This window comes from Dermacentor silvarum, chromosome 5 (assembly GCF_013339745.2).
Source record: "Dermacentor silvarum isolate Dsil-2018 chromosome 5, BIME_Dsil_1.4, whole genome shotgun sequence".
Classification (NCBI taxonomy): domain Eukaryota; kingdom Metazoa; phylum Arthropoda; class Arachnida; order Ixodida; family Ixodidae; genus Dermacentor; species Dermacentor silvarum.
The window spans coordinates 85,356,290-85,428,378 of NC_051158.1; the positions used below are offsets into that span (position 1 = coordinate 85,356,290).

The 72,089-nt window shown below is 45.5% G+C and overlaps 1 long non-coding RNA gene across 1 annotated transcript; it reads right to left on the reverse strand.

The window, feature by feature from the left end:
• Positions 1-5,911: 5,911 nt before the first annotated feature.
• LOC125945406 (uncharacterized) lies at positions 5,912-47,874 on the reverse strand. Its single transcript, XR_007466878.1, has 4 exons — positions 47,762-47,874; positions 15,123-15,225; positions 10,956-10,997; positions 5,912-6,019 (listed from the first exon to the last, which is right to left on the reverse strand). It is a non-coding gene; the product is annotated as an uncharacterized LOC125945406 (long non-coding RNA).
• Between the last annotated feature and the right edge of the window lie 24,215 nt (positions 47,875-72,089).

The following is a 72,089-nucleotide window of genomic DNA, read 5'->3' on the forward strand; positions in this document are numbered from 1 at the left end:
CAGACGAGCCGAGTCGGCGCTCCTGTCTTAAATTACTCCGTGGTCTAAACCCACTCCGAACACTTTTGTATAATAACTGATTGAATACCGCATAATTTTGCACTTTCGTAAACGACAAAAATCACGCCACTTGCTTCTGCATACAGTCCACTGTACTCAACGTTACATTCTCGCATTTTTTTCTTCTTTTCTTGAACCTCCACTACACCGCTCCGATCCGCACCGCCCTGGTGTGCCCTAGCGGAATGATTACGGAAGCCCATCTTTCCGGCCAAGGGCCATGGTCCACGGGCTTCGCACCTCAACTAACTTGATTTACAAGCTTTAAAACGCACGAGAGAGGACGTGCCTGCACACTGACAAGAATGACGCTACTTTAATTAGTTTTTTTTTCCAGGCTTTAACCCTGGCAAGTTGAGCTGACTGAACCGACGGCCCCTCGTGTGTGGATGCCGGGCAACAGGTGATATTCCTTTACGCTAATTTGCATTCCGTTTATCATGAACGTCCTGAAAATTAGTGAGTGATTCCCTCCCCTTTCTTCTGGAATTCTTGGTTTATATTGACGAGCAACATTACATTTTCTTAGAGAAGCTTCAAATCATCACAATTTGGAAGCAACATTTCATCGCAATGGATAAGACGCAAATGTTGCGAATTACTCTTCAGTGTATTTTTTTATTGAATAATAGCTGCTGCATTTTAAACACTGATTTCAGCAAAGCTCGGTCCAAACTTCGATTAAAAAATAAACACTCAGAAGAAGCATTAAAGACTGCGTAAACAAGCAGTTTGTAGTGTGATATTTCGTCCTCGTCAAAAATCCTGAGTTCATATGTGTCAGGGTCATTGTCCGATGAACTTCCTGGACGGCTTAACATTTGGAGGGCTTATCTTGTGCGTCGGATGATTTTGTTTGTGTGGTTGATGAGAAGTATTGTCATTAATTTTTTTGGCAATTAAAGCCGCTGCTTGGCTTGCACGGCTGTCATCAATACGCTCTAGACAGCTTAGTACTGGCGCGCGGTCCATCCGACGCTCCACGAGTAGCTCAAGAGCTTCAAACGTGTTCGTTCTTGGCAAGTGCTTTGCGGCGGGGTAGTGGTGGTGGTGGTGGTGAATTGTAGCAACAGGCGGGTTTAGCCTGGCGATCAAGGCCGGCAATTTCTCCACCTGACAATATCGTCTCTTACAATATCGCTGAAGGGTTTCACCATATGTCCATCAAAGCAGTCTGTCTTAAGAATTCCATAAGGAGGCGTGAAGTTTCTATGCGGGCTATAACTGATCCCTCGGGAAATACAAGGTGTTGCGGCACGCATGCGGAAGGTCCTTTTTTGTAGATTCTCCAGGAGAGCGTCCCTTTCAACTTGGAATTGCAGGCACGACCGCAGAAAGTGTTCAATATCTCCTGTCTCGTCACATGCCGTACAGCTTCAGAGAATTGCTAAAAAAGTTCACTACATTGTTCAACAGAGCATGAAACTCTGGTCTTGTGTAGCGTAGCCCGCTCCTGTCTTGGCCTTGCAAGAGTGCATACAGAGGATTATCATTCTTGCACGTTGTTACAAGCATTTCACAGTACCCTCAACCAAAATCTGTTAACTTAGCAGTGTAGCCGCGAACATATGTCAAGCGCGATTAAGTCACTGACCATGGTGCAGCGTCTTGACATTCCCTTAGGTCTTCATGCTCCTCGTGAAACTTCTCATACTGTGTTGAAGCCACTTCTTCATCCTCATTACCGGGTGTCTTGGCTTCTTTCGGGCTTAATGACTTGGCCTTCACAATCCAAAAAAGCATTTCATTCATGTACCTCTAATAATTTTCCTAATAAAATGCGACCAAAATTAAGCAATATTTATAATTCTGGTCCTACTTTTGCTCAGTTTTGCGGGAAGGTACTAAAGCTACAATACTGCCGTTGAAAACTAAAAAGGTAGATGAATGTAATTTTGCTTCTTTAATGGACATTCCTTCAACTCGAATTTTTCCAAAATTTAGCTTCCTTGAACGTGTAGTTGCCGGGCTGTTTATAACAGAAGTTGCGATATTTGGCAATCTTCAAAAGCAAATGATCGAAAAAGTAAAAATTCAACATTGTTTCGTTGCGTCTAGGAAATAGATAAACATGTCCTAAAGCTACAGAGCAAGCTGCAATGCAGTAAATGCGGTAGTTGCTTTTAAATATGGTCACAACTGATACGCAGTTCACAAAAACCATGTATTTCATGTTTGTTCTTTAACATTTATTTCTAAATCACATTATTCAATTTCTTTATATTTTAACAATTAGGCTTTTTCATGGTATACACTACAACTTTATATCCTAAGCAGAAGAGCCGCCACGGTTGCTCCAAAAGTACTGAAAACGGGGGGCTCATGCCGCCGGAGTCGGACAACCACTTTAATTTCAATTAGAATATCTGCTATCCCCATTTGATCTCTGTTCTACACCGCTATCTTCCTCTCTCTTAACGTTAGGCCTAACATGTTTTGTTCCATCGCTCTTTGTGCGGTCCTTAACTTGTTCTCGAGCTTATCTTGTTAACATCTAAATTTCTGCCCCATATGTTAGCACCGGTAGAATGCAATGATTGAACACTTTTCTTTTCTACGACAGTGTTAAGCTCCCGGTCAGGATTTGGTAATGCCTGCTATATGCACTCCAACAGAAATTTTATTCTTCTGTAAATTTCTTTCTCATAATCAGGGTCCCCTGTGAGTAATTGACCTAGATAAACCTACTCCTTTACAGACTCTAGAGGCTGACTGGAGTTGCTGAATTCTTGTTCCCTTGCCAGGCTATGGAACATTATCTTTGTCTGCCGCATACTAACATTCAACTCCACTCGTACAATTTCCCGGTTAAGATCCTCAATCATTTGTTGCAATTCGTTCCCATTGTAGCTGAATACGACAATGTCATCTGGAAATCGAAGGTTGCTAAGATATACGCCGTTGATCCTTCAGGTTGTTTCTTAATGAATGCATCGAGTAGCATCCATTTGAATACAAGTCGCTGCCATGTCCTAGCAATGCACAGGATACGGAAGGACGTTTTTGCATTTTGACGACCTCAGCAGCCTCCAGCCACTCTACTTTCATGTTCTAAAGCTTAATTTCATTTGCATAAAGCCAAGGCTACGGCATGCGAGCATTATACGGGATTTTAGATAAAGAATCAATTGATTTGCTAACAACTTAACGAGGTTTGGTTGATAGAACGTTTTATCGTCTCACAGCAAAAGTGCGGCTTTGCGTAACGCCGCACTTAAAGTATGTGGATTAAAATATACCACAAGTTGTACTTTATACTAACGTAAATCTGTGCTTTAGGATGTATTTTTGTTCCTACTTATCGATTGAAATGTCCGCGGCAGGGAATTGTGGCCGCGGCATTAAGCAGGAGAAAGCTATATCTACTGAACAACCGTATTGGAGCTTGTCACGCTTTTGTATTTCTTATCAAAATGATAAGCGTTTTCTCTGCAGCGCTTTAGGTTGCTTATGAATTCGTCGCATAAACGTAAATCATTATCATACTAGTAGAGGGGGGAGTATTCGGTAAGCGTCCACCTAGTGAATTTTGTATTTCGGCCGGCGCTGATTGGCCGCAGCTGTACCAGCGAAGAGGAGACTTTCAGGGCGCGCTTGCCTCGATCTCACTGGTACGCCTGCCCAGCTAATCAGTGCTTCCGCAGCAAGCACTAGATAGACAGTAACAAAATACTCCCCTTCTGCTTGCGCAGCGCGATGTTTTAGGTGACAGTGACAGGCATTGCGGCAGCGAACACGGCCGCATTTACATTATTGCTTTCTTTTGTGCTCAGAACAAAATAATACATTATGTTCTTGCATAAAGTGGATAATCGATAACTGCAGATAATCTCGGTGAAGTATGAGTGAAATCGGATATGATGTGCTCGTTTGTCCTGATTCTCAACTCGTTTGTGCTCGTTTGTCCTGAAAACTTCAACTTCGAGTTCTTGCAATTTTTCTCATATTGACACTCCTTCTTAGAATCAGTACGTAAGAAAGGGTTAAATACGCTTTTTTTAATACTTCGCTATGCGTTTACCACATATCATACTATGCGCAGAAAATAATTTTTAAAAAACCTGAGCTAAAAAGGCTATACATATTGCGAAAAAGGCCTTTCTCAGCATCTTGTTAAAAAGCAGTCTTTGCCATTTTTGTTAGTGTTTTTGTCTCGCGCAGACAATTCATTTTGTTATATTTCCATTTGAAATGTGTATGAGCTAAATAAAACAGTATGACTGCATACAAATATGTATTTCTTACACTCTCAATTCTAAACGTCGTTCATTTATGTAAGCCATATTTTCCACCTTGTCTTAAGATTGTTTTCGTGCTGAACAACGTGTGATGCACAAATTAGGCTAGGTCCTAATGCCTGGAACTGAGCTGACTAATTAAATATAAAATTTGCTGAAATAAAAAAAAGAAAATGTCTTTACCCTGCTCTGACTGTCCTCGCCTCAACCCACCAAGCACGCGTATTACTTTTCACTGTTGGCACTCAGGCGAACGATTAGTCGGTCACCGTGCCCGTCCAAGAATGAGCGCTTCAGCCGCCCGCGTGAGCTATTGATGAGGGTACAGAAAAAAATGCTACCGTGTTTACGGCTTACAGCGGCATGTGTTTTAGGTTGAAAGCAACATAATTAGCACTTCTCGTTAGAGTTCTGTTCTTATGCGAAACATTCTTTGCCTCTTGTCCCACACTTTGTGGTAATTAGGTTTCTCTCTCAGTTCGTTTGGGGCCTTTCTAAAACAAATGATTTATCTATTTTAGGGGTACTATAAACGATCGACGCGTGACGAATGGTGCCATCAGCACCTCTTTTTCGGGACTGAAGCTCGATGCTCCATTCGGCCACAATTCATTTTTTTTTTGCCGTCTGCAGCATATGACAACCGTCACTCAATAAAATTTATCGAGTGCTCGTTACATTACATTTACACACACACTTTTCTGGGGCCAAGACTAGTTAGCTCTTCGAGACGCTTGGTGCATGTGTCACCAGCGAGTTCCTTGCATTCAGCTGTGTTAGCTGGTAGCAGCTAATCCTACGTAGAAAATGTAGAACGTTGTAGCGCCTTCATGATCATCACACGTTCAACAGGTTGAAACGCTTATATAATACTCCTGTCATTTTAGCGTAGCCCATGTCACAGACATGGGCTACGTACGTCGGAGTGCACAACATCGTCGCAGATGACGTCACCATCTACGTTTCTCTCCCTTGTGCCCGTCCAGTACCTAACAGAACGTAATAACTTGTAGTGTCGCATAAACTTGCGTCGCGCGGCCAGAGAAGCAATCATTCTGTCTCCCGCCATGCCCACGATGTCTTCACCGTCGTCGCCTGTCTGCAGATGTAGTCAGACAGAAGCTCGCGTCAGTCACACAACTGTTTGCCTCAGACAAACACTTTGATCCACCGCGTAACGCCTTGTGGAACAACAAACGACGCTACCTGCGCACGATACCTGCGAAATGCTTCGCGTGATATTGTATGAGAGAATGTGGGATATGCATACTAATGAAGCGAAGCTTTCCTTGCTTCTTCCTTCGACTTTTCAGCCGGTCCTACTGCTGCCACCGCAGCCGCTGCTGCTCATATTGACAAACTAACTACCACATCCAAATAACTACAGAAAGAAATCACATTGACCACCAAGTTTTGTGAAAATCTATAGAATTTTTTTCGATTTACGGTTGTAATCACTTCCTCCGCCTTTCATGCTTAGTGCTCCGTTGTTCTATTCAATCGATATCCATAAAACTGCACTTTTACATCCAGCCTTCCGAAAAAGAGAGGAAAGCCTACAGAAAGCTCTTACTGTTAAATTCATATTTAAAACGAAAACAGAACATACCTCGTAACTGTTACGTTTCCTGTCGTTACGTTGCAATGGCGCTGTTCGCAAGGCATAGTGAGATTGACTGTTTCACCAGCCGAGTAACCTTGATCTCTATAGGTACAGAGAACTGAAACAGTTCAAAACACAGTTTATTTATATTTGGCTATGCTTGTACCTATGTGTAGGCGTCACATTGAACCTAGTAACATTTCCGCTAAAGTAAGACGTAGTACAACTTTAGCGCACTACACAGTAAGCTATGTTTCACAAGATTAGTACACCGGTTCAGGGATTCAGGTGCCTTGCTTAATATTTGAATAGCAAATGTAGTGCGTACCGCAGCATTGACACCCGGAGCAACGATACACAGAGTGCGTTTGCGTCGCCGTTCTCTTAAACTAATAGTGTTTCACGACACTTCATTACAATTTAATATGACTAACCAGCAAGTGCTCACCGCCGCCCTCGAGAAAGGACGAAAGAGATTCTCATTAGTCAAATACTGAACACTACTCATCGAAATCAGTGACTCTGTGTTAGTGTGGTCATTCGCAGCCCAACTTGCGTTCAGCAAGATTTCGTCCAATGTTTATGAAATGAAATACGATGTCAAGCTCTTAAAGGCCACATTAGGAACTCTCATGGAGCCACGTAGTTAAATGCCAATGTTTATAGACGCGGACGAAACAGCCACAGCAGTGCAGTAGCTGTGGCTTCCTGCTGCTGAGGACGAGGTTATAAATTGCAGTGAAAACGAAAAATTACAAGATATAATTCACGATCAAGATAATATAATTTGGTAAAAGAACAGCTGCAGAAAAAAATCGTATGACACGATAAAAAAGGCCACTGATAACTTGACTACAGAAAGAGTAGATAGCTATACGTTTAGACGCAAGGCATTATGTTGTTTGTCCAAGTGACCACACAATAATAAAAGTGCAATAGCCCAAAATAATGCACAATGGAAGAGTATACTTGGGAATAAAAAGTTACAGAGAAATTATCTTGCTTTCTATTGCAGGGAATATGCATTCGACCAGTTCATTTCGCTTAGGCTTTTTATTTTTGGCTACAGTATCTATGGTTTTACTAGACTTGTGTATGCGCAAATATAGTAATGGATGTGAAAGTTTAGCTGGTTGGTACACTCCCATGATTGTGAATTTGTAAGCTGTAGTCTGGTATATTGTCCATTAGACGTCAAGCACTACAAGTAACACGTAGGTCTTCGAGAGAAACAATATTTTTCACAGCTTTATTTCTGTAGCGCGCATCAAGGTTCTCTACCGCTTGAGCGCGAGTGCAAGTAAATGGCAGGTCGTTTGTTAAGTTTGACAATAGGTACATATGTTTTCTTAGACAGGTTTTAAAGCGAAGCTATATAATTCTATGCGAAATCGTATATGGCTAGGTGAAATCGCCTGGGTTAAGAAAACTATCATCATTAGCTTTGGCTCGAGCGTCGTCGTCTTCTACCGCAGCTGGCCCGTTGGCACCGCATGGTATGGTGGCCAGACCTCGGGTTGCGCTCATTCTCGTGCTATGCACGCGCTCGTGCCACTGCTCCCGCGTTCGTCCTCGTCATCGTCAGTCGTTTACTTCCACAGCTGGCTGCGTTGCCCCTCATTATTCTACCGTAGAATTTCACTTCTTTTGTGTCGTCGTAATGGGGAGGCCGCGTTTACGGGGTTATGAGCCATTGCTTAAGGGGGTGTAAGCCATTCATTGTCTTACCGTAACGGACAGATTTAATTTTTAAGCAATTTGTTTTCGAATAATCGCAAGCGGCAATTGCGGGTGAATGCTGCTAACCACGCCGCCGAGCAAACCTCGAGGCATCAAACGCAAGCGACAACGGCGGACTGCGAGCATAACGTCAATGTCGTAGTTCTCTCCGTCGCAGCCGAACGTGTATCTTCCTAATCGAGAAATACTTTAATGAACCCTGGGGATTAACCCAGTGATAAACACCGGGGCTGCACGTTTCAGCTTCACTGGTTAACCAGCGTCATAGAGTGGAAGGACCGACAAATTTTTTGAATGGTTTAACACACATGATTACTCTTTCTTCAACATTCGCCTTTTCGAGGGCGAGAGGGGGGGGGGGAGGGGGCTACATAGACATAATCGTACAGTATTACGTTCGCTTTACCATTCTTTTTCTGGTTTTAAGCTCGAAGTTAATGACACAATTGCAGACAGACAGAACACCATGCGAAATGGTTTACATGCTTTTAAAAGCGTCATTCGGCAATATATTCATGGGAGATGATTCTCCTTCTCTTGCTATGATTTCAAATCTAGGAAAAGTTACGTCCGAGTGTTTTTTACAGTATGTTCTAAAAGGGGCACACAGCTTCATTTCCTTCCGCGTGCGCGTCTTCTTTCTTTCGAACTTCTTCCTGCGGGAAGAATTAACGTTTATTGCATCATTTGGAATCTATTAGCATGTGAAATTAGAAAAAAATACTGGCAGACGGAGGCCTCCGGCGAGCACCGCTTAGTCTGATTTTTCAGTGAGTGGGTGTAGTTTTTTTTTTTAAATCCATCCTCACGATCGCCCAATGACAACCCGATGGGGGACTATGTAAAACATGTGACCCATTACACTGAAACCGTGGCCATATTGTCTGTGTAGATGCTTGTGTTGTAAACACGAAAGGTAGCTGTGGTCTGTTGACGCACTCATTATCTTGCCTGTAAATAAGTAAGGAAGAGCGAAGTAGCAGCCAAGACAAAGAAGGCTTACGCATAACAATACAACTCACAGAACTTCTGTAACATTGTTGTCCAACAGCGCGTTTACAATACGAGTACCCGGTGGTGACCAGTCTCTATACGATAAAAACGCCGTCTGGCTGCCGCAAGGGTCAGTTCTGTCACCAATGTTTAACACACACACACACATAAATACCCGCGGGCACCTTATGTAGCATCCAGTTGTAAAGAACTAGTTTCCGGTTCTAATTTTTAAGAAGCACTTGCGGTTTCTCTTTAGTCACAACCGCCATGATGTACTTTAAAACTCGCTACTGTTCAACACTCACGCTTATATATTATTATTACGTAGATCTAAATTGTCCACAGAACGTTACGCCTGCCTTTGCTGCATGTCAATTTGTTTGTGGGTTCGAACTTTACATAACTCTTTATTATTTACGGAGTGAAATTTAAAAACGTAATTTTCCTTATGATTACACTGACTTTGTGGTCCGATTATTTTTGTCCTGAAAATTTTGAAACTAGGTTCAGCCATGGTGGCGGCGTATTTAATGTTGTTATGGGTGTGTGGGCTTTATGTAGCTAGGATATGCATGTGTACCCATCGCTACCAATAATCTACTATTGCGCTATTATAACGAATACACATGTGTTAACTCAACCAATTATGCATTTACTTTGCCGATGTATTGCATCAAGTGAGCCGAAGCGCTGTCAAAGCCTTTTTTTTTTGCCATGCCCCACCTTCTTTGTCTGTTTATTTTCCTTTTGTCGTTATGACCTTGGCGGCTGCCACGGCGACGTAAGCAGTCTTTTTTTCTCGCGCTACCAATAATCTACTATTAGATTATAACGATTGCGTGTGTTAGGGCGATCAATCATGCATTTATGTTGCAGGTAGATGGCGTTGCGTGACGGACAGATTTGGCTGGTGCTCTCACCAACGAAGGCTTACACATCACTGTAGGACTGTAGGACACTTAGGAAATGGAAAGATACCTCTTAATCTCTTTTTCACTTGAACAGGGAGTGATGTAAACTCGGGCCAAAGCAACTTTCACTTTAATGTAATGTGGCTCACACAAATATGTGCCTGCCACGCTGCTTTCCCGGGTTAGAATCCCGGTTAGAAGAATGTTTCTTGATTTTTTTCTAACGCTGTCAATGATATAGTATTACACTATCATAACATATACATGGGTTAACTGAATCAATAATGAATTTATTTTGTAGATATAAGGTGTCACGGGACGGACGGACTTTGCTGGGGTACTCGCAAGAGAATATCTACGCAATACAACATAAGTGGGGCATAGGGCACGTTACGTAGCTGCGGCGGCATACCTACCTTTATCATGAATGATTACACAGGCACAAAGTGCCGATCTTTTATCGTGTTGGGGGAATGGATAAACATCGTATGTGGTTACAGTAGAATTATGACAAAAAAAGATGCTTACATAAATATCGGCACAAACAATTACACAACTTCAAAGACAAGAAGAAGAATGTGTAGATATTCTGTTTATGTTACCTGAGGTGTTGGACAAGGCTACAAAAGCAAGAACGGATGGACGTCTTAAAGCGACACGGAGGCTATGAGAAACGGTGCAGTGAAGAGCTCCGGAGTAGTGTTACCCAGCCTGTTGTTCTATGACATACAGCTTTATATAATTACACGAGAAATCTTGCACTTCTCCTGGGTTGAAGTGCGGCTGGCCAGACAGCAAATCGAACACGCTACCTCTTGCTCATCAGTAGAACACCGTATCCACTGTACAGTCGCGGCATGTGATATTTATTAGAAGGCCTATAGCAATACCAAGGCACGGTCTTGTATTTAGCAGATTTAGGGCGCTGTTAATGAACTCTCTAAGCCAGAGTATAGCGTACCCGACCTGGTGGGTCTGTTAATATGGCGTTCTGCTTAAGAGCACGCGGTCCTGGACCTCATTTTAGTCCATGAATCACGTGGCAAAATTAGAGCTCAGGGCGTAAAACATGCTGGTGCGCCGTGCTTAACATACAGAAAATGAAACACAGATGACCAAGAAAGCGGACTTCAGTCGCACCCAAGAAGGGTTGCCTTGCAATAAACAGCACTAAGGGCATGACACGAGGAACGTCACAATTGCAGGAAATAGAGCTGTCGGCTTTTTCGTGTGCCACCTTTGTCGCTGTCTTTGGTTCTAAGAAAACCTGTAGTTGAAAGTTACCTCGCAGTTTTCCACTACGATTTCTGTCGTAGCCAGAGTCTCGTTTTAGGACGGTAAAACCCATCACTCAGAACTATACATTATACATTTTTGTAATTGCAAGTAACCGGGCTATTTACTTACTCGGTTTGGGTGTAGTTGTGGTAGGCGGCATCGTTGATGTAGCTACCGAAAAAAAATTCATTGATTAAGACATGCGCAAGAATAACGGATCTTTACATTAGTGAAATATATTTATATGCATAGAATTATAATTTTCGTTGATTTACTCGCACACTACTCAGTAAAAAAGTGCCATTGCAACGATTTCGCCGGGAGTTTCGGGTACACCAGGTGCTTACTACTTCGAGAGCAGAGGTTCATGAAACGGCCCTCAAATTAAGTCCTTCTATCACATACTATTATGACTCACAGAAATCTATGGCAACAGCTAGATTTTTTTATATGAGAGTCGAAGCGTTTCGAAGGCAACGGTGGATGGTGCAACGCTTACGCTTGAACTTTATAATAATTGTTTCTGGATGTCTGGATGAACGCAATGATTTCTAGTGTAGTTCCCCGAAATTAAAGTGCAAGATAAAGAGCTTCGTGGCCTTGCAATGCATTCTCCTCCTTTTATTCCATGTACAGCGGCTCGCGCCAAATATGTGTGTCGCCCGTTTGTCATGTCGAGAAATAAACGTGTCGAGAAGCTTTTGAACTACCAAATATAAGGTAGCTAAAAAGCGCACATTTGCCGTTGTCGCCGCTTGAGGTGGTATGTCATTGTGCCATATATTTTTTTTTTATTATTGCGACATTACCCATTAAAGATTCGATCAGCGTATTTTCAAGAGTAAAATAGTTTTTTGTCGCTGAAGTTACTCATCACAGTTCTACAAGCAGGGAGAAAGGTGATCACGGCGGGCTGTTTGAATGGAGCAGCCGCAGCAAATTAGCTTTTCGTGGTGCTTATGGGCATTAAGCTAATCTATTTCGAAAGCAATATGAAATATTTAACGCCCCCGTAAGTGCCACTCTGCTACGCATTCGCGGACGTCACTTAAGTAAAATACAGGTGTATTATGCAGTGTTGCAGCATAAAAGGAACTTTTGCTAATGCTCCTAGGAATGTGTGGTGGGCCTTTACTAATCATAGGGCACTGCTGCTACAAGCCGCCCAAATAATTGGCGGAGGGTGTGGTAAACACACCTGTAGCACTATAGCGACAAATTTTAGCGTAGTCACCGGGTTGAAATGACATACCAGCGAAACTATGCCGTGACACAGGCCAGAGCTCAATTGCCATAAATTGCAGCTGATCAGTATAGACAAGATATGAAAACATTCACAAGAAAGCAAAGCTACGCATCAGATTTTGTTTTCGTGATATAATGTATGCCAGCAAATGTGAGGAAATTCTTTGTAGCTTTCAATTTCAGTTTATTGTAAACAAATGTAGCTTGAGGAAAAAATATAGTGACTTACAAAACGGAATTGTATAAGGACTGGTGCCATGAAACTGAAATTTACCCTAGTGAGTTTTATGCATTTAAAAGCAATGCGATATCCCGCGAATTTCAGCAGGTGACAAGCACTACTCGCTAGCACGCGCGCCCACGGCGCCACACCAGCAACAGCGGAATAAAGAGCATAACTTTACAACAAGCGAATTAGTCAATAAACAAAACGCCCGCTTTGCCTCGTAACATGCCTTGCCGCGCTTGGGCCGCTACAGGTGACGCAGTTCTGAGTGCTAGTAATAATATTCCGCACCATCTAATATAAACCGGGACACAAGTTGGAATGCCTCCTCAGGTGATTCAGCTGTCCAGTCCCTGGAGAACTTGCGCAGAATTTCCCCATTATCGGCTCTCAACCGCACGAACCACGTTGTTCGACCAAATCCGCACCGACATCTCTTCGCTCACTATTATCATACTACCGTAACCAGTCATTGACTCGGCCCGCCGTTAAACCTATATATCTACTTCCGCGAGATCATGAAATCATGTACAACACTCTTTTTATCAACATGAAAACATTTTCTAGGCTTTGTCGAGCAATCCTTCCTTTGCGGTGTGAGGGTACATACTCTCTTGCCCAGTTATGAAAGTTATTCCGGTGTTGACCATTATATCCTCCGCAATCACGATATCCGTTTTTTTTTTCATCTTAAACGCGAGCTTGTGCTTGTGGGGGATCGCTACTACGTTCCCATGTCTCTTTGTCACGGGGCCTGGTTCTTCCTGCTCCTGCCCTGCCTTCGCTGAGGTAGCTTACCGTGGCCTGAAGAAATAAAAATAACGCCCGACCAGCAAGAAACGTGGCGGTCACCCTTTACACAGCCTCCGACAACGGCATTTTCTTTTTCATGTTTTAGGTAAACGCTTGTCCCAGACAACGTAACAACGCTCAATTAACTTGATGGGCAGTGTTATAAACGCATTTATTTAACTGAGGCCACAGTGCGTCCTTTTGGCTTCACCTCATGGAATATAGAATCGAGGCCAGGTAATATGACGTAGGGGAAGAGCCAGTTATGATGAGGACCATACAGTTGATCCCAATATAGCACAGAAATTCTGTAGAAGCACCACCATCTTCTCTTGAATAGGCTCGGCGGCGCACTGAGGGTTGTGTACAGCTGTTCACTGTCTTTCTTGTGGAGATGCTGTGTGTAACTAGCTTCGACAAATGACTTTCGGAGGAATGGACGACAAACACTGACGTAAAACTGGCGATGTCCGTTTAATCTAAACAGGCATCGAACATCGGATGAAATAGAAATCGTACGGGCTCGGCTAAGAAACTTGCGAAAGCAGTCGCACAGCCATTTTCACACACGAGGTAACAACTTTGACGAAATTATTCATACTCAAAAGGGACACTTTCACTACCCGAGAACAGAAAATATAGAAAATCCGACCTCATCTATTGGGTCAATACAATGGAGCGAACAAACATATTTTTTTTTCAAAGGGAGCACTTCAATCTATTTGTTACACCAGTGACACGAATACCACAAGCTCCCTCAGTTTTTCGCTGTTTTTCACCTGGGTAGACCAGAGCTGATCATCACCCATCCCATTTTATCATGTCAATAGATTTTTTTTTGCTTTCTTTATTATTATTTTCTCATCACAATCAAGGTTTTAAGAATCTACCCTTTGTCCCAGCATAAGCTGAATATTTCACCTATTTTTATTTATATTGGCACGTGTTGTTTACTCGTTTCCGTTCACTACTTTTCACTACAATGTGACTGTCATTTCTTTACCACTCAGCACTAAAAAAGATGTCAACTCATTACTTCGCTTTCAGCCAAGCATGTCTGTATATAACTCAGTTTCCTCTATAGGGCTTCTTTATCACCTTTCTGTTTTGTCATTTTTGTTGTCTTTTCACGTGTTCGAACATCATATTTTCATATTTCCGGATTTTCCTGGAAGATATATAGCCGCGGTTTTGTCAGCGCGTGCATGTATGCTTAGACCCGTTCCCGGTTTCATCTGCCACGCTTCTAAGCCTGTAGCAGTAATTCTACTTGTTGCACCTATAAAACAGCTGAACATTTTGAACAACAGTCATTCCGCTTACATGGCCCACCAGCTTATTCTCCTCCCCCTGCTTCTTTGAAGTTGTGGAACAGTGAGCTACGCGAACATAAATGAGCTGCTAATTAAATCAATTTCTGCTCCGACGAAGACAAGCCGCTTGTTGAAACGTTTGCGACACCCTATTGCAAAAACCAGCGTTTTCCAGTGCGTTCCAGTGTGAAACTAGCGAGTTTTTTGACACTGGGTGGCACTGCGTACGCTAGTGAACGCTGGGAGTCACTGGGAGTCACTGCGACACTGGTGAGATCGCTGGATAAGAGCTGGGTCACATTCGACCAGATGTGGTTTCACTGCTGTGACGCTGGGGTGCACTGGTGTGCGCTGTATACGCGCTGGTGTTCGCTGGAGTTCGTTGGCTCGTACTAGAACTGCACTGCGCTGCTTTCGTTTGTGCCGCGCTGGCGGAGTATATAGGCGCTATGGAATATTTTTTCTCCTTTTCCTAAATAGTGCTATAATTTGAGCTCATGAATGTCTGTTTCGTGTCGGTGGTGTTGCAGCTTGGAATAAAGGTGCGTGAGCTGCCCATGCATATGCGACACTGAAGATCACTTTCGCAGGTTGTAAGAATGGCGCTAACACATCTTTAGTGAGTGTTATAATTTTATTACTTCCCTAAACGAAGCTCAACATTCAGTCTGATCGGAGATTTCAAGACATTATATTTTCACATTTCAAGGCTGCACGTACCTGGTTCTTTCTTTGAGGAAAAAGCAATGTCTGAAGTGAATGCAATTATGATGACCATAGCGCCAACTGTTCTTGGAGTAATGTAAGTATTTACAGAGGCCATCTGAAATTGAGAATATAACGTTAACGCATATCTTCCCAGGGGAGCAAGACGTTGAATTTAAGTTTAACACCAAAACTGGAAGAACAAGGAGTTTGATTGCTTGAAGCAGTGGACACCGAGTAAAAGGTGACCCATATAATTTTCTACATCAAATGCCCTAACGCAGTCCGTCGGTTGCATGGTCTCGTAAGTCTTACCGCCACACTAGAGCATTGCCGTCCTCGAATAAGTTTAGAGGCTTTATGACTTATCGACAGGTGCGAAATGATGACATGCAAAATGCGCAATGGACGCCTTGTCCTGTGTTTTCTGTGTGCTTGGCTTTCCGCTTTCTTGAACACACTATGTAGCAAACATCGACTTACCCAATACTAAGTACAAATCTTTTGAAGTCTTGTTGTGACTTGCAAGAAGCATATTTGAAGGATGCCACAAATTGACAGCAGAAGCATTTAGCAACATTATGCGAAGTAAAACATATTCTCGACAGAGAAAATAGAATATCATATATATTCCGAATTTTTGTAACAAATATGTTCCTCATCTGCAAGGCGGGTTTCTGTTAAACGATGGACTACTCAGTAAAAGAACGTTCAGTAACAAGTTATAGCGCTCCGAAAAAGTGCTCACGTTCAACATTTTAGGCTGCAATCTAGCGACGTGCAACGTACTAGGCAGACTCTCTGTGTAGTTTCGTATAATAACTTTTAGTTCATCACTACCACATTCGACGCTTACCAACGTAGTCAAACCATCATTTTCCAAATCAAGAGCACGCAAACATCTGCGCCATGATTGCGAAATATTTTGTTGCGGCATATTTTAAATCTTGGTGATGTTCACAGTTCTGCCTATTAAAGCACTCTAGAATCCACACATTGTGACAACTGCATTTATAAAAAGTGCTGATGCACATTCGCATGCAACTGAGTGGGCCACAGCCGCCACACCCCACGCCGTAAAGCACTCTGTAATTCACCAGTGACATTCGCTTTCCGAGCCCCTAAATATCACAAATCTTTAGGACTACCGTGAATGTCCAGTGCCTAGATACGTCAATACGCGGTTGCCAATGAGAAAATTAGTCTTTATAGTATTCCTTTGCAACATATCCAAGTTGAATGCTTTACCAAATAGGAGAACAAACACGGTCACTTGACACCAGTTTCTGGATGGGGCTGGTATGCAAGGACGCTCGTCCGCTAATTTTGTTTCCGTGTTCAGGTTTGCAGGTGGTTGAAATTATTCCGGAGCCCCTCATTTCATAGCCCAAGCTTTCTTTTTGGGCCTTAAACCCTGTGGTATGATTCGGCTTTGAACTGTGGGAGTGTAAAGATCATGGCAGACGATTTTCATTTTCTTCGGTCCACGATACTAATTGTGCTTGGCACGAAAATAATGACTTCAGCCGTGCCTAAAAGAGGGTATGTTTTTGTTCCGTATATAAATGCTTCCGACGCGATCGTTCTACGACGCGCTGATGGAGTGTCTATTTTGGAGAATTCTAGTGGAACATAACAATGAGTGGTAGCCAATGGCTTTCCGTCAATATAAACCCACAATACTTCTGAACTTCGTTATGCTTAAGATCACCATTGTTTAGAGACCTGCCATTAGTCTTTCCGATACATATTTTGGATATCACGTTAAGTACATTACTCACTTTTCAAAAGTTTACAGATCTCCTATAAAAAAATCTAAATTTTGTGACAGTTTTTGCGTGAATTGAGAGTGATTCAAAGTTAGGCCATTTTTGATGCCCTCAGCGGGAAATGTCACCTAATGTAAAGAGACCTCTACATAAGGTACTCTTTAAAGATATCGTGTATTTGTGTATCGCATTTTACGAGCGCGCTTCTTGAGTATAGGGAGCGCTTTTACTGGCCAAAACCGTAGACAAGCACAAAACCTTGGGCGCTGCAAAGAAATCACTGCTTATTTTCAAATCACTAAAAATTTTTAACATCCCCTGCACTCTTCTTGTTATAGTGAAACTTTATAAAATTTTGTAACACCGAGCGGTGTCGTAAAACCCTAAATGTACGAAATGCAACCTGTACTTCATTTGCCTGGCTAGACTAGCACCTTAAACAGTAATGCCATTTGAGTAAAAAGCATGCAACGCAGTAACCAAACTGCACCCATGATGCAAGCAGACTAAATCGTAGCCAGCCATTCAAACTTTTCCTACACTTACGGGAGCTCGAAGAGGTCAGCTGGCCTCCACCTCCTGGGTAACGACAGGATTTAGCAGTTAACTAACTAAACTCTGCGAACTAAGTGCTTAACTACGTGAACTCCAAAATTCCTCTCCGGAACCCTTTCGTATTGCTTCAGCGTGGAGGAAGCAGCTTCCCGAAACCGCGGCCTGTGAACCGCCTGGACTGGCTTTCTCTCAAATAGGAATTTCTTTATAGGCATTCTGGTAGCGCACACGCTCGTATAGGTGCGGTCAGCATCGCAATACGTGGTTGCGCCTAGTTGAACGAGTGTCTTCCATATTACGTGTGTAGTGAAGAAGAGGAAGAAGTGCTCTTGCGTCTGTCGCTGTGCGCACCATCAGCGTTCGTGGACTGCCTCGATTGCGTGAGACGTCTAATAAATCGTCATATCACACGTGGAAAACGGCTCACTCGCGAATATGCATTCCATGTATGTTTCGACGAGGAGCATTGCAGTAGGTGCAGATGGCTCGTGTGTCGACGTCGGCGGTTAGTACTATGCGCACTATGCCGTCATCCTTATATTTTATACGGGTCGTAGCTGAATGAACTGGATCCCGTATCCACAGGGGTATTTGTGAAGCGTACTTTTTCAGTACTTCTGAAGGCAGTCCCCTGAATACTTTCGCATTGCACAGTTGTGAAGCAATGTTCACGGTTAAACAAAGAAACATTTATGCAATGGCAACTATTGATGAGTGGATGATAGGTGGGCAGGTGTTGCTAAACTGCATATGGTTGAACGTTTCGGAATACGGCTACGTTTAGGGGTTTTCCAATAATTCTGTTATAATCCTGCGTTCTCTTGCGTTCACATTTGGCACGCATACTCTTGTCAGCAAATTCCTGAGGCAGCTATGATTCAATGCCGGCAGTCGTAAATTACAACATATGCGTTAGTCGGGCTTCCCAAGCACAGTTGTTTTATGTGCTGTGTTATGGTGATTTGTTTTATGCCAAGAACTACTTTGAATAAGTACACTTCGACCAAGGACGAGAAAGGAACAAATCGGTCAACTGACGGTTCTTTCATAGCAGCGACCGAACTGTAACCATATATGTGGAGCTGAAACTGCACAATAAGTTTGTGGGATATGTTGAAAGAATATAGAAACTAAAATACGGCCCACCGGAGGACAGGACACATGCACGACAGATGCACAGGCACAAAAATCGTTTCTTTCCTCAGTCTCTGTTTTGCCGGCGTTAAACCTCACAATATATTGCATCAACGACGCCGCCTCTTTACTAATGTCAACGTCGCAAGGTCCCGATCACTTGCTCACATCCAGACACCGTGCGCTCTTTTGAGGTGGATGTTCTGTTTGTTATACAAATCCAAATTATTAATTTGTGACCAATTATGCAAAATGCTTCCAGATATCGGTTGTTCATAAATATGCACCGGTGTATTCTTTCATCCACTTGAAGCAACCACCAAATCTAGGTACTACCCTCGACATGTCAGCAGACCGCCTCTCTCGGTTGCTGTTGGACTTTCAAGCAGGTCAGTCATATATTTCGTGAGGAATAGTAGACGCACTAAAACCCTAAGAAGTCCCATGCTCAAATAGGATCCTTCGTGTGCTTTTGCACTCTTGCGTTGGGCCGCATTAGGCCGAGGTAAAGGCCGCGCAACCACAGGCTCCGCACCCGACGTGGTTGCTTAGTGGTTAGGATGTTGAGGTGCTCAGCATGATGTCGCGGGATCAAATCCCGGCCACAGCGGCCGCATTTCAATGAGGGCGAAATGCAGAAAACACCCGTGTGCTTAGATTTACGAGTAGGTGCACGTTAAAGAACCACATTTGGTCCAAATTATACCGGAGTCCCCTACTACGGCGTGCATCATAACCATATGGTGGTTTTGGCACGCAAAACCCCATAACCTGTAACAGGCTCCACCTCGGCATGCGTATAGCGGCAGCATGGACCTTGTACATACAAAGGCTAAAACGACGAATATCCTGTGGCTGCTGCCGGCGAATGTGGTCTACGTCTTACAGGCTGCCCTGTCGCAGAGTGCTGACGACGGCTCTCTGCTGGTATTGTAAAGAAAGTCGTATTTTCGCCCGAAATGCGAAGCATCGATTACGATAGAAAATTAGTAGACAGCTATACAAAGTAAGGATAGTAGTTTTATCGTTCATATAAACCTGTTAACATAGGCACACAAATGAATTTAACAAGCATGGTGCCACGCTCAATAAGGCAAACGTGAACGCATGTCACTCGATAACCGCGGAAACTAGCTGTGAAAACGCTGGAGTGAGTCAGCGCAGCAGCAGCATCGAGCGAATTGAGCTTCGTGCTGGCGCTCGCACCAACGCGATCTTAGCCCCGAAAACACAGGGAGGGCGGACTTCGCCCCCACCGCAGATGCCTTTCATGATAAAGCCGCTCGGGTGGGCGCTCGCGGTGCACAACCTGCGCCGCGAGCGCAGGTTCTGCCTGCCCTCCGTGCGGAGCGTTGTACATGACTGGAAGAAGGCGCGCTTACTTCGCACTACCCGCCCTTGTGGGCGCGAGCCGCGATTGCTGGCTCACCGTCGCATGCTTTCAACCGCACATACAGCGTACGGCACACGGCGACGATTTTATAGCCCGTGGACTTTACATGGAACCTCACGGCGATGACTATAACGGCACCAATTCGCCTAGAGTGTCCATATAATTGCTATCACGATAAAATCAGAAGATATTGATATTACACTGAAACCACTCGACTGTTGTAACGCGCGCCGACATGGTTGCCGTAGAATTTCTTGCCACTGGCTCTATGCTTGCAACATGCCATTAGGTGCTTTACCTCTCTTCGAGAAAGCTTTTCCTACGCTCGCTTTAAGATACCTTGAAGCGCCACTTTCAGCATTTGTGTTTCAAATTGTACAGCGCACAAATCATCCTGAAGAGCACCGATGCCAGTCCAAACGCTTAGTAGTGGATCTGTTTTTTGCAGCGAAGCTGTTTACATCTAGCCCCGTGTGCATCCCCACATGTGTTCCCAGGGGAGCGACCCAGGGAGGCTTACGTCCGTATCACGGCGCGTGGACAGGAATGGAGGCGGGTAGGCGAGAGGGTGGAAAACTGTGGCGACGGCGTTGCAGCCATGAAGATGGGTAAGGAGAGGGAGAAGAGTGGCGACAGTGCTGCAGCAATGAATACGGGTAGGGGGAGATGGGGTAAGAGTGTGGTGACGGCGCCCGTGCACGTGACCTGCGCTTCTGTGGTTATAACGCCACGCGCGCCATAGGTGCCGGCGCGGCTGCAGCAGAAGTTACAGCAGATGTATGGGAGGTGCGGTGACCGCGGTGGTGCTTGTGCCTACGTAGTGTGGGGCCGTATGAAAAAAAAATGCATAATTTCATAATGTACGCAGCCTCAACAGCTTCGCTGGTAATCCGTCCCCATATCAATGTTGCGGCCCCACGAATTTTTACTTAAAAGAAACGCTAAGTGCCATTCAACAGTGAACTTGCTCTCGGCGAAACAATCTTTGTTTCGGCACTTCCTCGCCGTAATTTGTGGTGCGTAGCAAAAGACACCAAGAAAGAAAACAAACTTTCTTGCCTAGGCGGGATTCGATCCCGCGTACCGTTGCTCCCAAGGCGAGCGCCCTAACCACTAGGCTATACAGTCATTTTTTTTCTTTATTTCCGAACATTCGGCAAACACAATAATACAAACTGCTGCATCAGCTGACAATATTCACTTTCCCACCGCTGATGTCAACTAGCGGTTGAGATTAGAAAACTCATTTTGACAAGAGCATTCATCAAGATCAATAGTTCATCTTCATAACCTAATTTCTTAAACACATCACGAAGTTTACTCCCATTTTCAGTAAAGTAAGAGTTTACTGTTCTCGGATTAATGTCACAATTCCCTGCAGCCATGCGGTTTCTCCAGATGCTGTGAAGGCCGAGGAGAAAGAACGTGTCATAAGGTATACGTTCTTGCCCTGTAGTTAAGTATCGAATACCATGGTATGTTAACGGTAATTATTTTTTAATAGTTCTTTGCATAATGTCCCAGAAGAAGACCGCACTCCAACAATCTAGAAACATGTGTTCTATAAATTCTGGTTTCTTGCAAAGTAAACAGTTAGTACCCCATGGTAAATACTCCGCTTTTTCTTCTAGCCTTGTTTTTACAGGCACGGTATTACTATGTAATCTAAAAAATAACGTTTTCACTCCCCATAGAACCATCATTCGTTTCACACGTTTTAGCACATCTTTCCCTTGGCCTTCACGGTACAATAATCGATACAATGGTTCTGGGAACATAATGTCTATTAAATCAGCGCTTATCCGCTTGCGTGTTACAGTAGCCAAATATTCAGTAGAAAAGTTGTTGTTTAAAAATCTAAATGCCACTACCACTTCACGTAGAAATTTACTCGTTGCGTAACACCCACCCTTCCTCATCGAGACAACAAAGTTAGGTTGAGCATTACTCAATCGGACTTGAATAACTGTTCGCAAGAAAGGATTTGTCGTGTCTCGCAAGAACAATAAGCTAGAAACCAGTTGCTTTAAGAATAAGTTTGGTAATGATAAGCCTCCCTGACCTAACTTGCGAAACAAGTTGTTTCTGCTTGTACTTTCATATTATGACTGCCACACAAACACAGCGAATGCTTTATGAAATTTCTTAAAATTGAATCGGGAACAGCTCAGGACTTGCATGAGATACCACAGCTTGCTCACTAAGAAAATTCAGCAAATTGCTGCACGTGAAAATATTGAGAGGTCACGCCCGGCCCACTTGTCAGTTTGAGCTTTCAATTCCTGCACCTTTCCATTCCACAAATCTTTAGTGTCTCGATGAGTGCCTAACGGTACACCAAGGTAAATTCCAGGTGTGAGCGTCCACTGCATACCTTCAAAAACACGTGGCGTTGTCTGCCACTGGCCATGTCACAAACCGACACACTTATTCAGGTTTATACTAGGCTATACAGCCATGGTTGCAGAGTATGCATTTATGCGAACCATATGATTGCGTTCGAGCGTCGTCGTCTTCGTGCAGAGCTGGCGCGTTCGTACGCTCGTGCTCTGCGAGGTGAAGAGGTTTTGCGCGCTATCAGAGCGAGAGAAAAACGCATTCATGGAGCGGGTAATCTACGGCCGATTTCACTCACCTCATAATTATCTCGGTAAGCTCTTCGAACTTGTCACACAAGAAAGACTCCAACACCATACACAAACGCATAATCTCTTCCCTCACACAATGATTGGCTTGCGCGGGCATCTATCCACGCAACACGTCGTGCTTCAGCTCTCTGAAAAAATCCTGCACCCCCGGCATGCAAAACGCACAAGAGCGATACTAGCACTCGACCTCTCCAAGGCCTTTGACAATGTGGAACATACCGCCGTGCTGAAGGCCTTATCCGATGTACACGTAGGTGGGAGAACTCACGCCTATGTCACAGCCTTCCTACAGGCCAGCACTGCGGTCCTGACTGTGGAAGAACTGACAACAAATAAGCTCCAGCTGGGTAGCAGAGACACACCGCAAAGATCAGTGCTCTCGCCACTCCTCATCCCATGGCCAGACAGCTGGCGAACATTTACAACCTCTCGCACTCCCTGTAGGCCGACGATATTACCTTGTGGACCACCACAGGCAACATAGACGGCATGGAGGCTACCTTACAAGTAGGGGCCGATGTGGTGGCGGAGCGGGCTGTGGCAATAGACCTCGCGTGCTCCCCCACCAAGTCGGAACTTCTTGTTGTCCACCCTCCCATGAGTCGCACAGACCCAATTCCAGCCCCGAGTATCCATATCCACATGGGGACGTGCTGCATTCCAGAGGTCACAAAGCTACGATTGCTTGGCATGATCATGCGGTATAACTGCAAACGCACGGCGACCGTAACCAATCTCACCACCTGAGTACACCACACTATGCGCCTGATCAGGCGAATAGCCAATAGACACAATGGGATGCGAGAGCATGACCTGAGAAGGTTAGCGCAGGCCTTTGTCATGTGCAGAGTAGTATACTCGCTCCCACATTTACATCTCACCAGGGCGGAAAAGGGAAAAGTGGATGCCCTTATACACCAAGCGTATACGACAGCGCTTAACCTCCCCAGGCACACGCCTAATGAGCGCCTCCTTCGCATGGGGGCACATGCGAAGGAGCTCACGGAAGCCCACCGCACAGCCCAAATCGTGAGGTTGTCCTCTACCACCACAGGACGGCACATCCTGGACAAACTAGGACTAAGGCCGACCTCCGAGGAAGATCAGACACGCTCCTTACCATCAGGCATACAGAACTGCCTCACTATCCTCCCCCTGCCTAAAAAGATGCACCCCGTGCATCACGATGCGCGCAGGCAGGCCAGGGCAAAAACCCTCTACAAGTAACACTACCACGACCGCCTCACGGTGTGTCGACGCCACTAGCTACCCGCACAAACCGGCCTATGCTGTTAGTGTAGTGTCACAACAGCTTCGTTACGCCACAGCAGCCACAATACAGGACGCACGTCCCTAGAGGTGGAGGAGGCTGCCATACCCCTGGCCATATCCACCACCGCTGCCGAGGTTATTCTTAGCGATTCCAAAACTGAAATCCGCAACTACTCCAAAGGCCGAGTTCATGAACCGGCAAGGAAAATTCTCAATCGTCAGACCCCCCTCAGACCAATTACGCTCATCTGGGTGCCCGCGCACGCGGGCCATCCAGGCAACGAGATGGCCCTTTTCGTCGCTCGAGCAGCCGTCAACCGAGCGACGCCGTCGTATGACTTGCATAACGCCAGATACCGATTGGTAGCATATCATGAGATCACCCTCCACTACCGCGAAATGCGGTTAACATATTCTCCCCCACACAAATGCTTAACCAAATTCCAGCAAACTACCTGGCGTCAGCTTCAGGCACAAACCTTCCTCTCTATAGATTTTCTCGCCCTGGTTCATCCAGGCCTATATCGACAGGAATGTACGCTCTGCGGCGCACCTAGAGCTAACTTTCAGCACATAATGTTCATATGCCCTGAGCTCTAGCCGCCCTCTGAGTGGCAACTCACCGACGTCGAGGGATGGGAGCCTGCGGTGTCTAGCTCCAACCCAGCCGACCAAATACGGCGGGTGGACTGCGGTACGGCTGGTGGACTGCGGCTGGTGGACTGCGCTTTGAGGGTCGCCGAGCGCCACAACCTCCCTGCCACTCTACGCGCTCCTGAGCCTCCTCACAAGTAGTTTTCATACATAACGCTCACGAACAATAAATGTTTACGACCACCACCACCGGAGTGGGTCTCTTGGAACCCGGTGTCGGTGTTGCAAGCTGCGCTATGCAACGCGCAGTGACGACCATAAGTCCGAGACGCGCTAACTGAAATTATCATCATCATGAGTAATAACATGAAAAGTTCGCGCGCACTTCCGAAAAATGCCTGGCTACGATCGCCCAGCTTCGCTGTTTCAAGCGTTGCGCGGCCGAGTGCCAGGTTAAGCGTTCTTAAAATCGTTCTTACCGCGTTCTTACCTTAAGCGTTCTTACCGCTTGCGTTCTGGCTGCTCTGGTAAAATGGCTGTGCAATTAGCTCATTCATATCGCATTTCATATAGGCACGTACACCGACCGCTCATTGTGCGTTTAAAATGTAATCCTAGTCGCACCTATAGGCGACATCACATAATGTAGAAACATAGCAAAATACAAGCATTTGGGCATTTATCCACCATTTAATGACTTAGAGTCGCACTAGTATCACTGACCGGACACCTTCGAAAACAGCGACCGCTGGGCCGTATATATACACGGTGTCACTGCGTATTTGTCAATGCAAACCATTTACGTGTTTGATAAAGTAGACTTGGATTAAAACCCGTATTCACAAATGGGCCTTATAATAAGGCGCCCTTTTTTAAAATTAGTAATAATAAAGTGTGAGATAAAGCCAAGGAGCGTTCCAAGAACGTGTCTTACTATGCGGAAGGGCAGCCTTGTGGAAGGTGGCCCTGTCGTCATAAGGAACCAGAAGAAAAGTGAGGCTATCAACTTTTGTTGCCCTCAATCGCTGAGTTACTTGATTAAAAGTACGTGCCTCGCGGTAGAGAAAATAAATAACACAAGCGGAATACGCGTTATCACACGCTGTCTCAAAGCAGTGTAAATAGCCACGAGTTCGCGGTGTTGTAGTGATCTCGTCGGTCAACATGTGTGGGACTTTTCTTTTTGTTAATCTTTTTTTTTTTGTAGTCGTGTGTTCCTAGTGTTGCATGGGTGCTGCGGCGTGGTTCGCTGCTAGCGCTTCATTGTACAGGTGACGCCCAGAATGTACCAGCGCTAAAGCCTTAACCGGCGCTCTAGGTAGAGCCGCTGCCGTACCTTGTGCGCCCAGCACGCCCTGGTGGCTCGTGCCCGAGCGGCTGCCATTTCCACAGGGATCCCGGACTAGGGAGTCCACTTAGGTGTCCCCCCTTCGGGGGTCAACTCTCTTGTATTTTACTAAAATCAATGTTTTCGCCCCCACCATGACCACCACCTTCCGTATATTCTTCTCCGCCTCGAGGGAAGTTACCATCAATATAAATTCTATGGTCCAGTGACTCGCACTGTTCGGCGACGGCACTGCGCTGACTGTCCAAGTGACGGAGATCGTTCGTAGGTTGCCGTGATCATGCAGGGAGATCTTTATTCCCTTCCCCCACCTCTATATGGCGCAGGTAACTACTGCAGATCATTCTATAAACGGCACCTCGCCACTTCTGAAGTGGCCGCCAGTGTTCCGGCCTGAAGATGACAATCGCAAGCGTCGCGACAGGCTTGTGTGAAATTCGAAATACCTTGCTTCCGCAGCAAGCGCGACAGTGTGTCCCTCTCCCCCCGCAGATAGAGAAAGCAGACGCGTCCCAGTGCTGACAGTGGGGCCCTTTCTCTCTGTCCTGGACGACGAGCTGAAAAAGGGACTCCACGAGGAAACCGCAATCATTCGCTGACGATTGCAGTTTCTTCGTGGCGTTCACTCGTGTTGCCACTCGCCCGGAGCGCATGGGCTTCGAGTAAGTGGCATCATGGATAGAAGATAGAGCACAGCTCGTTTCGAAAAGCGTAATCTACTAACAAACACGTCGTCGTTGTACACCTACATGGGAATCTGACACTCCCAGAGTACATGCTGCGTGTTTCACATATGAACGCACTTCGCCAACATCTGCTCTCATTAAAAGTACGACGACATCAATCAATCGTGCAGGGCTTTGGCCTTCTTGAACCGGATAAGTGGCTACTTAAGGTTCTTATGTAGCTACCTTAAGAAACGCTTCTGTTTACTTGCGATAAGGTTGCGGAAAAGGCTAGGTTCACATATATATTGTATGTTTATGAAACGCGTTAAAAGTACCGAAAAGGCAACTAGGCCAGAAGGTAAGTATAAGGTTAGTTTGTGGATACGATTTTAAAGGGCAGCTGAAGCACATAAAAAAAGAGCTTTCCACGAATTAATATATTTTTTTCACCCCCTCAACACGAAAATCACAGTTTAACGGGTCAGAAGTCACCGCTAGTTGCTTTAATTTAGCAACAACAAGCCGCAGCAGCGTCTGCGGGTTGACGCCCCGGGTTGTTTAATTGGCTGTGATGACGAAGGCGATCGTGACGTCATCAAATTTATCGGCGTGGAGCATGATTCAAATAGAGCGCTCACGTGGCCCCTGTTTTGACGTCCTCCTCGCGCCCGTTTTTTCACCGCTACGCTCGGCGCGCTAAGAGGGTATAGTTTCAACGAAAATTAAAACCGCTATTGCGGCGCTTCTACGCGCATAATCGAGAAAATAACTGCAGGAGTTGAATTACACCGTGTCAGCCATCCAAACCACCGTAAATCTTCAAATTCTAAAACCTCTTCAGCTTCCCTCCGCGCTTATAATCATTCCTTTAGGGAACGCGTAGTTTTCACGTGTAAACACCGTTACCAGTAGTGATATCATTGGCAGCTGAATGAGGCGGTTCCCTAGGACGTTGTTCCAAAAGACCCATCGCTTCTTGCTGGATTGGAATAGTAGGCATATAACACATCACGAAAGCGAATAATTCCTCAGCGGTACAAGTCAACTTTCTATGTACATATACTCTTGCAATTTTAATAGCGTCGCGCGAGCGTCGTCTGCATAGCATGTCAGCGGTCTTGAAATGGCAAAGGGCTCTCCTGAAGCGAACAAGACCTCAGAATGAACAAGAAGTGTATATCGCCTTGCACGCGCGCGCATATTGTCGCTTATCCCGCTGCCACTCGCCGCTAAAAGGCCACTGACACGCCGTTTGTTTGATGCTCACGCGATATTCAACACATTCAAGTGTGCACGTTGTCACATTTCATTTAGGGGATAGCGGCGAGTGCAAGTGGCAGCTTTCGAGAACGGGAACGTACTAACGCTGATTCTGCCCCTTTTCAGCGCTTCTCGCTTCTTGTGTGAGTGCTGTACGAAGTGAGGAATGGTCGATTTAAGATCATCTATTAAAACTTAAATATAAAATAAGTTTTCTTCATCCTAAATCACCTAATCTTCAGGTCTGGTTCGCCAGTGACAGAGACACAAACTCTTCTGCACATGCTTCAAGCACTCTCGGCTGCAATGCGATCAACATTGGCTCAGACTATGTGTGTAGCCAGTGCGAGCAGATGATAATGCTTTAGAGCGCAGTTCTTTGGCACCCGTTCCGGTGTCGAGCGTGGGCGTCGTACCTCGTAACCGAGCGAACGAGCACAGCAAAAGATGAGAGCGAGGCGGAAGATGAAACACGGCGAGAGCGAAGAGAAGGCGAGGAGGAAAGCAAAAAAGGAAGGCACGGCGAAAGCGTGACAAGAAAAGTGTAGTGCCTCAGAATACGGATTATGGCGACGACGGCTACGAGATGGCGCGAGAGTAGCGCACGTCGTTAGAGTTGCTGCATGCATGCGATGCATTCGATCGCCTCCGCTCCGTTTGCGGGGGCGCACGCATCGAGGCACTCTAAAAGTCGTCTGTTCACCAAAGCGCTGATTGAGCGGAGGTCTGTCTGCGGCAGCACCTGTGAATCGTGCCCACGTGTCTGCCACGCGCTTCCTCTCGCGATCTCCCTAATATAGAGGTAGTCGCGCCACATTTCGCTCCGGTTGGAACGTGCCACACGAGACAAATTGTCCGCGCCAGCCAATCTATCGCGAAATGAAAGCACGTATAGAACTGTGCTCAAATTTCGCATTAGGAAGCGTCGTAATCACCGGTGCATTTTTTCTTTAGTTCAAAAGCACATTTCGAATGATTTTTAGCGCGACTAAATGCGAATACAAGCAGAAGCGTAGTGGCAATGGCAATACCAGCGCAATTAAAGACAGTTCCAACGTTAAGGGCAATCCCCGTTCTCTGCTTTACTAACTGCGAAAATAGACAACGACTGATGTGATTTCCGATGGGGACCTTAAGATCAATTATGCCGACCTCAAGAGTATTTGAGGTCATCGGTGCGCATTCTACAGATTCACCGCTTGGGGAACTCCCGATGAATCAAATTAATGTTTGATTCTGAGCGAACGTGGCGGGAAAGTGGAGAGCGACAGCACGCGCCAGCAGATTCGACAATTCACTTGCGCACACAACTATGTTACATCGAACTGCCAATTTTACAGAGGCATGTCTAAAGCGTAGTCAATTTCTACTGTCAGCCGGGCCACCACCCATGAATCTGAGATACCAGCGACCGCCTTCGGACACTCGGGGAAATATTAGCCCGGAGCAGATCTTCGAATGACATCTCATCGCGACCCGTCATTCCCTCCGTGACCGACGCCAAAAGACACTTTTGGCACGTCGGTGCACGCCAGTCCGTACCGACGCGTGCCTGTTAGTAGGGTCCTATCATCTATACTCCATCCGCGTTGCCGTTGCAGGATATACGTAGCTAGTGACTGGTTAGGCAACTTATTCAGCAGCATGCAGGATGTCTATAGAATACTCGTGCATTTCACTCTGTTTCGTATTACGGTAAGATGGCGGCACTTGTCTCTAGCACTGTAACCAGGGAGGAAGGAAACAAAACAGGAGAGGCCCTGACGTCACTTTTTTGAAGCCGGAAGTGCAGCCATGTTGGTGTGCCACCTCTCTTTGCGCCTCCAATCAGGGGTTCTGCCGCTCGCCGGAGCAGATGGGCGCGAACTTTGAACTTGCATTGTTACGAGCGGCCGGAAGTGTGTGCTGCCGACGCGCGTCAAAACAAATCTTACGACACTAATGTAGCAGGTTTAGTGAAGCAGACGCGCTGCTGTGTTTTTCCGTGGCACGTTGAAGAAGATGACGAAGACCCGCGCCGTGATTGCTTGAGTGTATCTATTGCTGGCCGACACTCGCACTCACAGACCCAAAACACAACTTTCAAGCTTACACACCAGACCCCAAAGTCAGCTTTTCTCGCGAACAAAAGGTGCTGCGGCAAAGACACCGGCGGAAAAATCTTATCTCACTTTTCAGAGAACGAGAGCAGCAGCGAAGCTTCAGGAGTGCGGTTGTCATGGCAACGTTGACATTTGGGGTACCCATCCCAGTGCTCCTTTGCGAAAAACAGCACGTGACTTCCGCCACACCTTCTCCAATACGCTCGTGCTGGCCAGGGCCTCTCCTGGGGTTTCCTTCCTGCATGACTGTAACTGATCAGCACACTAAACAGAAAAACACCCAGATGGGCGTTTTTCACTTGTCCTCTAGCGCAATCCCATTCGTACATGTTTTTACTCCCATTGAATGGGCGTACGATAAAACTCCCATTTAGGTGGGCATTCCTTCGGCATAGTACGGGAGTACCGTAATATGCCTACTTTACCCCCATTTGACAGGGAGGTGTTGCAGGTCACAATGGGAGTTTTATCATTTCCAAATGGGAGCATTTTCGATGAAATTAAGGCGGCATTTAGGCCGTTTTTCAGTATTATTTAGAGAGTTTATGCATGGAATTAAAGGCATTTTAGTTTACGTGGGGCGAGCAGGAAGCGAAATGCTTGGTGGCGCGGGTGACATAGCACCCAACGGATCACCACAGGCCGAAATGTCGGACGCCGGCCACCAAGGCTCAAGGAATCGGGGCCGTTCGAGGAGCTGCCGCCCGAGCATGTGTTTTGCCAGCACGAAAACCGCCGTTTGCAGCTATCGCGGGCGTCCGACACTTTAGCCTGCTGTATTCCGTCTGCCACTGCGTATAAGCGCGGCGGCGTCCCGCCACGAAACATTTCGCCGCGTGCTCGCCACACGTGACACAATCGACGGCCCTGGGAATTCACGAAGTCACGCGCACACGTGGTCCAATGGCGAATGAACCCGTCGCTACACTTCTTCGACTTCCTTTTCCTTTCCCTGATCGCAGAGCCCCTCATTGCAAACCTTGTGCCGTCATGCAGTCATCCTCGCGAAAATGCAAGTAATCGCCAGTGCCTCCGAGGTGAGCAGGCGCCTTCGAAAGCAGTTTCTACTCGCTGAAAGGAAAAATACACGACACACACACGCACTAAAGAGAACAAAATTTATTAGACACCAAATGTAATTAATATAATATGTTCACTTTCTGCCAAAATAGAAGCATTTCTTGCACCCTTATAAAACTGTCTGGATTTAAAAACTACATTGTAAACATGCCAGTCACTACTATTCTACATGTCCGAACACAGTAAAATTAGTAAACGAAAGAAATGATAATTTAAGAAATCTTATCTCGTCCCATATTAACTATACATACAGAACCATGTGTATGAACTGTTACTTTGGGCAGACATTCCACAATTTTGCAGCCTATATGTTGAGCTTGCAAGACTAAGCCACCCAAAATTAACAGTGGACTATAGAATGAGGCCGACCAGTGGTATTTTGCATGGGCTAGCACAAAACATACGATGATAAATACCAAAGTACTAAATTAACAAATAGGGACTGATCACACAAACGAGCTAAATAATTTGGTCTAGTTATTGCGTTGCATTTTCGAGCAGGCTACTAAAGATTAAAAATTTCATTATAGCGTTTTATGAGTCACAACCATCATCTGATTCTGAGACACGCCATAGTAAAGGACTCTGGATTAAGTTGAACCACCTGGTATTCTTGTATTTCGCTCCCATCGAAATGCGGCCGCCGTGGCCAGGATTTGATCCTTGGTCTTTTTGTTTATGACTAGATTTGTTAAAGTTCCAAACAGGGTCTCCTATATACAGGGTGATCATTTTTAAGTTTTACAGAATTCTTAAAAATAACCTGTTACAGATATCATAATTCTAGTCCTTAGCTGTATCAGAAACGCGGACAATATTTACACGACAAATCGTAGCACATATTCAGCTAATTAACAAAACTCCACTAATTATTATTTGAATAATTTCCGGCCCATATTGTAGTTTACGAATTGTAGCCAGTGAGTTTGCAAGGCATATCCACTTGGAATGAATTTCCAGAATGACGCCAGTTTGGAGATATACACCGTCAAACTTGCCCTAAAGATGCACTGTTGTTCAACTTCCATTTTTAACAAAATGCTATCTTCTGCATTGAAGCACAAAAGTAACTGGAACGCCATTGTATTTCGTCCTACACTTTGGGAAATAATATCTTAAAACTGGTGTCATCCTGCAAATCCATTTCAAGTATACATCCTGCAAGCTCTCCGGCTACCATTCGTTATTTGCAATATGTGCTGTAAACTAATCAGTTAAGTTAATTACTGAAATTTTCATTAAATAATTGAGTATGTGTTTCGATTTCTTGTGCTAGTAATCCACCTCTTCAAATAGTCCAGCTCAAGGACAAGAATTATGCTGTCTGCCACGGGCAATCTTTAAAAATTCCATCAAACTCAGAAATGAACACCCTGTGTATTTATTTTCTAAAAGTGAATGATTTGTGTCCTGCATGGACACTTTAGCATGGCTACCTTGTTTCGTTGAATATTGTGCAAGCAGTGGTTTTTTTCTTTCTACCCAGTGCAAAATATTAAGTCAGCATTGTAATATGTTGCAAATGAATCCACGAATAAGTACCTTCCCTGATCATATCCAACAGTAGCAACTTTAGATGAAATAAGTCATGCTTTCTCATGTTCAAGTGCCTTGTTCTCAGAAATCAAATTCTCCTTCTCACATTGGCCTCCCATCGTGTGATCCCCCAAGCAGAAGTCATTTGAAATTACATTTAATTGCACTTGAAAGAACATATCGCTCTTATTTAAAAAGCACATACTATTGCAGTCACCATCCAGATATAAAATACTTGTCTGCATCAAGCTGTGAAGTAGCAGCACATTTTCTGAGGAAAAAGCCTAATTCTTCCATTGAATTGGGGTGTGTTCTTGGAACACTACTATGCAGTTGCAGACAGGACTGGTAGTGTAGCAACCGTAACAGTGTGAACTGACATAACGGAGCAAGACTGTGTGAACTTGAAATCATTATTCTCTCTTAGGAATCATGCTTTCCAATTATATCATGGGCATAAAGTAACTGGCAAGCAAATCTGCATTTCATTCAAGTAAATAACATATTATTCATGCTACCTTGCAGGGTGCATACTACATTCCCTTCGAACGTGAATTTACGACCTTGCCATGAGTTGCTAATTGTATTGGTGTATTGTTGATTGAGAGTGGTAGAACGGGATATGTACGCCTCAGGCCAGAGCATATGTTTCGACAAGGAGACTTTTCTGGTCAAAAAAAGAATGTCTCAGGCTAAATCCATTTGTTCTTTTGTAAAGATGTTGGCTTCAGCTTGAGACCTTCTTTGTTGGACAACTCTTAATCACTAATGTCGCAACCTTCCTGTTTGCCCTCATCTTGTTCAGTCTATTGCTGTACACAGAAGCTGCATTTTCTTTTAAAAACGTTAATGAGGTCAAGGGCTTTGTGCGTGGCAGTGTCCGCAAGCACAATTTTTTTTCAATGAATGACAGTTTTGGTGCCTTTCTTGAACATTCAATATGGAAGACCCAACAATTAAGCTAACAGACTAGCTATGCCAACAAGTAAGCATCAAACAGGAGTAATCAAGCTCCCTATGGATGTGGAGTGCCATTTCTTCATTTCGCACCATGCTTGGGGTCTGCAGGACTTCTTCCTAAAATTGAGAAACTTTTTGTCATGAAATGTGTATTAAAAGTATTCTGTTCATAATCTGAAAAAAAGGCTATTTGGAAATTCATATATAGGTGGGACCAGCAACAAAGGCAAAGTAAGGGCTTATAGAAAATGAGACGCCGTGCTGAATGACAACTGATTTAATTTTACAACAAACAGTCAAGTACTCAGGAACGCTTGATAAAAGCCATAAAATGCCTAAGAAGCAGGGATCAGTTACACACAATAATGTATGTGCCGGGAAAATGCACCTGGTCATTGGTTTACAAACAAGTATGCCATTTCCTTATCAGTTCACAAAAGAGGTCCTACACTGAAACATTTCTCCTTCAGTTTGGCAATTCTGTGGGCCTTGTTTATTGCTCGGGTGAGTTAGTTGCTCTTCTTACTGCTATTAGAGTATGGTGAAGTGCCCTAGACGGGACAAGGTGAGGCGAAACAGACGGTACAAGCGCAACTGACAGCTGAATGTTTACTGGAAATTTTCGCTGCAGCAAGAGATGTGCCCAAGATACTCGGAAACCAGCAACAAACAGAGCTGGTGCAAAAAACAATGAAATACGGCAAAGATAGCTAACAACATACGCACAATCTCTTATGAATGTGATGGTAATTGGGAAGCATGTGTACGCTGTCAACTGCGCACAACTGGCCCAAGAGGAATAAACAAGAAAACAGAAATAGAAAAACTAGCTAAGCTGTGGCTACCTATGAATCGCACTTCTTTGGTTATAGTGCCCCCAAAGCCACAATAACACACTTTTGCACTGCAAGGCAAGATCCCGTATTTCTCCTTATTTCAAACACCTAAAGTACTGTCACAGCCTGTCGCTCAGGCACTGGTCAGTCTGTCCCAAGTAAACACGACTGCAGTTTAACGAATCCTGTACACGACAGAATTAGCACATGATACATACTGATACTCACGTTTTGTCGTACAATATTTCCTAATTTGACTACCCGTGACGCATTTGCACACTTGTTCCAACTTGCATGGTGCAGAAAACACAAGATCCACCCATACTTCTCTACAACTTTCCTTAAGTTGGGCGAAACCTCAGCAACACATCCGCCTCCTCAAGGTGGCAATGCTTAAGTGCATAAGGTTTCACACAGCTTAATGAAAGTCACAGGGGAAGTATGTGGGTGGTTCCTGTATTTCCTGCGCAATGCAAGTTGGCACAACTGTGCAAACACGTCACGGGTAGTCAAGTAAGGAAATACTGTACGACGAAACACGAGTATCAGTATGTCCAATGCGCTACTTTTGTCATGTATAGAATTCATGTACAGCGGTCGTGTTTACTTGGGACAGACTGGCCAGTACTTGAACGACAGGCTGCGAGGGCACTTCAGGTGTTTGAAATAAGGACAAGGGTTTGGATCTTGCCTTGGACTGCAAAAGTTGCGGTTGCTATATGTAGTTGAAGAATGCGGAAGTTGTAGGCCGTGGAAAAACAATATTAGAATGTGAGCGTTTCGAAGCAGTATTAATTGAAAATTCTTTTCAATTCTGGATCTGATACATGCGTTAGCATGGCTTTGGTGGCACTTTAAACAAAGAAGCGCGATTTACAGGTAGCCACAGGTAAGCTAGTTCTACTTGTGTCGTTTTTGATGTCTCTTGTCTCTCGTGCCAGTTGTGCGCAGTTGACAGCATACACATGCTTCCCAATTATCATGTTTGAAGAAGAAATCGTGCACACGTTGTTAGCAATTTTTGCCATATTTCCTTGTTTTTTGTGCCTGCTCTGTTTGTTGCTGGTTTTGAGTGTCTTGGGCAGATGCGCACATTGTCCTGGTGCAGCAAAATTTTCCAATAAGCGTTCATTGTTGTCAGAAGCTCTTGGCCCGTCTATCCCACCTCACATCGTCCCATCTATTGCACTTCACTGTACTCTAATATGCATCACCAACTGGCCCAAAGTTCAACTCTTCTGAAGTTCTTACTGCTACTTCGCACTTGTCAAAGTCAGGCCAGCAGCCATACTGCATAAAATGTATAGCTTTATGGACTGACAGTTCATGTCACAGATTTATTCTGGCTTAATGGCATCACAGAATAAGCGAAGACAACAACAAGCAGGACACACGCGCCTACTAACTCTAGTTTTAATAAGAAAACAGAAATCACACATAACACGTGGTGATATGAAGTGACTAGAGCACTGCATGGGCTCGGGCTTACCCGAAATCCCGGGCCCGGCCCGGCCCGCGGGTCGGGCCGAGTAGGGCAGTTTTTTCACGGGCTCGGGCCAGGCTCGGGCATGGCATGTGCTTTTTGAACCGGGCCGGGGTCGGGCTCGGATATTTTGACGCGGGCTCGGGCTTTCTGGTGGTGTGCATGTAAACGTGCAGCGAGTTATCCTCGCGCGTCTCGACTCTGAAAAACCTGTTGCCCCGGTGCAGCTGGAAGCTAGCAGTGCTACTCCAGTGTACTTCCGTTTTCTTCTTCCGTCGTATTTTGCGCTGTTTGAACAGAATTTAAAAGTCCTGAAAGACCGTAGTCGCCTCAAATCAAAGCATGTCATTGTATTCCTTACCTAAATCAATGTAATTCATATTTTCAGCGCAGTGTGTAAGCGCGTTCGCGACTTGCTGATTGTTCAAAGGCGAATTGGTAAATCGATGACTGGTAAGATAAGATAATTCGTCACGCGGCTGAAATATGGCACTGCGTCCATCCATGATTGCACGCATGTTCTCAACCGGCCGCCTAGCAGCAGCGCATTACACTGCACCATGGAGGAAGGAGAAGCTTTCTTTCTCCATTTACTCCATTCATGCACTGCGCTCACGACCGGTCGTGGCTGCGCTTCAGCTAGAGTACTAGGATACAGTTAAATGGGACGAGTGGTCGGGGCGGCACATGCTTTGCAGTCAGGCGCCCGACGTGGAAAAATACTGTGGCGGCGCTGCGATAGAAGTGGATTGGGCCACATCAAGGTCGCGTCGTTGGAAACTGCTGGCGCTACTGCACGGTAGGGTGATTCGTACTACTTTGCGTGCTGATATTTGCGTTCAGACCGCTGAAATGTTGTTCCTAATTGCATATGACACGTATTTATGCCTTGATAATAAATTTCTTTCATTTTCTTCTTTATTTTATTTTGTAAATGCCGCTCGGTGATCTTTTTCGGTCTCGGGCCGGGTTCGGGCCGGTTTTGAGCTGGGCTTGGGCCTAATGTAAAGGGGTGGTGGACCGGGCCGGGCGGGTAACGTCGATTATTTCCGGACCCGGGCCTGGCCCGGGTCTCGCCATAACACTTTTGGTCGGGCTTGGGTGGGCAACCCAACGTAAAAACGGGCCCGGGCTGCAAAAATCCGCCCGTGCAATGCTCTAGAAGTGACATCATTCATTCAAAAACACATTCTAGTCCAATGTAACTGAGAATGAGCGATGCATTTGTCCTTTGCGTTGTGAATCTACCAAAGCTTAATTATCTTGTGTACTCTCTGGTCATAATTTCTGTTGAACGCAGGAGTTTGGACTAATTTGTGATAACAGAACTTGGACATCATAACAAGCGTGAAGGAGCGCGAACACGAAGAAGAGACACATAGACTAGCGCCCGTCCACTCTGCGTGTCTCTTTGGGTCCGCATTCCTTTGTGTTTGTTATGATGTCCAAGTTCCATAATTTTGGGCTATAACGAGTTTTGTGGAACACAGGAATAAAGCCACATTTTTTGCAGTATGTTGCAATGTGCGGATGAGATTTGTTAGACACAAACAACTCGATTCACCCCAATCTCAAATTAATACAATGTCTGTCTACACAATGTAGGCATAACAAGATGGCCATTGCCGACTGTACACAACTTCCATTGTACAGTGTACCACCTCCTTCAAATCGTGCCACACGCAACAACCACGTTGTTTTCCTGGCTGCAGTTATTTTCTCACATAACAGCAAACCTCTGTTCACAAGCTTCCTACAGAAAAAAAAAACTTTTAGCCCATAGGGACCAACTGCGCTTTTGCCCATGAAAAAGCACAAAAGCATACAAAACAACTGCAACCATTTTTTACTTGGCTCATATCATTCATTACATTCCATCGGTATGCCTAATTCAGCTGAGCAAATCATTTTTTCACAGGCCCTTGCTAGGACAGTTTTGTGCTGTGACAAAAAAGGCAGAAGTAAAAAAATGAAGAAGGTTTGTTGTGGCTTGCGGCATAATATGCATCCAGCAAACTAGGCCACAAGTGTTCTGTACAGTCTGCAGTCCTCAAAAGGTTGTGCCTACATTGTACAGATGGGATGCTGTATTAATGCGTGATTGGGGGAGCATGACTCATCTGTGTGAAACAACCTGCCCTCACGCATTGTGAAACACAAATGTGGTGGCAGTACTGTGTTCAAGAAAACTCACACTGTAGCCACGCATCATGACCAGACAACATGCGAGGCAATTGTGGCTTCTGAAATTAAAAAAAAATGACAAATGCACCGGTCATGTATCAGTTGCACTGCACGAAAAATTTTAATAGATAACATCACATCATGTCACCACTTATTATATATTTCCTGTTTCTTGATTATAAAGCTTGAAGTGAGAGCTGAGGCTTGTGTCATGTGTACGTATCTTCGTTCACTTTTTGTGGTGCTATTACACCAGAATTGGGATAACCAAGTGGCCACACGTTGCTTTTGTTACATTATAGTGGTGCTCGCAAAGCGGGAAGACAATGCACATAATTCCACACCATGTCAGCATGCCCACTCTTCGCACATACAGCAGATTACCTCTAGAACAAGGTGCGCAGGCTGCATATGTGCTCAGCTGCACCGACAGCCATATGCAGTGATGGCTATGCACTGCGCTAGAAAAGAAGACGCACACACCAACTGCCCCCCACTGGGCTCCTTTCAGGGCCCCCTTAAAAGCTAAGTTTGTCATTTCTTGTTTCTGTTATAGGCTAGTGCAAACAAATGAATTTGTGTTATTCGCGTTAAGAAATTTTGTAGATTAGGTAGAAAATTTATTAAAGCATAGATTTATTACTTTTCACCTTTCTGCCAGAACATCGTACAAATGCATAAGCAGCATATTACCGTGCAGGCAGAAGGTAGCTGTGATAACGTATGTTCACAAGCTTTCAGACAACCTGAAAAAGGTGGCCCAGAGGTACGACGTAAAAGTTGTATTTACCGCACCTAACAGGCTGTCCAAGCTCTGCACAATGACCGACCCAGAGGTAAGAAAGGAATAAGCCTGCAGCACAACACCTAGGCACCCTCCACCCTTCGTTGATTGTGCAGAAGGTGTAGTCTACGAAATCTATCTAAGATGCGGAAAGGTGTATGTTGGCCAAACTGGGAGATGCGTCAACGTTAGGTTAAGTCAACGAGTACAGGATTGCGGGACACACGGATTCCAGGTCACGGCGCACAATCTTTGTCAGCTGCTCTGAATTCTGCTGCTGCAGCGAAGGAGAGTCCTTTAAGTGTTAGGGAGCATGCTATGTGAAAAACACGCATGAAGGGCAAAGACTTTCAAGGTTTCCTGGCTTGACATGTGGGGATTGTTCACCTGACCTGCATAACACGTATGTCATTATGAAAAGCAAATCGCGCCATCGCGCCATCGATACAACTCTCAGATAAAGAGATGGCGTTTCTACGCATGTGCAGCTAATGACGTCTGTGTTGGATAGTGCATATATATGTGAAATTCGCTACAATAAAGCCTGTTGTAAGTTCTGCGCTCGTCCTGGACGTTTCTTTGTGTCGTCCTTGTGTTTTATTGCGCTGAAATCCTCGTCATAATGTACCAACGTACCCAACTCGCCACGTTAATCATGTTTTAAGCGTTGTATGTGGGCGTCTTGGTTGCAAAATAACCTAAATCTTGCATTCTAGTCCGGTGTGTAGGGCATAAAAGGCTCTTACTGGAGTCCCCTGATGCTGTTATATAGGTTATTCAGTTCGCATGATCTTCGACAGAAGTAGCTGTAGGCATTTTTGGCGCAATAACAGTACTGTTCACAGTTTTCGTCGTGGGGAGCGCGGCTTGCCACTTGTAGCGGTCACACATGTTCATCGCCGGCTGCACCAGAATATGCAGCGGTCTGGGTAAAATAACTAACCAAAAGACATCAGTTGAGTTCAAAAACGAGACAGAGTAACCCAAGAAATAGTTTAAGGCTCCAATACACAAACTGTCACTCTCAAGAAATGGTCTGTCTCATAATATTTTAATACAGTCCCTAGTTTAGTACAAGTTTTGGTATGATGTTTTGGTTTCTTCTACACTACAATGATGTTGCTTGTTAGACACTGGTGTTTTGATGTGCATGCTCTTTTGTATTGCTATTAAAAGAACTGTTAAAAACATTTGCTTTTGTAACTTAAGTTTGGAGACAGTGCCTGTCAGCTCATATTTTAATCTTTTTTTCATTTCCTCTGTGCAATTACACCAAACATAAACTACAAAAATACCCGTACTCAGAATCACAAATGTACACACCTGTGTAATGATTCTGCTGAGATCCTTGGAGTGGTCAGCCACACAATGCAGCACAGGTAGAATGGCATCCTGAGTTAAAACAAAATAATAAGAATTGTAAGATGCGCATCAAAAATGTTATGCTGTGAGGCATTTAGCATGTATACTAATTACCACATTTGTATGCAAAATAGTTTTTCACAATAGTTAAGCAAGGTAAATCAATGTCTGGCAATGGGACTGTCAGCGAGTGGTACTCATGGCAATGGTGGCGTATATACCATATCATTTCAAGTGCAGCTTTCGCGGGGTACATGAATTCAAAAAAACTTAGGTTCACATAATACATGACACCTACATTTAGAAGGATGTGTTACATCCTGCACCAAGGCCATGGGTGGCACTGCCTAACACTTTCAGGGCCAGACTTAGTACACACACAGAAATGCACAACAAAGTGAACAGGAGAAGAGCTGTTGCGTTAATTCAATAAAAGAATGCATGGATCATGAAGATGTGAATACAGCTCCCATCAGCAACGAGTTGTCCTTTGGTCCACTTCACTTTTGTTCATTTTTTCTTTCCTTGTCCATTGTTTGTTGGTGCCATATGGTTGTGACGAGCACCTCAGTTCCTATTCTTGTTTTACTACATGCTGTAAAGTCATCCAAATGTGCTTAAGACTCCTAAGAGTAAACTTTAACCGTTTTGTTTGAACAATATTTTTCTCTTTGTTTCACACCTTAATGTGCTGCTAAGAAATTCTAGACAATGCCTTACAGAAAAACCTAGATCCACACAATCACATATTTGAATAAAACTGCACAGTCTACGACTTCAAGATGTGTACATACACACTTTATACCTTTCTACAATGAAAATATAAGTGACTGTTCTAATATGCACACTTAGCATAATGCATAACAGTCAACTGGTTCCAATTGTTTTTGTTATCACACAAACGGCGGCTCCAATTACAAATTTAATTCTGGCAGTGACTCAAGACACTCCCAAAACCTTCCTAATGCGATCAACGAGAATTTACGAATTTAGAGCCGTTGGACACAAATAAGGCAAATAGTTTTATGATGCTAAATAACGAACTGTAATTGTATATGACGGTAAAAGGCCATTCTCTTGAAACATTGGCACTGTTTATCATATAAGCACATTATTATATTTTTATTTACTTTCCTAAGGATTTCACTAAGTGATCTGCTCATGTGAAAGTATTTATACATAGCTGTGTCGTGTTATCACTTGTGTTTTTACATTTGTTTTAATGCTACTTTATGTGCATGCAAACGTGCCAATACTACCTTCAGATCAAGGCCAAACACTATGCTTACAAGGTACATGCATTTCATAATACCAAGCAGTGGACTTAGAGAATGAGCAACTCTATTAAAAAGTCTGGTTCTTTGGACACACATCAAGTGACAGTTGCCTGGAAAACAGACATTTTTATAAAATCATGACTGAATCCAATTGGTACTAAGCATAATGCATCACTCAAGAAACTTGCATTTACCAGAAACAACCATAGACAATGGGACCTCTTTGGCTTCTCCACAATCTGGCACAATGTAAGCTCTGTGAACCCTGGAAAGTGTTCATGATACACTTTTGAAATAGATGGGAAAACTTGAGAAGGACCTAAAATTAAGGTCGGAGAAGCAAAGCAACTTTTTAAGAATTCCACTCTTTTTCTATGCATATGACGGTGAAGGTAAATGATGTATTTGAACTGTGTTTTTAACATTGCAATACTAGGGAGCACAGTTTTGCAATAATATGATAGAGAATAATGATAATAATGCCACACAAAACAACCTAGTGAATATTTTTTTAAAACTTGCACAAGGTTTTCGTCGCTATGCTGATGCACACTGTGCACCGTCTTGCCGTTTTGTTTTTTATTTGTCACATAGTAATTTACATGATATATTTGTCCTGAATTACTTCATGTTGGGCTCCTTCAGTATTTTTATTTTCTTACTGGAAAACACATGCCTATATATGTGTTCTGTCCCATGGAACAGGTGTCACAGCAATCCCTCTAACTGAAGCCACAAAACTAGCCATTGCAGGTAACAGATACAGGGTAAAAAAACTAGGAAAGACCATACCTAGGCCTCTGTTGCTGAAAAGGGGAACTCCTGGAAGGCGTCTGATGTCCGGCTATGAAGCTGCTTCATCCTCACAGCTGGCGATGAAACGGCTGCAGTCTTGAAACACAAGTGAAAAATTAGACATAGCGATGTCACATAGAGCACGCAACAGCTGGCCGCAAGTTAATATGGGGTTACTGCTATGCAGTATTTTGTATGTTGTTCAGCTTACATTATTTGTAAACTAAGCCTGCCAAAATTTTATATTTTAACAGGCTTTGCTCTTTACAACTAAAGCTGTTACCCAACTCATGCCCCTATGCACTTAAGCCATGAAATGTTTACTGATAACCTAAAGTGAATGGCTTCTAAGAAATTATTTGAGTAAAGAAGATGCATAATTAATGAGTATCACTGACATTGAATACCAAGGTAGTATCTCTTTTTACAATAGACAACGGCAGACCTAAAGCACATTTTTCTCAGATTTGAGTTGATCAGCCAGCCATTTTTTTACCAGCAGCAGGAATTGAGTTATCGTGCACGGTAGGATCACACTGTCAAGTGTGATAAGATCCTGAGTTTGAAAGCGCAACTTTGTATGGATTTGCTATCTAGAAATCAAAACGGAATATTTGTAGCAATGGCGCAGCAGCAACACAAACATTAAACAAGTTCGAGACATCCAGTGCACAGAGCCGGCAGTCAAATAATAACAGTGTACAAGCGCCGACTATATAGATATTGCATAGTACTTTCATGGGAGGCGTAGTCGCTGCCTCAGCAAATAACACAGCCACCGCGCTACGCTCCCGTGACCTATCACCCCCAACGCTATCGCGTAAATTTATGTTTCGTCAAGCCAACTGCATCGTTTTCTGCCCGCCGAGGGTCGAGTGACGGCGTATCCGGTAATCTGAACGGTAATCTAAAATGTTTCTTAAATACAACAGTCGACGGGTGCTGGCTCACCAAGCTGCGCAGCGACGCGCAGCAATCGCGCACTGCCTGCACTATCAGCGGCATGGGCGCAGAGAGAGAGACGCGGGCCCGGAGCGTACCGGCAAATCTACGCAGTGCGCGCTTAGTAAGCGACCTACTGCACACAACCGCACGAGGGGATTGACACCACGTACGCGGCAGCTAACAGATACCGCGCACAAAGAATCGCGCAAACCCGCACACACGCGCATCGCAGTAACGATTTGACACATTTTAAGGCCGCGGTTATGCGGCGAAGCTAGGCGGCTTAGCGCACCCCGCACTGCACGTAACTTCTCTGGTAGTGGCTTGCGCTTGGGGAAGCATCAACAACGCTCACAGCCATCCAATTAACAGACCTCAAAACCATGGCAAAGTTCCTCATCATCTAAAATCATATTTTCTATGTACTCTCGCTCCACTCTAAGCGCTCGCCTCGAATACGACAAAGCTCGCACAAACACGGTGATCGTGCAAGGCAGTTTGCAAAATGGTTCGAGACGGCCAACTGTTGCACTGAGGCCTTCAAAACTCGTATCAGCGCCTCTGCTCACGTAGAACACATATGTATACACAGAACGTGCAACGGTCGCTGAAGATCACTTACCGTGAAGTCTTGGCTGTTCAAAACTGCGAGAGACACCAGCGGTGGCAGAACAATGCGCCGACGCTGGTGGTAATGGCTGCCGCTTGGTCGCTTCGAGCGCACTCACTCCGAAGAAGACCCGTCGGCGCGGCGTTTCGATGGTTTCGGGTTTGGCGCGGCATTCCCGGCAGCGCCTGCAGCGCTAGCGCGGCTACTCCAAACAGAAAAACAGCGCGGACGCGCATTGCAAGGGATATTTCGAATCTGGGTGCAGAAACTCTACTGTAATTGTCGCTCTAGGTGACAGCCATGTTGGTCATGGCAGGCGGCTGAGTTGTTCTTTTAGCTGTTTGGCTCGGGGTAGCTCGGGTAAGTTATGGGCGTATTTCAGAACTCCCTATCTACCCAACGCCAGTTATTTTTTGAAAACCCCCATTTTAGAACCGCAACGTCCCCTTAATGTTCATCTGAATAAGGTCGGGGGAAAAATAAAGGTTCTGGCTTGTTTTACTCTATCTCGTGGGAGTACCTGTTTTGAGCTTGGGAGGAAAAAGGGCATGTCAGCTGTTAAAACGCCCATATGGGCTAATTTGTGTTTACAGTGAGTCGTCTTATATGGCTTATTCTGTCACCAAGCGTCACGACACCACGCATGTTTTTAGGAAGGGCAGCTGACCGCCGACGTCGTAGAAGATCCAGTGCTGGTCCGTGCAGACGGAACAAGTTACTCTGCACGAGGATTCCGCAGAACTAACTGTAGGTTAATTCGTAGAAATTGCACGGTTGTGCGGCCGACATCCACGATTTCGTTCCATTAGCTACTCATAAACCTCGTGAGTATACCCTTCCTCTTTGTAACAACAAACGCAGTATATGCGTGCGCGTATCTGCCTTTGTCGACATATTTATAGATTAAGGTACGTAGTGCCTACGCAGCATCATTTTTATGTTAGTGGTAGAGGAATTACCACAATAGCCCACACTTGCTTCACGTTGTCTGTAGATCTAAATTTCGATGTGTGGTAATAATAACGAGTAAATTACTCATCATCATTATAAGCCTATATTTATGTCCACTGCAGGACGACGTTTTCTCCCTGCGATCTCCAATTGCCCCTGTTTAGCGCTAGCTCATTCGAACTTGCACCTGCAAATCTCCTAACTTAATCACTCCACCTGGTTTTCTGCCGTCCTAGACTGCTATTGTCTTCTCTTGGTAGCCATTCTGTAACCATAATGCTCCACCGGTTATCCATCCTACGCATTACATGGCCTGCGCAGCTCCATTTTTTCCTGTTAACGTCAACTAGAATATCGGCTATTCCCGTGTGCTCTGTGATCCACAGCGCTCTCTTCCTGTCTCTTAACTTTAGGCCCAACATTTTTCGTTTCGTCGCTCTTTGTGCGGTCCTTAACTTGTTCTCAAGCTTCTTTCTTAACCTCGAAGTTTCTGCACCATATCTTAGCACCGATAGAACGCAATGATTGCACACTTTTCTTTTCAACGACAGTAGTAAGCTTCCAGTCAGGATTTGGTAATGCCTGCTGTATGCCCTCCAGCTCAATTTTATTTTTCTGTGAATTGCCTTCTCGTGATCAGGATCCTCTGTGAGTAATGGACCTAGATAAACGTACTCCTTTACAGACTCTGCGGGCGCTATAACGTGAAATGATTCCAAACTGTTTTGATTCCGATTTCTGCAATCAGCCTCCGCGATTGGTCAAAGCATTTTCGGGCCACTCCCAACTTCGCCTGTCTGTCATGCGACGTCACGAAAACCGCGATAGCTCCCCATATGATATAACTTGTACACAGTGATTATGCATGATTAAACCGCACAAAAGAAAAATAATCGTTGCTGATTCGACGCCTTTTCACCATTAGCCCTCTGCTATTGGTCCAATGTTTTCTGGCTACGCCCACTAGCCTGTCCGTCACGCGACGTCACAAAACCGCGGAAACTCACACGTCAAATTGACGTGTGCGCGAAAAAAATGCATTAATATGCCGTACAAAACTGAAAAAATTTCTGAATAGCCACAGACTGCCTCATTCCGAAAGGAATAGAATATGGCTGCCCGCCGATCGCTCAGGCCGTCGCTACTCCTACCTGCCGGTGAGAATGTATTTATTTGCGCATGATAAACCTTTCTGCGTGGCAGTAAAACGTTATCGAGCCCTTTCGGCATGCATACGACATCGCTCTGCCAACTCTTCCTTGCTGAGGATCTGTTTTAGCGGCATTCTTATCCTTCCGTTGCACGCCGCCGCGATTTTGACCAGCCACCGCAAGCTAAGTAAGGCGAAGCAGACAAATCGGAGAAGCCGGCCCCACCCTCTTCATGCGGTTATCTATTTTCAGTGTGCTGGCTCGGCCTCATCGAAACCCTCTTCACTAGAGCGTGCTCCTCGCCTCTTGTCAGCCAATTAGATAAGAGAAACCGCTGAGTGTAGAAAATGATATTGGTTTTGAAAGCGAAATAAGGTGACCTCCTATAAACGAGGAGAGTGTTTGATTGGGTTGTTCAGACAACGCTGCGGGTCAACGCCCGATGCTTGCGTCAGTGGTTACGTAAATTTGACGTCAGGAGTTTGGAATCAAAACAGTTTGGAATCATTTTACGTTATGGCGCCCTAGGGGCAGACTTACGATCCGGAATTCTTGTTCCCTTGCCAGGCTATTGAACATTATGTTTGTCTTGCGCTTAATTATCTTCAACCCCACTCTTACACTTCCTCGGTTAAGGTCCTCAATCATTTGCTGTAATTCGTCCCCATGGTTGCTGAATAGGACAATGACATCTGCAAACCAAAGGTTGCTGAGATATTCGCCATTGATCCTCACTGCTAAGCCTTCCTAGTCTAAGAACTTAAATATTTCTTCTAAGCATGCAGTGAATAGCATTGGAGAGATTGTGTCTCCTTGTCTGACCCCTTTCTTGATAGGTTGATTTCTACTTTTCTCATGCAGAACCATTGTAGGTGTGGAATCTTTGTAGATACTTTCCAAGATATGTAGGTATGCCTCCTGTACTCCTAGATTACGCGATGCCTCGATGACTGCTGCTATCTCTACTGCAATCAAATGTCTTTTCAGAATCTATGAAAGCCATACAGAGTGGTATTTTGTATTCCGCAGATTTCTTGATTATCTTACTGATGACTTGAATGTGATCCATTGTAGGATATCCCTTCCTGAAGCCTGCCTGTGGTCTTGGTTGATTGAATTCAAGTGTTGCCCTGATTCTATTCGAAATTATCTTGGTTAATATTTTATACATTACTGAAAGCAAGCTAATGGGCGCATAATTTTTCAATTCTCTAACGACTCCCTTCTTATGGATTAGTATGATATTGGCATTCTTCCAGTTCTCTGGTACACTTGAAGTCGTTAGGCATTGCGTATAAAGGGCCGCAAGCTTTTCAAGCATGATATCTCCTCCGTCTTTTATTAAATCGATTGTTATTCCATCTATTCCAGCAGCTTTTCTCCGGGTCATGTCTTCTAAAGCCCTTCTAACTTCATCGCTAGTTAAAGAAGGAGCCTCTCTGTCCTGTTCATCACTACTTGGAATGAAAGTAGCTTGACTGCTCTGGGCCCTATACAGGTCAGTATAGAATTCGTCCGCTGCTTTTCTATGTCAGCGAAATTACTGATGATATTACCCTGCTTATCTTTCAATGCACACATCTTGCCTTGTCCTATGGCAAGTTTTCTTCTCACTGATTCCATGCTGCGTCAACATTTTACGACTTCCGCTGCCTTTCCCACGTTATAATTTCGAATATCCCTTACCTTCTTCTTGTTGATCAATTTTGAGAGTTCAGCGAATTCTATTTGATATCTTGAGTCAGACATTTTCATGTTTTCCCGTTTCTTTATAAGGTCCTTTGTTACTTGGGACATTACATGTCCATTACTAAATAGTACAGTACCTTACAAAATGGGACTATATATACAAACACATGCCAATATTGAATAAATAAATTTTAACACTAGTAAACTTCTCTTGATATCAAACAGCATCCATTCAAGACAACATTGTGCTTAGAGCAAAGTGTATTACCGTGATTATCTCTTCTTCTGGGATCGCTGCGAGATGCCGTTGTCCTGCAGAGGAAAAAAATAGGCTGATGAGCACGAATGAATTTTGCTTCTCAAAAATCCAAATGACAATTTTCAACCTTGCGTGGTGCTAGTCCTACCCGTCGGGTTTCTCTATTTGTCAACGGTATATATGAGCGTCAAAAAAGGACACCTATTCTGATCGCACACGACTAGGAAGTGTTCCTAAAGGGCAATGCACCGTACTTCATTTCTACGAAAGCCTTCGACGTCAACAAGCAAAGCTAAAGCGTCAGTGAGAGAGAGTGGCAAAGTGGCAGTAAAGGCAAAGGCAAGTCATAGTATAATTCTATACTATGATTTGCCTTTGCCATTACTGCTACTAAAAGCTCGCAGAAGACCGTTCTTCACGCGAACACACACAGTGCACTCTTGACGAATGTTCAATCCAGGTGCTACGCGGCATTTCACTGCTGCTGTACAAATAACGAATCCTACATTATAAAAATATATCACGGACGCTTTCCAAGTCCCTAACGCGAGTACTAGCCGTTTTTAGGGATTACAACGACGAACTTCTATGGTTCCTATCGACTTAGAGCGATTTATATAAATTTTTACTGAAGTACCTTTTTGTGCCGATTCAAGTCTGAAAATGCGGCCAGTAATGATGAATGTGGAGTTTTGGACCATTCAGCCGTGTTAGCTGAAAGCTTTTAGAGTTGCCCACCCTAATCTAACTTTTCATTTTCTGTTCGAATAGAATGCGGGACTTTATACGCAAAAATGAGTAGTTTGCGTGGTTTCCTGTGTGCGATGGAGTAGCTGCACAATACGTAAAATGAGCTATTCCGTTATGTTGGAAGTTTTGGGGGTTTTGACAAAGCTAATTGAAATGGGTACATTGTTTACATCCTAAAATTTTTTTAAAGAATGTGACGGAGTAATCAGTTGTACTCTGGAACGACCAAAAAATAGCAAGCTGCGCTTCCTTTGCTTTCATCGCACCTTGTGTATTAGTCTTTCAAGAGGGTCGTTCAATAATTTCTTTCGCTACGGATCCGGTCACTTATTCATTGCTATGCTTAGCATCTTTTCCTACTTTCTCACATAGTGTGCGCGTGCTTTACGTGACAGACAAGATAGTTATGTGAATGACAGCTGCTATAGTTATGCATAATACTCTATCGCTGCATGTTTTCCGACTTGCGCAGTTGTATAGTTGCGTAGTTGCGTAGTACCAGTACTGCGTAGCAAAAAAAAAGTTTCCTTCTTCATTCCACCCTGCGAAAGTAAATGTAGAGCGAAGCTGTTGCCGACTTTACACAAGCGCCGCCACCACAAGGCGTCGCACCGTCCTGATAAGTGTAGTGTCCAAGACGTCGTTCACGCCCTTTCTGTTGATGCTTCGACGCCGCGGTGCACGCTCGCGGCGTGCATACGGATGTGCGTAACCCGCGTTCACGCAGTGAACGTCACTGTAATTGTATTGCCATAGCAATTATATGGAGACTCCATGCGAATTTCTGCCGTCGGCGTCACCGTGATCGTTCTCGTGATAACGGTGATAAAAGCGGCGCCGCGCGCCGTATGTGCGAGTGAAAGCACGCGTCCCTCGCGCGCTTTCACTCGCAGAGAGCGAACGCACGGCGGAGACCAAACGCGACAGTCGCGCGAAAGGCCGTGGGGGAATGGCAGGAAAGGAGAGGGGGGGGGGCGAGGCCATGTTGCGGCACCAACGGCGCAAGGGGAACTGGAACTTAGTCTCGCACACGAAAGGAGGAAAGCGGGAAGGCAACGAATAGAGGTAGGGAGTGCGTCTTCTACTCTAGCCGCAACCGCGCACTTGTACTTTGAGCGGCTACCGCCGGTCACCCGCACCATATCTTGAAAGCGATCTGCAGACGGCTCATAGCTTTGTATGCGCTATGCTTTCGCCACTCAATTTCCGTTGAAGCAATAGACCCCACGAACCTTCGCTCGCTGCTGCCGCTGCGCTTGCTCAAGCCAGCATTTTGACAGCGGTTGTCAGCGCTCGTCGAGGGGGATCGTCGAGTGTTTGCTTGTGCGCGCTGACAACATGCTTGTTAATTCAGTTAGTAAGCGAATATGTCCAAGTTTATACAGCCGATAAAACTACTATCGCAATTGATGTTTCGCCTTCCGGGCGAAACTGCGACTTTTTTTTAACAGTCCTGCCCTTATATCGATTACGGTCACAGTACAATCTACGTGACCGATGTAACGGATAGAGCGCCCATTCTTCAAGGACAGATACATGCTGTGCACGCGTTCGTGAAGGGCGCACGCAGGTTACGGGAGTGCAGCATATATCCTCATTCTAGAAGACATTCCGTCTGGCGCAAGTGCTTTATTGAACTCATTTAATTTCTCAAAGTAAAGTGCGTCACAAAATTTGTAAAGTACGACTTACAAACAACCCGCAGGCATGATATCATCGGATTATAATATGAACATACGATACGGAAACATACGGAAACTCAAGATTACCATAGCTCTGCAGACGAAAATTTTTCTTTGTCGACGCGACGGTGTACACGCACGAACACAGAAAATTTGCCGAGCAGCCATATACAGCTTCGCTGTAAAAAGTGCACGAGGGGCTGTCATGCCATACTTACATTCGCTTCGCGCGATTTACTGAACGTCGCCAGTATATATGATATGAACGTAACACTGGCAGATTCTCTCAATATAGGGTGGGCGTGCGCAGCCGCTCGAGGCAGTGTGACCTGCGTACTGAGGTGACACTTGTGATGCGGAACGTGCGTTTAGGTTAGGCGCCTGCCAAACCCAATATTTTTTATGAGGTTGCACTGTCATAATGACAGTTGTAGATATGATAACGTGCAAGCTGCTTTTTTTATTTGTCCGCTGGTATTGACGCAATAACAGCATCAAAAAAATAATTCTCAATTTGCTGCCTCTTGTCGTTTGTGCAGAGGGCATGAACAGCTCGAAGCCACAAAAAGAAAGCGTGAGGAGCTGTGCTAGTTAGCAATTTTGCCGCGCAATATGATACCAGCGGTAAAGCCGGATGCTGAGCAAGAAAAGATATTACGGTATTTGTCCTTGTCGCTTCATTTCTTGCTTAGTGCATGGATTTTGCGCTGCTATTCTTGCATGATGAGAACAATGCTTGTGCAATTTCATCACGCGAAGGCACGCACGAGTGAAGTTATTGAAGTGTTCAGCGTGTGCAATATACAGCAATAACGTCATAACAATTCATTGTGCGCGCTTTTCCACAAGCACAATTTCAAGGCTGGATGAAATACACGCCACACAGTAAAACAGTACATTTATTCAATATAATGTATGACCAGGCGGCCCCAATGGCTGGTCTACTTGATGCACAGAAGCCGCCGACCCATTTTCCCGTCCAAAAAATGTTGAACCGTCACAGCCACCTTTATTTTCTTTCTTACTGTACTTCTGAGTATATTGAGGCAATTTTTGTTGGTTTCCTGTAAAAAAAAGAAGAAAGCTTGCGAAATAGCACTCGTTCCGTGTCTGTCTTTACCCATGAGTGCCATGACTTCACGCTCCAATTTTTGAGTCGAGCGTCTGTTTCAACAAGCTTGCCTCTCGTCATTGTCATGATCGACACATTTCACCTACACAAAACTGTGCGAGGCAAACCAACTGACGCCCAACGCCAACTCTTTGTGAAGTGTCTCTCACATTGGATCCCTTCCAACTGGCGAGGATCCCAACCTCAGAGGACGTCATGAAGCGACCCATCTTTCTTTATTATTGCGATAGGAATTCTATGGACACTCTAAGCGCATTTCTGCCGCCGTCGTCGCCGTCATCGTCGCTGTCGCCGTGAGGTTGCGTGCAAAGTCTAAAAGCGATAAAATCATCCCCGCGCTCCGTACGCTTTGTGTGCGAGTGAAAGCGTACGAGGGTGAGCCGGCAATCGCGGCTCACCCTCGGGAGGGAGGCAGGCCGGAAGCGCGCCGTATTTCGCGTGCGAGGTACGGGGGCGAGGTGACGGAGAGGGAGGGGGGTGCGTTCTTCTCCTTTGACTGCTGCTCACTGCGCGGCCGCGCTGGCGCCGTATCTTGAACGCGATCTGCAATGTGGGCGAAGTGCGCGACCGCGAGCCTCATCTTCAAAGAGATCTGCAATGGGGACAAATCAGGGCGGGGACAGTAGGGCTACTTTCACTACTGGAAATAAAGCGTGGCCATGGCATTTGTAGCCAAAGGAAAATTCAGTAACTTTTGCATGTGTGGCTCCATCTTTTCAACTTACACAGCAATAACGTAAAGTGATGCAATTATGTGCAGAAATAAAATGTGTTTCTGGCTATTTTCTTTTTTGGCATGATATATACATGATTTATATATCTTTATTTAGTCGCTTCACTTGTTGCGCCAACGGGCGGCGCTTTCGCTCTTATCGCTTCTGCTGCCATTCCGTTCGTCTGCACCTGCCGCTATCTGCACGACTGCCGGCGTGCGCCTTTGCCTTCTACTGTGCGCTGCAACAGTTTTGTTTCTGCATCGGCCAGTGTACCAGCTATGTATGAAAAACGGAAGAAAGGCCACCAGGCGTCCTGCGCGGCTCTATGGTGGGCCAGCACGAGAAGAGACAGCAGCGCCCCTTTCTTTCCGCTTCCAAGAAAATTAATGGTAAGCACGCTTTTTATGTAGTTGTTATGTAGCGAATAGCCGCTAGCCTTATCGAAACGGCTATAAGACGAAAGGAAGGGTATTCCGTACGCGGTACATTTCTCGGTGGTGTGTAAATGCCAAGGTCGATCCAAATAGGTCGCAAAACTTTGGGCGAAAACCGGTACAGAACGAATTGTCAGCAAACATCAGCAAGGGTGGTTATGGGAGCAGCGATTGAAGCGCGACTATGTTTGGAGGAAACAAACATTGGGAAAAAAACTTATTTTAATGAAAGCAAGACAGTTAGATTCATTCAAAGAAAATGAAATTCATAATCAATGTTATAACCGCATGGCGAAAAATGAGACAACTCTTTTTTTATCATTATCAATAAATAGCTTTTTTCAGCGCCCACCGTAAGAGCGCCCACCGACAGCGGCGGGCGTTGACGCCGCTATCACTTGCAATGCAATGCAGCTCTTGAAGTGTGCAGAAAGGCACGCTCGTAAAGTTCACCTGTTACAATACGTGTGTCGTTCACCTCACATGTGTGTCGTTTCGCTCGACGAAGTTTGTCTGAATTTAGTGACGCAGGTAGTTTCACTCTTTCTTAACCAGTTCAGTCAAAAGCAGTGAGTTGCGACCCCCAGATAATCGCTTACTTTAGTTGTTTTCGTGCGACAGCGCTGGCCGACGGGCTTGGCATCCGACGAAAGGACGAGCAATCTACGCCCAGAGCGTACGTCGTCCTCCAAAGAATTTATGTTCTGTGCAGTGATGCGATTTCGACAGCCGTATGGCTGACCTTTTACTACCTCGCTTTCCGCGGTGAAAGCTCGAAACGCCCATCAAGTCAAATCGTGGGGCATTTGAATATACCGCTTTAATGACAGGGCTCCGAAAATGAATTTCGCGCCTTAGAGAACAAAATGACGTCATTTCTGTTTTTAACGCAAATGACGTCAACTTGTTTTTTTTTCTTCTGCCAGAAGGTTACTCTCGTCACACAGATGGCGTTCAGCCCCATGAACCGCCAACGAACTGCGATGTTTTGAACGTATGGGCTTCTATAGAAGCTTCGATACCAGGTATAAATACTTTGAAGCTACCTGTCGACAGCAGCTCCTGAGACGAGTTAGTGTTAGCTGACGCAACTTCCGCTGACGGAAATTGCGTTTTGTCATGACTGGGCGATTGCTGTTGACTTTATCGAATGAAAACTGATAATTTATCTTTGCTCAAGATGGTTGAATGCTCGCTGCACGGACGAGCAGGTTAAATTAGAGAACATTGTGCTTGCCTGTTCTTGGTTAGATATTGCAAGTCGCCTAAAGCTTCACAAGGTGCGGAAACCAATTGACGTAGCACTGCGCTAGTGCAGAATGCACTGCAAGCGCTGTTTTCGTCGCGTTCTCGGCTAGGGAGCCGGGTGCATTTTACTTTACGCAGCGAAATGTTTTGTGTCGCCAAAATTAATTTTAAAAAACGCCTGCTTCTCACTTCTTCACTATTGAATATTCATCTGCGATATGCAATGTTCGCGGTTGTTAACTAAGAACTAAGCAGACTAGCAGATTTTGTTCAGAACGAGCGAATTTACATTCGGGTCAAGTCGCGCTGGCGCGCAATGCGTACGAAGGTGCTTACGTCGGCGCTTAGCGAGCCACGCGTTCTGGTTCCCGCAGAGTATTGTTCCTCCTGTGCAAAACAATATTTCTAGAGTATGAAATGCTCATAGACCATTGACCAGTAGCTTACAACTTTTGGAAGATCGTCTTCCAGTAATAGGCAGTCTGCAGAAAGAGGAAGACAACAAATATAAAAAAAGGTTGAACAAACTAATCCGTCAGTGCCTTATTGACAAGTGAATAAGAAATGGAGGGATCGAGATAATTTAGCTGTAAGAAACAGGTCAGTGTTTTCAGACAGCTGTTGAGAAAGCAGCGTTACCGAACCTGTCACTTCAATACAGTAGAAATTAAAATAAAAAATTGCATTGTTAATATTGTGTGCCCGATTTTTACCATAAATCCCATAACAAAATATAATAAGAGTTGACCTAAATGAATTGAAAGAACTGTTTGGCAGAAGGAGTGCTGAAATTTGTTCGGGCAATTGCGTTGTGTGTAAGCATAAAACTTATTACTTTCATTTTTTTCCCAGACGACAGATCCAGCACGGACAACTCCACCTCATCTGTGTTTAGGTATGCGAAATGTGCTGTCTTCAGCCTTTCAACCGGTCTCGCTTAATATTTTTGACATGAAAGCGTTAAGGGCCCCGTGTTGCAGAAAATCCGGCGTCGGCATCGGCGGGGATGTCGGCGTTCGCGGCGGAAAAAAAGTCATCCCCAAATCATCCGGAGCAGGCCCTCCACGTGGCGCAAGGTGTTAGCGAAGGAGAAAATCATCCCGAACCACCCCGACCGCGCAGGCCATCCACGTGGCACATGGTTTTGGTGAACAAAAATTGAATTTCTCAAATTTAATCCTTCACAAAAATGCTAAAGTACGACTTAACCACAACCTACAGACATGGTGGCATCAGATTGTAATTTGAACGCACGAGAAAACATAATTCTGATACGAGGAAACTCAAATACAAACCCATTTTCCAGCATTTCTACCACACCAACACGACGCGCTCGGTTAATTTACTTGCGAAAATCCTATCCAGATGGCGCTCGCATCCTCGGCAGGTCAAATTGCAACTTCGCCTGCCTAATGCGTTTTGGACACGCGCGCGCCTAGAGCCAATATCAAACAATTAATAAAATAATAAAAAAAGGTGCTAGAGCCTTCACATTTTAATATAAGATGACTTATACTGCCCCTGCAAAAACGGCTTTCCAGCTGTGCACTTGTGTTTAATAGTGAAGCCGACTTTAAGGGGATCGGTGTAAGCTTGGTCTTTGGAAGCTGGCTTTCCCAAGTTCTGTTGTGCGGTGAAGCCCACTGAAACAAAAATGCGATGCGAATGGGGCCCGATAACGTTATAGCGTTCCAATCTTCAAGGCGAAGCTTAAGCCTTCTCCAATTCTTTTTTTTGTTTCCGTCAGTAATCACATCTGTTGCGACAAACGATTGGCGTTTTTATATGATTGTCTCTTGCAAAGTAAAAAAGACACGAGGTTTGCTGTTCAGAAGCAAGGTACATTCATATTTATTATCAATACAAACATAAATCTTGTTCACGTTTTATGTTGTCAAAATTATTTGCTGTTCTTTTTCTCTCACTTTGTGTCATTTGGAAGTCGTTAAAATCAATTCATTCGATGTCATATTTTTGGTTTCACTCGTATACCTTCTTGTGCCTTAAATCTGAAAATTATTGTTTACCTACAAAAGCGTTATTGTACTGAGCTGCTTCTTCTGTCCTATGGCCATTTTTTTTGCACTGTAATAGCTCTTGCCAAATTGTAACACTGTACATTGCGGCTTTTTGGGGGTGAACTTGGGTTCTCGGGGGGCAGGCGCCCTGTCAGGCTTTTTTGCCTTTTCGCCGGTCCCCTAGGCAACTGTATATGTGTGTATATACATATATGTATGTATATATTTTTGGTTGCCTGAAATAAACTTCAAAAAAAGAAATTGTAACAAGATTTATGTATATGCGCCTATGGAATGTGCAGCTTGTACTGTAGAGGCGAAATACTCAGGCCTGCAATATTCTTTTGTGTATTGTGTCACTTGCTATGCAAAATTGCTATTAAAATTGAACAATAAAGCACATTTCAATGCCTGTTATTGTCCTGCCGTAACGCAGTAGCCACACGCTGTGGCATGTTGGCTCACGTATCATAAAGAAATATGGTAAGATGGAGGAGGAGGAGAGAAAAAGAGAAGGCAGGGATGTTAACCAGAAATGCGTCTGGTTGGCTACCCTAGTCTGGAGAGCGGGAAAGAGGGAATAGAAAGATGATATAGATAGAGGAGGGGTGATGAAAGACACGGTGAGCTCGCGCACGCAGGCGGAGGGCCTGAGTAAGTCAGAGGCGTTTGCTTATGACCATTGCCCTCAACAAACACAATAGTGCCTTCACAGCTCTGCGGGCCCACGAGCGATGAGGACGGTCTTCAAGTAGCACGGACAACGACCGATCGTCCAGTCGTCGCAATGCGTTCGATAGTGTTTGTCTTTCCGACTGAAATCGATCGCAGCGACACAATAAATGTTCGATGTTCTCGTCGCTGCCGCAGACGTCGCACGCAGCACTTTGGGTCATTCCTATCAAAGCAGAGGACGCCTTCTTCAAAGCCACCCCCAACGGCAGCCGGTGTAGAAGCGACGCCTCACGTCAGTGAATTCCGGGTGGAGGTCGGAGTTAGAGCGGCGGGTTCAGTTACTGTAGCCTGGTGCGCCTTATATTTCGGGTGTTCCACTCTGTTAAAGAGAGCTTGCGTGCCAGGTGACGAAGCTGCCTTGCAGCGTCTGTACTGGAAAGAGGAATGGGAATGCTGTGTGGTTCTTCATGAGAAATTTTAGCGAACGCAGATGCACTGCTGGCGTTTATTCAATACATGAACCACACATGCTAAACAAAACGGTCATTACACAAACAAAAAAAAAGAGTCTGGAAATGACAGCTGTTCGAATAATGCAGAATTTAACTGCAAACGGCACTCTTGCTAGTTTCCTCTTGCGTCTGCCGAGAAAATAGCACACTCGTCGAGTGCATTGCAGACAAGCGAGATGGCCGTCTCCCCCTCGCGCATCAGCAAAACCGTTGCCATAACAGGTTTATTTTTTTTTCTTCTCAGGAGCATGGCCTACCAAGGACCAGGGCAGAAACTGGTGCTCGTGACGCAATTCCCGTTTACCTGGGGGTTACACCAGCTGACATGGCCGTGACAAAGTGCATGCGCAGAGTGCCGGTAGCTTCGTATGCGCTGTGCTTTCGACGTTAGTTCGCGTTAGTTCGACGTCAGTTCGCGTTGAAGCGAAACGGGAAAACATCTGGCACGCTTTCTCACAACGGCGTATTCACAGCGAGTTTCCGCGTTCATCGAGCGAGATGTGTTCATGTTTACCTGTGCCCGCGTGACACCGTGCTTGTCTATTTAGTTAGTAAGCGAATGTTTACAACTTTATACGGCTCATTAAACTACTATCCTTGCTTCCTACAACTGTCTATTAATATGATCTAGCAATCGATGCTTCGCCTTTCGGGCAAACTGCGACATTTTTTTTTTACACGCAAGCACGAACTGTCGTGTCGGGTACACCAAAAGTCTTCAATCAAAAAGCAGTAATGACTTGGCACTTTCGACTACTTGTACTTCTATATATTTTTCTTTCAATAAATGAAAATCCAAAGCTCTGAACCAGACGAAAAATACTGCCAAACGGCATAGCTGCATAATTACGAGGCCTCTTCAATTTCGGCACCCAGGAGGTATGAGACATCACGTCAGGATACAGAGGTTATTTCTTTACTGCGATCACTGCCGCTGACACACTCATCCGCAGCCTGAAAAAAAAAAACCCGCCCATCACTTTTTTTATTATGAGCACCATCATTTAACATACTTAGAGTTATTGCTACAGAGCGCTTCCAAACCTATTGCCGTGTCATGACGTCACTATAATGTCGGTGACAGCAGGTCCTGCATTTCGAGACTCAATGTAGTTCAAAATAAAAATTCTGAGTAATGTGTTCGTAACATACAGAGTCATTCGACAAAGTGCATCTGGTTGACTCAGTTTTATTTCTTATTATTAAGGCGAAGGGCTTAGTTTGTCGTGACCTTGGCGAAACTGCGCCGTGATGAAAAATGGCCGACGCCGAAAAAAATACTCGTATTGACGTCACATTTCTCAGAGAGGTTCCTGTTACCAAAGTAAATTAGTGGCCGCCTGGGTGGCAATCGAATCCGGGCCTCCGGGGGGCGAGACGACCACGCTTCCCTGAATCCATGGCTGCGTCACGGTCCTGGCTTACTAAAGGTGTGCCTAGTGCCTATATGATTGCAGACGCCACGTCGCAGCCATCTCGCTTACTGGTGTGGCCTAGTGTGTGCACTAACATGATGCTTTTGAGGTACTACGTTAAGCGTATATATGTGGCGTTAGGGTGGTCGCCTTATTGCTTAACGTGTACTTCCCATTGCGGCTCGTTATGTCTTTCAATAAATCTAGCTCCAATTGTATAAAATACTCCATTACCAATATGTCTTACAAAGAAGTCTAACACCGATTGTGTAACTTCGTGTATTACCAAATGTGCAGCAGGCTTTCTCCTTCTTGTTTTCCAAGGGTGTAACACCTGCCGAACTTTTTTAGTGTAAACATAAGTTTTTTGCAAGTATGTGACTGCATATCTCTGTCAGGCTGTTTCAGTGCTGAAGTGCGACTACGGTGAATCGGCGAGCTACCACTTTAACATTACTCGACACGCATCGTTCTGCGGTTTCACAACACTCATGGCACCCTACAGCCGCTGTGGCCTCTCGACTATAGTATTGCGGCTGCTAAGCACAAGGTCGCGGGATAGAATCCCGACCCCGGCGGCCTCATTTCGATGGGGGCGAAATACAAGAACGCCCCTGTCCAGGCCATTGGAGCACCTAAAAGATCCCCAGGTGGGCGAAAGTATCCGGAGTCCCCCACTACGGCGTGCCTTATAATGAAATAGTGGTTTTGGCGCGTAAAATTCCTGAATTCAATTCAATTCAATGTGCACGTTCCTTCACTACCATATGGTTGGCGAGGTAACAAGCCAAATCATCATTTTGATAAAGCCGGTAGGTTGGTAGCTAAGCGCAATAGGTCATTCACTTTAGTGTTACCTTTACTGCGGATAAAAATAAAGCAGGGTGCGTACCATCGTGGCCGTTACCCAGCGCGTTTGCTCAGTAGCCATCGCGTTGCTGTGCTGACCTTGACATGGCGGGTTGTATGCTGGCCGCGGCGGCTGCAAGTCTTTGGGGACGAAATGTGAAAACGCTCGTGTGATACACGGATTTAGGTGCTCGTAAAAAAATTTAAAAAAAACCTAGTGGTGAAAATTCATCCGGAGTCCCCCACAAGGGCATGCCTCCTAATCGGATCGTCGTGTGGCCGGTATTGTCCCAGAAGTAAAGAGAAAAACTATTATCATCGCCAGTAAGATAAAAACTTGCTGAGCTCACTCTAGGGAGGAGAAGCGTGAAGGAAATTTAAGAAAAAGCGCAAAGCAAGAACGACACACGGAAAGAGCGTACACAGTCCTTCTCTTTCGTCGTATTCGTTTTTCATTTTTTATTGCTCTGTTCAAGAACGAAATAGCCACTCACCCAGCAACCAACCTTTAGAGCTTACTTTAGTGACACACCTCTCAGATGCCATATAACATACGAGTATGTGTACGTCTTTCAATGGTGTATTCACGTCAGCGACAACACTTCTTTGGCGACTTGCTTAGCGAAAGCTCCGACGTGTGTGGTGATCTGCGCAGATTGACGTGCGTCATGTGTTAGAGAACATCACACGCGTGCGTGTTGAGAGCTCACCGACATTTCAAATACTTTGGACACGTGTCGCTTTAGCCCCTTCTATCTGTCTTCAAGTTTTTGTAGAGATGCCTGAAATTGCCAGTCCTGCATTGTGTGGAGGCTCCGTCGTTAAACACGTTTTGCCGACAGCAAACTCAGCGGACATTTCTTCATACCGAGCCCCACACCGCGAGCTATTAGCACTACGTTTGGAGAGCGGATCTTAGAGCACCACTGCAGATTTCAGTGCCAACACATTTTTACAGTTTACGAGGCATGATCAAGAAGGCTCCGCAGAAACTGAGGTGTCGTCTGTTCAAGGTGCATCGGAGCACAATCTTTATGTCTCTTGAACAGTTTGATATCCCGTTTTGATAGAAAAATTCACAGGGTCTCTTGTGTTATCCCTAATACGACTTCAAGGCGAAATCTCAAGTTCCGATGGACTAAAGACGGACGCATTTCGTACATATCCCCTTTAATTCACTTAGACTGCTTCACTTAGCCATCCCTCTTAATTCCTTTACTCATCCTCCAATTTCTCTTAGTCATCCCTCTTAATTCGCTGAGTCATCTTAATTCGCTTGTTCATCACCTTTATTCACTTAATCCTCCTCTTTATTTGATTATTCTGATTCGCTAGTCATCCTCTTAATTCGCTTACTTATAGAAGACGGACGATGGTGACTCGCACACCATCAAAATTGTTGCGTGAGCATTTGCATATAGGTAAAACACAATACCGGCTTAGTGTACTAAGTCACTGAGAAATCTGACGCCAATCCGCGCATTTCTAGACGTGTTTTTAGTCTGCTTACTCATAGAAGACGCTGACGACAGTGACACTCACACCGTCAAAGTTGTTGTGTGAGAGTTTGAATAAAGGTAAGACACGATGTGGGGTTTGCCTAGTAAGTCACTATACCAACCCGGCAACGAGCCATTGTTGATGATAGTGTTTGTATCTATAAGATATAATACGGCTATATAAAGATGAGACGTATAAGGCTTTAGCCTTAATAAAACTAATTTAGCATGGTTGAATGCGGTTAAACCAAGTTTATCGAGCGATAGCGCGATTTTGCTTGCTTTGCGAAAGGAGAGACGTTGCTCCGTGCCGTCAGCAGCTACCGCATCTACAATTACGCCACTAGACAACATAGAGACGCTGCTTGGCGTTGCAGAAGCAGCGAGCGAATTGACCTTCATGCTGCGTCTCGCTTCAACACTAATTACGCGTCGAAAGCACAGCGCATACAAAGCTACCAGCACTCAGCGCCCTTTGTACACATTGCAGATCGCTTTGAAGATGAGTCCCGCGCGACCGCGCAATTTGTCCACGTAGCAGATCGCTTTAAAGATATGGGCAGCCTCGCGGCGTACGCGGCAGCCGACGGTAGTGGCAGGCTTAAGGGCAACATATAGTTCAACGTAACGCGCGCGCGCGGCCACGTGCGGTGCGATTAAGCAACACCGGTGAAAAGTGGACTATCAGTCTGGCGTCACGGCGAAGCCGACGTGCCCAGCTGGTTCGGGCGCGCTCAGCGCCGCCGGCGCGGAAATAGAACATGTATTTGACGCAGCTGCCGCTAGACCAGAATGCACTGCGCGCTGTATGGGCAGCAGGCAGAAGGCAAAATGGCCTCTTGCGGCGCTCGTAGTGAAAGCGCGGCGTAGCGCGGCTGTGGCTTTCTCAACGTCCGTGGACGATGACAGCGCAAGTGGGGATGTATGTACATGATCCGCTTCCGCTTTTGACGTAGCCGACGCACTAGCACTAGGAGTCCGATCTTCTGGCTGTCCGGACAAGTTAACGCCATGCCGTGAAGGCAGTCAAACAGCGCACGGAGCGTGAGCGGTGTATAAGGTATTTTTTGTGTTTGCGTATGTAAAAAAATCACGATGTGCTTTTTTTCAAACTTATGTTCATATTTTATGCATGACTGGTTATTCATGTATGTGTAAGCGGGTGATCGGCGCTCTTCCCGGTTTTTGTGCCTTCACGACAATCCCCTACTGGGCAACTATGTGTGTTGGTTGTCTGAAATAAAGTGTCTTGTCTTGTCAAAAATAAAAAAAGCGCGCACAACTCGGACGGCGAATGCGCATGCGCCATCGAAATAGCTATTCGCACGGCCGTGAAGTTGCGCTTCCACACACAGAGATGGCGCTTGCCTCGCGCGGCGTGCACGCCGAGCTGTAGAGGCGGCCAATTTCTTCCACAGGCTGGCGTGGCTGGCGTAGCGTATCCGACTTCGCCTGCCGCGGCCTGGTGCGCCGAAAACGCTGGACTATATCTTGGCCTTTTAAGTCCCTGTTTCACCTTGCCTAAGCTTGAAGGTCAGATTTACGGAACTAGGCGTTTTACGTATTTGTGCCTGGAGTAGTATAACTATCGCTCTACTTCATGAGCCATTTCACTATGTGAAGGCGACACCAACAGCAAATATTCTGCGACACTGGGCCCAATAGAAAACAATGGTGGGCCGATCCTGGCCGCAATGCAGGGCAGAGCAATGACTCATACACCGTAAGTATAAGTAAAAAAAAGGAGTGTGTGTTTGAGTTTCCGCGTAACAGAATTATGTTTTCTCGTATATTCAAATTACAAGCTGGCGATATCAAGCTTGTAGGTTGTGTGTAAACCTGACTTTACCAACGTTCTTCCGCATCTTACTTTTAGAATCGAATTAGTTCAGTAACGCCTTTGTGCCATGCGGGGGGCCTACGTGGTAGTGGTTGAAGATGTTTTTTTTTTGTTTTTTTTTCTGACGGAACACGCCTCCGCCGGCGAACGCCGACACCGGATTTTCTGCGACGCGGGTCTCTTATAGCTGTCGCGTTAAAACGTCACAGAAATAAATGATCACAGCCAACTGGTGTAACATCTTAGCGATATGTTTTGCTGTCCCACTGAGCGTCGTTATTTTTTTTTCGTTTAGGCACAAGAGAAGAGCGCCCGTTTAGTGTCAGCTTTTTCCTCTGCCTCCCAGCCAGGCCTGTATTTTTTCAGTGCCAGAAAACTGCGTTTGAAATTAATATTCCAAATATATAATAACAAGACCGGAATTAACCGAGACATTTATCTTAAACCACCGCATTATATATCTAAAAGAACTGATCATGACCTTAAAATTCGAGAATACCGGACTAGAACGAACCTCTATGCTAATTCCTTTTTTGCTCGAACAGTAACAGAATGGAATCAATTGTCTTGTGACCAAGTGTGAAGATTTGTTTTTTCCAAGTTGTAACCCCCCTGCTTACACGCCTTTGTGCATAGCGGGGTATCTCTGAATACAGAATAAAGAATAAAGTGCAATCGCTCCCTCCACAAAGGGAGCCATTGGTCGGCCTTAGTTCAGTGAGTTGCCGCAACGTGACGCTACCAGAGAGTACGACTAAAACCCCTTGATGTCAGAAAGTAGCGGCGCTCTTTGATCTGCACCGCAACACCCTCGCCGCAGCCGTCAACCTCCTCTTAGCGGAGCTGTTTAAGCCAGCCGTAATGTGTGCCGCCTGCCACTATGTTGCCTAGCAACTACCTCGCGGAGCAAATGAGAGCGACAGAGAGTGCGCGCGGCGCGCGCTATGCTCGGGAGAGAGAAAGAGAAAATGAGAGCGCGAGAGAGAGAGAGAAACAATTTGTAGCAGCACCAATGAGGCAACGCGCAGAGGTGCAGCCGACGTCATCCGCGCTTCTCGTTTTCCCCGCATTAGCGCCGAACGCTCGCGATGTCCGTGACTGCAGCAGGCGCCTCTGGAGCCACCGCGGCCGAGCTCCCATCAGCTGCGCGCTACTGCGCATGCGTTGTGACGTCATCCCGGCGTGTCGTCTGCGGCGCACCGTCCGTACACTGTGCGTAGCTCTCACCCCACTTCCCCTACCTGTGCTCGGACTGCAAGTGTTTCGCCAGGTGTTCCCCGATGCCACGGACCACGAGGAAATGCTTGTACACTTCGCATAACTTAGCATCACTTGGCTTAACTTCGTCTAACTTAGCATCACTTCGTATAGCCGGGAACAGCTAGGAACCGATTAGCTCCGCTGTATCTCTAGCCTTGTACCACTAGTGCAAGCTACCCCGAATTAAGTTAGAGCTAGAGAAGGGCTGCCTGCTTCGCCGTTTGCTCAGACTTCGCACCACTAGTGTGAAAGCTGCCCCCATTTTTTTTACCTCCATGTTCCTGCCCCATATGCTAGCACCTGTATCACACAACAATATTATGCTTTTTCAACGACATTGGTGTTTACTTGTGACAACTGATGATAATTGAAGCACGCAATCTTTCTACACCTTGTTTCAAAATGAATTGATGAGGCACAGGTGGTAGTACCACGGCCCCGTTACGACTTTACGTGAAGAGTGTTGTACTTAAAAACAAAATGTTCGTCAATATGTGAGTCGTTTTCTGTCGAAAGAAAGAGCTGGTGTTAAAACGTCATGCTCATGCACCACGTCATGCACAAGTTCATACGGCCGATAAAACAACTATCCTTGCTTAATATAGCTGTCTAATAATTAGCTATCGTAAGCGATGCTTCGCCTTTCAGGTGAAAGTGCCACTTGCTTTAGTAACTGCTCAATGACTTTCGCGTCGCACTAACTGATCATCGTCCTCATCTGCCTATCTTTTTTTATCCACTGCATTACAAAGGCCTCTTAAAGCGATCTCCAATTACGCCTGTCTTACGCTAACTGATTCCAACTTTCGCCTACAAATTTTCTAATTGGATCACCCCATCTAATTTCCTACCGTCCTTAGCATCCATTCTGCACACTAATAGTCCACCGGTTATCTGACCTATACGCACAACATGGCCTGCCCGGCGCCATTGTTTTTTCTCCTAATGTAAACAGAATATCGGCTATTACCGCTCTCTTCCTACCTTTTAACTTTACTCCAAACATTTTCGCATTCTATCGCTCTTTGTGCGTTCCTTAACTTGTTCTCGAGTTTGTTAACCTCCAAGTTTTTGCCCCATATGTTAGCACCAGTGGAATGCAATATTTCTACACTTTTTAGCGGCAAGGGTGATAACTAGTGACAACTGATAACTGGAGCACGTAGTCTTTCTTCTACCTTTTCCAAAATGAATTTATGGGGGACTGGTGGTAGTAACGTTGTCGCAATAGGACTGTGTATAAAGAGTGTGGTATTTAAAAAATAAATGTTGGTAAATATGTGAGTTGCTTTGTGTTGAAAAACGGAGCTGCTGTTACAGTACTTTTCTCATTGACAGAAATGGTCGACGTATGTGAGCAGGCGAGAATCAACAACCACTTCGATATTACAGAGAAGGGTGCATAGTTTATCCTATGTAACCCAGGTTGTTTTGTAGGAGAACCCAGAGTGCTCGTTTCATGAAGTCCACCAGTCGCTCCACAAACTGCCCAATCATGGCGCAGCTCCTACAATTAACATCCAGAGTATGCCTTTTTGTTTAAAGAAGTTTAAAGCTACTTGGTGTTGATTTTGGCGACGGGTTTAGCTTTACCACTGCTTTGAGCATTGTTTTATTTCTTATCTTAATTTGTGTGCAGTTTTTTTTACATTATCGGTTGCTAGGACGGGAAAAGCAGTATTGTAAAGGAGCGTCTTTAGATGCTGAAAATAAATAGAGCCCTCTTTCTGACACCAGCCACTCTCGGGTGTCATGCTGATTTTATGTTTCCATGGCGTCCGCACATTTTATATATAAAAGCTCACTTAGCTGATCAAAGCATATTGTTTTCCGAGAGTTGTTGTCCGCCCCATTATTTCAGGATAGATGAAATAGTACACATGTAGTGAATATTGGCATGCTGGTTATTAAGGAACAATTATATGAGTGTTTTCTAATTCCTCAAACTTTTCATTCGTTTATGTGATTTCCTTGTAGTACCTACCTGACATCACGGTGACTATCGAGGGTGAACCTGTAAATAAGGTGAACAAATTACGCTTACTAGGACTCCATGTTCAAGCCAATGCGAAAGCGACATATACCCTGACGCTACTGAAGAAACAGATGAATCAAGTCGTGCACATGATCCGGCGGGTCACGAACCGCCGCCACGGCCTAAAGGAATCCGACGTCATGTGCATCATACACGCTTTAATCGTAAGCCGCATTACCTATCACGCACCTTACCACCGACTCACCCAAAACCAAACAAACCAGCTAGACACACTCATACGAACAGCGGTGAAAACGGCGACAGGCCTTCCTATCTACACCTCAACAGCCAGACTATTACAGCTTGGTTTGCATAACACCATGGCCGAATTAATCGAAGCCCAGAAAGTCGGTCAGATCGAACGACTGAAACGTACATCGACAGGAAGGCACGTACTCAGACAATTACGTTACCCAACATCAGAGTTTGCCCCACGAGAGCCCCTGTCAATCGCCCCAAACATCAAAGAAAACATTACAGTGGCCCCCATACCTCGGAATATGCACCCCGAACACCATAAAGGCAGCCGCACTGCACGTGCAATGGCACTGCACCGAGCATACGGCAACGACCTCGACACCTTCTATACAGACGCCGCGTGCCACCCCGACCTTACAGCTAAAGTGGTAGCGGTGGCCGACTGGAGGGGCGAAGCACTATTATCAGCCACAATATGCACTGACAACTGCACGGAAGCCGAAGAATGTGCCATAGCCCTCGCCATCAGCGCCCAACCCCCAGATAAGATCATACATATTCTTAGAGATTCCCAGCAAGCATGTCGAAACTATACGCATAAGGACGCATTTCATCGATCGCTCATAAAATTCTACACAAGAAGCAAAACATTCCACTAGTTCACCTAGTCTGGACACCTGCGCATGCGTCCTCTCCCTGGCAATGAGCGCGTTCATGCGGCAGCCCGAGGCCTAACCCTCTAGGCACCGGTGGAAGACCAGTCCAACCCAGACAAGGTAGAAACGATACCGCTTACATACACGCATATACTACAACACCACCGAATATCCCGTAGAACATTCCCTCCACCACACGTGAAGCTAAACCGTGCAGATGCAGCGGCTTGGCGCCAGCTCCAAACTAATACGTTCCCCAGCCTCGCTCTCCGCCACACTTTTTACTCTAGCCAGTACCTCGACAAATGTCCTTTCTGTGGTGGTCACCCAAACCTCTACCATTCTACGTGGGAATGCTCCAAACCGCCCGGCTTACCTAGAATACCCAACCCCTCCCCATCCCAGTGGGAAGCCGCTCTTTCCAGCACAGCCTTCGACGACCAGCGATGCCTGATCGACCGGGCCAGCCGGATAGCAGCAGCAAATGGGGCCCTGGACTGAGGGCTCCACCCTCTGGGACTTCGTTTTAAAACATAAAATAAAGTTTTCTACTACTACTACTACCTATCCTTGTACAGCAGCTCTGCAAAACATTTATTAATGTAGCCTCTGAAGCTACTCACCTACTTGCCTTAGACATTACACTTGGAAAATGAACAGAACGGCAAAGACCGCGCTCACTTGTTTTTCAGCATTAGATACCATAAGAGACCGTTGTCAGGTCATCGGTTTCTTACGTCGGCCACATGTAGCTGTACCCGCGCCGTTTGCGTTAGCACTCTGTTAAAACATTCGAAACTTTTACGTGAAAATGTTAAGCTGAGCTCGTGTACAGTAAACATTGTAATAAATATTCTTAAACTCTGAATAGGTGCCTCAAGTCTGGCCGATAATCTGCAATACGGGTAGTAAACCAACAATTATCTAAAATAACTACCTATGCTATAGCTCAAACCTTTGTAATGTATATGTGTGACTTGACTGCCACTAATAATTTTAAAGCGTACCTTTTGAAGTTTTGAACGATATTTGAAGCATTACCATAAGGAGACATTTTTATTCATTTTGTCAGGGCAGATGCTCAAGGAGAGATTCTGACGAGCATACTACGTCATCTTAGTTTATGCGTCATAACAATGAAAATTTTAGAGCAAATATCGCGAAAACGTTCAAAGTTCATTACACGGTAAATGCTACAAAACACGAACGTGCACCTGCTCACTTTTCATTGCGCTATTCATGAACCTCGGCGAGTGTTAATCAGGAGTTTTTGTGGCAGTGAGATTTCTGGTAAGGATACGCGGCTTTCGTCAATAAATATTCAGTAAAGATATTTCACAGACTTGCCAACACATCGTTTTCACAACATAGAATCTATGTAACGTGAATATTAGCAAGGAATCTGAAAGGAAGCATTCGTTTCCAGGCATAAGCTCTCCGGCGTTATGCATACAGGAACCTATAGGCTAAGTGTTCCCAAAAAGCTACAGTCTTGTAAAAAAGTCACAGGCCTGCGTGGCACACGCAGCACAGTCACACCATAAGACGGTGGAGCGGCTGAAGAGTAGCTCCAATTTCGGAACCACGCACAACAGGGTCTTCGCGGCAGTTTGTTCAGCTCGTTTTGACGAGAACGATCTGAACTGTCCGCCCGGCGTCAACGGCGAGCTGCGGCTCGTAATTCTCTCTCCACAGCAGTCTCCTGAGCCCGATCAAGCCTTACAACTACAACTTACATGTCGCGCGCGCCACGTTTGCAGGCACCTTAACTAGATGGCTCCACCATACTGGCGGAGGCTCGACAGCTCGGGAGCGCGTTGATTTCGCGCCTCGTCTGAATCACATATCGTCGTCTGCGCCTGCGGACGCTGCGTTTGCAGGCATCTTACCTAGATGGCGCCACCATACTGGCGGAGGCTCGCGTCGTCTCACCCCGCGTTTGCCTTAAAGTATTCTCCGCGGGCCGATAGCAAGCGCTTGCGTGGCTCAGTGGTGGATTATCCGGCTCCCATGCTGTGGGCGCGGGTTTGATCCGGGCGGGAATCGGGTACTTTTTTCGCGTTTCCAGTGCTGGCGGTTACGCGGCGGACGCCGGCGGCTGCGTCATAGTGATCCGAAACGGCTTTTGGAATGAGCCCATAACAGCTTACGCTGTTTAAATAGAATATCCTACAAACTATACAGATGTCCTAGCTCCTTGCGTTAGAGTCACAAAAATCGACTAATGTGCTAAGTTTGTAGTTTTATGATAAGCAAGTTATCCACTAAAATAAGGAAATAATTGTTTTTGCTTGCTATTCTCCAGTGCTATTAGATTTGAGATTCGACTTACGGTTCAGTTATTACGGTTCTGGTAGCAGCAAAAGAATTACCTTCCAACTTTTTTTTGCCGTTCTTACGAAGCGTGTGGTCGATTTGAGCACTCGTGGGCTTCAACAGGACCACAACGGGAAGTAGTACAATCTCGCCTGAGTGTAAAATAGGAACTCGGTTGGGAGCTCGGTAGATGATCGAACGTTATGTTTGCCATGCTAGTTAGTGTAAGGCTAAACAGCTATGAAATACCGAAAAAGCGTTAGCTACATGTAAGGCTAAACAGCTATCAAATACCGAAAAAGCGTTAGCTACATCAACTCAGCTTCGAACATAGATGCAAGTCTACCACAATGTGACCATGATGTGATGACTAAGCAGATCATTGTCTGTTCGTATTTTGTAACCACCGCAATATCTTAGAGGCAATGTTGTTCAGCTGCTAAGCGCAATGTCACTGGTTGGATTCCCCGCCTGGGTCGCATTGAGATTTAGCCGCGCAAAAATATCTCCCCGTGTAAAACTGGATGAGCCACGCATGTATGCTACGGACATTACAGATTGACGCACGGTAACATATTTGGCGCTGAAAGAGGCACTCAGGTGGAGCAATTTCCGGCTAGGTTTGCCAGGCTAAAGCCGCTTGTAGCAGCATCACCATTGCCATAACTACCAGCCATACTACAGTGCGACTGAATGTCTTTATGCCTATACTAATTCGGGAAAGAACAAAACAACACTCTCTTTAAGGGGGTTTACTTACAAGCAAGGCTATGTAACAACAGCCTTGGCCCAAGAGCGTCGGTCGCTGTCTCGTGCTCTACGGGCTGCCGGACGTCGTCGTCCTCTCTCAATAGCTCGTGACTCTCCTCCCCACTGCATTGGCCTCGGCGGCGAAGAAGAGCCATCCGGACGTCTCAAGATGCTGCAAGCACAAGAGGGTCGTAGTGAGACTAAGCGGCTCAAGTGGACTGGTTCACGACCGCAGCAGCGTCTGTCGGTGAGAGGTGTCACAGGCTCGACGACGTAGTTCACCGGCGACGTGCATTGAACGATCCGGTAAGGCCCATTATATTTCGCTGCACACTTGCGGAAGAGTCCCGGGTTCTGGCGTGGAATTGAAAACCACACGAACAAGCCAACAGGGAAGGTAGAGGCAGGGTTAGCCGGGTCAAGGTGTTCTATTTGAAGACCTTGTGTCATGGATGTAAATGAGCGTGCTAGTTGGCGGCATTCTTCGGCACATTGAGCGAGTTCTCAGGCTGGGAGGTATTCGGACGCATTCGCGTGGAAAGAAGTATAGTATCGAGTGTGGAAGAGGGCTTACGTCCGTATAGGAGAAAGAAAGTGGGAAATCTAGTGGTAGCTTGTGTGGTTGTATTGTATACGTATGTCACGAAAGAAAGCACCATGTCCCAATTAGAATGATCGGAGGCTATGTACATGGATAGCATATCTCAGAGTGTTCGGTTAAAGCGCTCTGTCAACCCATTAGTCTGCAGATGATAGCTTGTAGTGGTGAGATGAATCGTATAGCACGAAGTCAGAAGCTCTTGGACGACTTGCGAAACAAACGCACGCCCTCGGTTGCTAAGCAGCTCGCGTGGCATGCCGTGGCGAAGAACGAAGCTACGCAAGACGAGCAAGGGAACATCACGAGCTGAACCTGTTGGAAGAGCAGCGGTTTCGGCATAACGAGTGAGATGGTCGACGGCCACAAAGATCACTGATTACCCGCAGGGGTGGAAGGAAGGGGCCTATGCAGGTCTATGCCGATTCTATCAAACGGGCGAGCTGGACACGGCAAAGGTTGTAATGACCAGGCGTAGGACAAGTTGTTTTCCGGCGTTGCTACTCAATGCCGGAACGAATGTTCTTGTGGCTGTATGTTTACATTCCACGCCAGTAGAATCGCTGGCGAAGTCTATCATAGGTTTTCAAAACGCCAGCGTGCGCGTTTTGTGGGTCGGCATGGAAGAGCGCGGACAGATCGGAGCGCAAATGGCGAGGTATAACAAGAAGCCACTTTCGACCATCTGGCTTAAAGTTGCGGCGGTAATTATATAGTTACAAAGCATAATTATTTATTTGGCGATGAAGGGCGCGAGAGAGCCGTGGGGCAGGGGTCGTCGAAGGCGCAGAGAGAACGTCGATCATCGAGGTGATCCAGGGATCCTTGCGCTGTTGGGAAGGCATGTCAGTGATATTCATGTTAGCGAAGAAAGTTGTGGAATGGGAAACAGGCGCAACGGCAGAAGGAACGGGCGAGCGGGAAAGTGCGTCGGCGTCGTCGTGCTCGCGTTCGGAGCGGTAAATGGCGCGAATATCAAATTCTTGTAAACGTAGCGCCCAGTGTCGAGTCGACCGGACGGATCCTTCAATGAAGCCAGCCAGTAGAGCAAATGGTGATCGGTGACGACATCAAACGAATGGCCGTACAAGTAAGGGAGAAATTTCTGCAACGCCCAAACAATGGCTAAACGTTTCTTTTCAGTAACCGAGCACTTGCACTCTGCCTTGGTGATGGCACGACTAGCATGTGCAACTATTTACTCAGAGAAGCCCGGCTTTCGTTGGGCATGTACAGCGCCAAGTCCTATCCCACTAGCATCCATGTGTACCCAGGTTGGAGCGGTAGGGACGAAGTGGGCGGTGAAGTCAAGAGATGACGTAATGTTGCGAAAGCCTCATCACATGCCGTCGAGCAACCAGACAGACAGCTATCGCTGGTGAGCAGCTTCGTCAGTGGTGCAATTATAGAAGCGAAGTTCTTCACAAAGCGGCGAAAGTATGAGCACAGACCAAGGAATCTGCGAAGCGATTTCACGGTGGGAGGCATCGGGAATTCAGCAACAGCGCAAAGTTTCTGCGAATCAGAAAGGACGCCGTCCTTCGAGACTACGTGGCCCAGGATGCTGAGTTTCTGAGTTCCGAATTGGCACTTCTTGATATTAAGCTGAAGGCCTGCGCGCGTCAATCAGCTCAATACTTCGTAAAGACGACGGAGGTGGCTATCGAAATCAAGGGAGAAAACAACGCCGTCATCCAGGTAGCACAGACATGTCTTCCACTGTAACCCACGTAAGACACTATCCCTCATCCTTT